The 72,089-nt window shown below is 38.5% G+C and overlaps 1 protein-coding gene across 1 annotated transcript; it reads right to left on the bottom strand.

Moving 5' to 3' along the window:
• Nucleotides 1-34,349: 34,349 nt before the first annotated feature.
• On the bottom strand, nucleotides 34,350-58,172 carry LOC114648611 (marginal zone B- and B1-cell-specific protein-like). The gene is made up of 4 exons (XM_028797748.2): nucleotides 57,871-58,172; nucleotides 51,799-51,908; nucleotides 51,279-51,383; nucleotides 34,350-35,404 (listed from the first exon to the last, which is right to left on the bottom strand). Exons 1-4 carry the CDS (start codon nucleotides 58,060-58,062, stop codon nucleotides 35,233-35,235), a joined length of 579 nt encoding a protein of 192 aa, XP_028653581.2. The 5' UTR covers nucleotides 58,063-58,172; the 3' UTR covers nucleotides 34,350-35,232.
• Between the last annotated feature and the right edge of the window lie 13,917 nt (nucleotides 58,173-72,089).

Here is a 72,089-nt window from a genome sequence, read left to right as displayed (position 1 = left end):
ATAAATTAATTAATGCATTTATTTCTAGTAGGATTGACTCCTGCAATGCGGTGTTCACTGGATGTTCAAACTGTTCTTTATACAGCATCCAGTTAATCCAAAATGCTGCTGCAAGAATTATTACAAGAACAAGAAAACATGAACACATAACTCCAGTTCTTAAATCCTTACACTGGCTCCCGGTTAAGTTTAGGGCAGATTTCAAAATCATCCCTTTAACATATAAAGCCTTAAATGGCCAAGGTCCGGCTTACTTGTCTGAACTTATCATGACTTACAAACCAGAGCGCACATTACGATCTCAAGATGCCAGTCTGCTTATGATTCCAAGAATTAATAAAATAACAGTGGGAGGTCGAGCTTTTAGTTACAGGGCCCCTAAACTGTGGAATGGTCTGCCTGCTACTATAAGAGATGCCCCTTCGGTCTCAGCTTTTAAATCCCAGCTGAAGACTCACTACTTCAGTTTAACATATCCTGACTAGAGCTGCTGATTAACTTTATGGACTGCATCTCTGTTGTTCGTCATTAGCACTAAAACATAAGTAACATGATAGTTAAAATTTGTTACTAACCCTCACCTATTCTGTTTCTCTTCTCAGTACTCAAATGTGGCACTTGATGCCATGGCCCACCTGCCAAGTTGTTTTGCTTGCCTAAGGTAAAGTCATCCTTGATGGAGGATTGCAGGAATTGTGGGGTAGAGGGGTCCTTTCATTGGATTGGCTGGTCCAGCGCTGTTTCAGCTGTGGAATGGCCAAATGGGGGAGGCAGCTTGATGGCTGAGGTCTTCAGGACTCTAAACAAATCCAAATCATATTATGTGATATCATCTACTGTTAAATTCTGCTCCGTACTTGTAAAATTTTTATTTTTATACTGTTTTGAGGATTTGTTCTGCTCTGTGTATTGTATTGTATTGTATTGACCACTTTCTTTTTGACACCCACTGCACGCCCAACCTACCTCGAAAGGGGTCTCTTTTTGAACTGCCTTTCCCAAGGTTTCTTCCATTTTTTTCCTTACAAAGGATTTTTTGGGAGTTTTTCCTTGTCTTCTTAGAGAGTCAAGGCTGGGAGGCTGTCAAGAGGCAGGGCCTGTTAAAGCCCATTGCGGCACTTCTTGTGTGATTTTGGGCTATACAAAAATAAATTGTATTGTATTGTATTGTATAAATGCCTCTTTGTCCTTGTTCCTGGTTAGGCGCAATCCGGACTTTTTGAAGGAATTTATTCTGCAAATGGATGAAAGCGCCTTTGGTTTTCGGCTCTAACAGTGTTTAGAGGGGGAAGAACACCCCATCACGGTTCTCTGCAGGAAACTGCTGCCCAGGAAGCATAATTATTTGATCATTGAAAAGGAGTGTTTAGCAATTAAGTGGGCAGTGGAGGCCCTCTGCTACAACCTCTGGGGACGGCAGTTTACCCTCGTGACTGACGACGCTCAGCTTCAGGCATTGGTCCAGATAACATTATGGGAGCGCTGTAAATTCAAACAGCCCATCTGGATTGGCGAACACGGTTTTCTCACAACCGAACTCCTCCAAGGGCAACTGCAAATAACCTTTCATGAGGTCCAGGGTGGAAATATATGAGGCCTCTCCAAGATTTCCAATAGCTCATCCAACGCAGAATCGGGTATGCATCAAACTTGGAAATTTTATTCAAGTGGCTAAAATCAATACAGAACCGAACCGAAGCGTCGGGCTTTTACAGAAGTACAATTGGGCTCCGCCACTCACTTTTGCTCAGAAAGATCATGCCTAACTGGAGCATCTGCTGCACTTCTTCGTGTATCACCTTCCTCGTTGCCTCTGGCAGGTGATACGAGGGCACCTGTACAGTAATACCGGGTGGAGTTATGATCTTGTGTTCCGCATGTTTGTCCAGCCAGGAGTGGCTGAAAAGATGTTGGAGTTACTCTCAATCAGTGATAACAATTCTCCTTTCTGAGTGTCAGTTAAATCATCCCCAATAGCGTCTTCGGTCTGGGGGACCACTGCAGATGTGACCAGGACTGCGTGTGTGTCATGCCACTTTAAAAGGTTAACATACAAAATCTGGTTTCAGTCACCTGGGAATCTTGACTTTATAATTCACTAAGGACATACACTTGGCCACTGGGCACACAGCCGTCCGGAGGAGGATCTGTTACCTCAAGAAGTCATAATCATTGAGCCTTCTGGGAGGGAGGTTTCACATGACCTGTAGGGCCTCCCCAGTTAAAAATGTGGCCACAATAGCCAGCCAAGCTCCCCTGTCCCAGGACATCAATGTTGCCGTGCGCTCAAAGCAGAACAGGAAACACTCTGGGTCGTCCAAGGGAATCATCATCACCAGCACATCCCTGGGAAGCGTGAAGGCTGAAGCACCTGCAGGAACCTCATTTTGCTCCACTGGTATCGGGATATTATGTGCCTGTTGGGGTTCCATTGGTGCAAGACCCCACTCCTGGTACCATTTTATGCATGAGACATTGTCTTGCACCCCAAAAAGGAGGCTGAGTCTCAGTATTTTAGCAAATCCAGCTTTTTTCAACTTGAAACATAAACAGCACTGTTATTTATTGTAGCAGGATCTACCACTCTTCTATAGGGAGACACAGAAAACGGTCATTGTTAGGGCCAGGTCAGTAGCCAAGTTATAGTGTTCCCTGCATTACAATGCTCCTTGCATCACTCATCAACAACAGATGCTAATAGTGCGACTGCAATCAGCTCATAATGTAGAAGTTTCCAATGCGCTATGCTGCAGTGCTGCGAACCTGCAGTTGCCTCAGCAACAGGCAAACAGCCTTCCACAGATGTGGCAATCGTGCTTTGGTGTGTCATCCTGTTGGTGGGGGGTCCCAAAAGAGAGAAATCTCACAATATACAGTGGATTCAGAAAGTATCCAGACCCCTTCTCTTTCTGGAGACTTTTTAATGTTGTCAATTTAATTTTAAATAGATAGTTTTGCCAATTTTGCCCATCAATCTACATTCAATAACTCATCATGACAAAATGAAAACATGTTTCAGAATTATATTCCTCTGGAGGGTCTTAATGGGATTTGGAACAGAATTCATTACCATATTTAACACCATTTATCCTGCTAAATGTAATCTGTACATGGTCAGAAAATGTTGTCTGTTATCTACTTGTCTGTTCAACATCTCCCTTCACAGACTGGACCTTTAATCTCTTAAGTTGTCCCTGCCAAAAATCCACTCTTCCCTGTTTGATTCCTTAAATTAATTTATTTAAATATCTTGACATCCATAATTCTGTATAGGGCATGGTTACTTCAAAATGATCATTGTGTCTTTAAAAATGTTTGTGCTTCCCTTTCCTCATGCTCCTTTCTCCACCTGTGTTTCTGCTTGATCATAGGTCAAAACGAATGTCCTACCCCAAATGAACTTTGCTTCCTTTTTTCCCACTTATCAATACATGGAAAATTACACCCAAAGGAGTAATCCCAGTTGTGATCTTGATTGTCTATGAAAACATATTTAACATATTTATATAAAACATATTGCTATAATACAGACTTGGTGACCTGTTTCAAAATGGTTGTATTAGCTTACGAATACTTTTAGTAATTTCAGCAACATTAGCTTCTGCAGGGAGATCTTTTAGCAAATTCAAGCTGATTAAGATTTTTTAAAGATCTATAGTATCTCAAGAATATCATGTGGATTTAACCAGCGTGAAAATCAAATCAAACAGAACAATTAATCTGGATACTGTCATTAGAAATATTTCACAAAAAAAGGAAAGTAAACACTAAGTCTATTTTTTACTTTTGATTTACAATCCTTTCTTCTTACATGCATTGTATAATTTGTAGTATGAATAAATGGATGTTGAAATATGCATTCTGTCCACTGGCCCTTCTTTTCACTCTTTATCATGTAGGAGGGAGTATACGGGCATAAGGCCTCAGATACAGAAAATGAATAAATTGCTCCATCCCACCCCTTTATCACGTTATATACCGTTTTCACCTTTTTCTTAAAACTTAGCAGATAAAAACACAATGGCTAATGGAGCAAGAAAGGGAGCAGGAAAGGGTCCCTGAAAACATTTTTTCACAAACTCATAAAATTCCTTTTAGTGGGTCTGCCCCAGCCCATTCAAAGCTTTGCACGTGTTTACCTATGCAAACTGGAATAGCTCTACACACAAACTAGCCCAAAACATAAGATTTGAATATTGAAAATAAAAAAACAAGTAAATATTTGAATATTTTCAAATTAGATTAAAGATTCTAAGTGTTACTTGTTTATACATGATATTTTAATGTTATTAATATGGTAATGGCAGCAACATGAGGAACAAAAGGCATCAGGAAAAAAATACGAATACTTGGGCTACTGTTATTTTAATATAAGAGCCATTAAAATCCATACAGGTACATTCTATAAAAGAAAAACAACTGCACAACCGTTTTTCTTCAGCCTAGAATCGATGGCCGGGTGACGAAGAATTTGTTAGGAAAGTGAACCATAAAATCAGCCATGTGAAAGAGCTTAAATGCCTTTGAGCTGCACACATAAGAATAATATTTTTAGTTTTTTTTATAGGATGTCTCCAAACCATGAAGTGCTCATGACAATGTTATGTGAATACTGAGGATTTTCTCTTTTTGTACTAAGTGATGTGATTAAAAACAAATTTGTGCATATGTGTACTACTGCCTGTAACAAAACCGTTCAGGATTGCTTAAACAAACTAAATGCAGTCATTATTTTAGTTTCTCCTCAGTTAAGTGCCTTTTTGGCTCTTAAGATCAGGAGACAATCTTTTATATAAGTTGAGGCACTGTGACTCATTTGAATAGATGATGCCTGTGTTTGTGTCTCACAAATGAAGTAACTGAATATACTAAATGTTGCATAATGGTCTGCAAATGTTTAGTCCTCACGGTAAGTTTTATTTTGCAGGCATTTTTAAAGTAAATAAATTGTGTAAACTGCGGTGTGTTGGCACCCTGCCCGGGATTGGTTCCCTGCCTTGTGCCCTGTGTTGGCTGGGATTGGCTCCAGCAGACCCCTGTGGCCCTGTGTTCGGATTCAGCGGGTTGGAAAATGGATGGATGGATGGAAATTGTGTAAATTGAGTTTAAGTCTTTACCAGGAAAATAATAAGTTAGCAAACGTTTAAAAAAGTTGTCTAGCATTAAAATCATTACTAACAGAATTTTCTATTTACTGCTACATTCCTTGTGAATTATGTAATAATTAAGTACATTCCTACATGGCTTGTTGTGACCAGTAGGGGGAGTACTGGCAACTCAAACCCCAGACACAACTACACACATAGAGTTCTGGATTCAAATCCAGCACTTTTATTTACAATAATGTGTACCTCTTACAGACTTTCTTCCCTCAGCATCGTAGCGGCTCTCACATAACACACTACAGTCCGATAATACTGTCATTCACTCCCTTAGCCCCTTCCGTTTTCCTCCACTTCTCCCAGTGGATTGTTGTTCGTCTTCTCTCCTGACCCCAACTCTATGAGTCAAATGGAGGGCTCTCTTTTAAATCTGGACCTGTGCTTAATCTATTGCATCCAGGAAAAACTTCAGGGTCAGGCAGAACCACAACGATCCTTGTGTCGTTACTATCCAAGAGCTCCCTCTGGCGGACCCCATGGAACCACAACTCCCATGCTGCCCTGTACATATCCATAATGGGGCTTGCCAGATGGGATTCTGCCACACAGTGTACAGGGGGACACTCTGCCCATAGCAGGCAATCACCAACTGTGCTATCATGCCTGGTTCCCAAGTCTATCCTGGGTGTCACTCATTGTCCAGTTAGAATGCCAGCCCTGATGTAGTAATGTAGTAGGATGTAATGTCCTTGCACATCTGGGTCCTGCGATGGAAAGGAGACATTGTCACTCCCTCCCTGACCTATCAATGCTTCCTGACCAGGTAAAGGAGTGGGATCCATGCCAGTTGCACTGCAAAAAATGTATATGCAAAAACTAGAAAAAAACATTGTTTTGCTTTTATATATAGCATTATTTTGCTTTTATGGATCAAAAAAATTGCCAATGACATAAGCAAAATTTACTTGACAAGATTTCTTAAGTTAAATAATCATAAATGCTAATTTTCTATAAGTCAATAAATCTAACAACAAGGAAAACAAGGTCTAATGTCTTGATACAAACAACATTTCACTTGCTTAGATTTTACTTTTTTGCACTGTGGGATGCCAGTTAGTCCCTCACACTTATTTAAACTAGTTCTAATTAGATTTTGTTGATCATTTTGTGCGTGTGTTTTTAGATTAGGTTGAACCATCCCATAAACTCGTTTGTTTGCACCATGTATGGAAAATGGAATAACCTTTATAAAATGACTTTTCTTTAAGAGACAAATTTAGTGACAAATTGCTCTCCTCTCTTCTCTCATTCAAGTTTTTCTTGCCTTTCTTTTCTGAAATCCAGAATTTGGCTTTGACATTTCAATTTAGCAAAATGAAAACTCATCTAAAGTTGTCTAGTAAGTGTATGAATTACAACTCTTTTGATTCAAAATACTGAGGAACACTTTAAAAAACTGCTAAAAACATTTTGGTTGTACTCCTAATAGACTATATGGGAAAAGAAATTAACATATTCTTCAGAGATCTGCAATCTTTACTAATCTCTATACTCTGTTCTGCTATCTTTTCCGGTTATTCTGTGGTGGTGATCTGCTCCACCTCCACCTCATCAAGGCAACATGCAACCCCCTGTATTAATAGAATGAAGACAGGTGCCTCAGCTGTCCACGAGACCAGCTCAATCAAATCCTTATCTCATGAAGCCTGAAAACAAAATGGAATGAATTAAGAACATTTATGTTAGGTGGAATGCCCAGTGGGGGCTGGGTGGACTTTTGGCCTTGGAACGCAGCGGTGAAGTACTGCTTTAAAATTTTAAATAATAAAGTGAGGGAAAATGTACCAATAATTATTTGTTAAGGATCTCTTTGTATACCACATTGTCAGTTCGGCCCTCCGGTTGTAATATGACCAAGCTGTGCGCTGAGCTTACTCTTGAGCATGCAACGTATAGTTGGCCATGTGAAAAGCAATCTTGCCTCAAATCAATGCCAACCTTTTGTAGGGTCTGTCCCTGAGACTTATTAATTGTCATTGCGAAGCAGAGCCTTACTGGAAATTGGAGGCGTTTGAATTGAAATGGGAGATCAGAGGGTATAACAGGGATGCGAGGAATAAAAACTCTCTCCCCTGAGCCACCGCCAGTAAACATAGTTGCCTCAGTCTGGTTAAATGGAAAAGAAAGAAAAGAGAAAGCGCACGTTTCTAATATGCTTAATTTCACAATGCTTGTGGGTATACAATATTTTTTGTTGTTCCATTGTCTGTGCAGAATGTTAGACTGAATAATATTGTTAAGTTCGTAGACGTCTTTGTTTTTGGCCGCAAGAATAGCTCGTTCACTCAGCCAATCGTGATTCTTATATTTGGTTTGAATATTGGGAAATACTTTTTCAACCAATTCTTCTTTTGACGTCACTAAATTGCAGAAGTTATGAGGCAATGAAATTCGTCCTGAGGTCAGATCAACCGGCACCTTTCCGTTCCCAATTTCCAGATTTCTCCAACCCCGTTATTGACAGTTTGCATTATTTGATTGTAAATGCCTTTTTGCTGAAGCATTAGCTTAGGAATATTTGATTGCACATACGACAAAAGATCACCCGTGTTGTAATTTTGTTCACGACGCAATTCTACATCGAACGAAGCAGCAGCAGATCGATTCGGTGATGGCATTCAAAATTGATTGAGAACTTTGTTCGCAATTTCTAAGCACAAATCTTCAATCATTATCAACGCTTAGTTGTAGATGTCTGCTGTGACATCCATGTTTATATTTGAATTTTACTTGCGTATTCGACGGAAAATATCTTCAGCCATGTGCGATTTATATTTCTCCCATAACTATGTTGGAGATGAAGGAGAGCAGGCGGTCAATATGATTGCAAACAATGCACGAATTTGATTTGGATGTGACGTGTTGCACGCGTCATTAATGTATACATCCCAGTACCGATCGTTCTCCAATAAATTCAGAGCTTGACATGTACTTCAGAAAGTGGCATGTGTAACGCCGTTGACAATTCTTAATTGCTGGAAAGACGTTGGACCGGACACATTTACCAACAGCATGTGAACAAAGAAGCATTCATCTTGATTGGGATGCATGGTGTACAGTTTGCCTATCGTAGTTTCTTTGAATATGCCAGGTTGTCCGTTGACTCGCTCTCCTCGTTTGCGTTGTTCAAATGATTTTCTACTCGCATTCCATGTGTAATACGTAGGCACTTCCGAATACAGCAGTGTTTTCGCAAACGCGTCATTTTGACATAACGTAAAGAAAGCAGTTAACGTTGTAGCCGGTGGATTCAGGGCTATTTGTTGCACATTTGCAGCTGTGAAATAAACGCGTTGTCCATTTTCTAGATGTACTGCTAAGTGAACAACATCTGGACTTCGTTCATGTATGGGAAATGAAAGAATTCGCCATACAGCTTCATTGCTGCTTATGTATCTTCCAGCCTAATACTGTGCGATTTCATCGATATGTATGACCGCATTCCTATCATTTCTTTCTGGTTGCACGCCAAAAACTGCCATGTCGCTGCCTTTATTCACGTACTTACAAATGTATTTGATCGAAACATTGAAATAGAATTGTAAAATATTTAGTATGGCGTGTGTTGCCTTTACATCCAACAGATGGCACTGTGTTTTTTAAAAAAAGCATGTTTTTACCTGTCACAGGTGTGACATCTATATAATATGTATATAAAAACACGCACGTATTCGAATGCAACGTTGTGTCAAAATTTCAAAGCAATCGGTGAAAAACTTTCGGAGATTTAAGGTTTTGAACAAACGAATATCATGGTGGATTTTACTATTTTGTGTAGGGCAGGGTCAATCTGTGGATCAGGAATTTCCGCACGGATGACTTGATCGATGAGAGCTGGTTTAATCCTATCCTTTAGCCACAATAGAATGTGTGCATGGGGAATACCTCGCTTTTGCCACTCTATGGTGTACATGTAGCAATTTGTACAGCCAAAAATGTTACTCTTCGTGAGCAAGTCTATCATTTTGCGAATCTTGAGATGAAATACACGACTGATAAGGTCGTGGCGATCGTGAGGTTTTTGACGTGGAAGGAGAATTTCAGTGATGTCAGGCCATTTAGGATTGCAAGTAAATGTGATGAATAAGTCAGGGCGGCCATAATGACGTACATATGGCATTGCGTCTTGTGTACGCTCGTGCATATAGCGAGGTCCTGCAGTGAAGGAAGATGGTAATATCACAGCTTGACCAAGTTCTATTAAATCAGTGTCGTTTTTGTCAATAGCATCTTTTAAGTGAACGTAATTAGGTCAGGAAGCTTATGTAAAAGAGTGACAGAGATGTTACAGCACAAACCAGGGGACTCGCATTTCCACTTCTGAGCTTGACAATAGTCACAGTGAACATCCATGGATCCAATGTGTACTGTTTTGTCAGACTCATAATGTATGTTTGGGTCGTACGGAAATCCACAATTGGCATTTTTGAGCCAAACCTGTTGTTTTCGTATGAGACGCTTTTCATTATTGGGATCGTATCTAGAAACAGAAGCTCTATTAACTTATGGATTTGCCTCCGTGTATTTAACGACAGCGTCCCTATGAACTTGTGGATTCGCTTGCGAGTATTTAGCAACAGCGTCCCTATTAACTTGTGGATGTGCTTGCGAGTATTTAGCGGCAGCGTCCCTATTAACTTGTGGATGTGCTTGCGAGTATTTAGCGACAGCGTCCCTATTAACTTGTGGATGTGCTTGCGAGTATTTAGCCACAGCGTCCCTATGAACTTGTGGATTTGCTTGCGAGTATTTAGCCACAGCGTCCCTATGAACTTGTGGATTTGCTTATGAATATGCTAAGCACAGTCCTTCACCCGCGAATATTTACCTTATATGGGCAGGCACTCAATCACGTGGGAGGTGTGATGATGCAAGACGCAAGACGCAACCGCCTCACACGGCGACTGAGCTGCCCGCTATGGCCGTATATAGTATACGAAAGTAGGTTCCAGTTATGACCGTTACGCTTTGAATTTTGAAATGAAACCTGTCTAACTTTTGTAAGTAAGCTGTAAGGAGCCTGCCAAATTTCAGCCTTCCACCTACACGGGAAATTGGAGAATTAGTGATGAGTGAGTGAGTGAGTGAGTGAGTGAGTGAGTGAGTGAGTGAGTGAGTGAGTGAGTGAGGGCTTTGCCTTTTATTAGTATAGATGCAGTGGAACCTCGATTCACGACCATAGTTTGCTCCAAAACTCTGGTCGTGAACCGAAGCAATTTCCCCCATAGGATTGTATGTAAATACAATTAATCCGTTCCAGACCATACGAACTGTATGTAAATATTTTTTTTTTAAGTTGTTAAGCACAAATATAGTTAATTAAACCATAGAATGCACAGCGTAATAGTAAACTAAATGTAAAAACATTGAATAACACTGAGAAAACCTTGAACAACAGAGACAACTAACACTGCAATAGGTCGCGCTATAGCGCTACCAACCGCTGGCTAAAACCACTTTTTTAATGAGTTTTAAGCACAGGGAAAAAAATAAACATTTGAAAAAATCCATAATTTAATAAACCACCAAGAAAAGTAACATTGCAACAATGCACGCTATGAACCGATCGCTGTAAACAGAAGTGAAAACAAAATCGAGCCCAGTTCATTCTTTAACTGCCTTCCTACCTTATGTGCCCAGCTCTCTCTCTCGCTGCCTGTGTGTGTGCATCTCTCTCTCTCGCGCTGCCTGTGTGTGTGCGTCTCTATCTCACGCTGCGTGTGTGTGTACGTCTCTCTCTCTCTCTCGCACTGCCTGTGTGTGTGCGTCTGTCTCTCTCTCTTGCGCTGCCTGTGTGTGTGCGTCTCTCTCTCTCTCTCTCTTGTGCTGCCTGTGTGTGTGTGTGTCTCTCTCTCTCTCTCGCATGCCTGAATGTTTGTCTCTCTCTCATGTGTGTGTCGCGCTCTCTCACTCTCTCTCTCTTGCTCGCTGTACAGGAAATGCACAGGGAGAGACTGAACATGTACAAACCGAAAGGGAAACTGGCTTGTTCGTATACCGAGTGTGTGGTCGTGAACTGAGGCAAAAGTTTGGCGAACTTTTTGGTCGTAAACCGATTTGTACGTGTACTGAGACGTTCGTGAACCAAGGTTCCACTGTGTATATATATATATATATATATATATGATTATATAAGGACGCTACTCTTCTACTTGATATTTATCTGTTTTTAAAATATAAACCTGTGTGTCATCAGCATAGCAGTGAAAAGCCATGTTAAATTTCCTAAAAATAGCTCCAATAGGATGAAGGTATATAGAGAATAAAATAGGACCCAAAATGGATCCCTGAGGAACACAATATTTAAGAGGAGCAGTAGACGAAAAAGTGGAATTTAAAGTCACTGAAAAGTGTCTACCAGTTAAATATGACCTGAACCAGTTAAGAGCAGCCCCTTTAAGCCCCACAAGATGTTCAAGCCGCATCAGCATTATCTCATGGTCAACAGTGTCAAAGGCAGCGGACAGGTCAAGGAGGACAAGGACTGCCGCGTCACCAGGGTTTGTTATAATAGAGATGTCATTGAATACTTTAAGGAGGACCGTCTCAACACCATGATAACGCCTAAAGCCAGATTGGTAGATCTCAAATAAATTATTGGAGTTAAGGTGATCGACCAATTGATTATAAATAATTCTTTCTAGAATTTTAGCCAGAAATGGCAGTTGGGAAATTGGGCAAAAATTGGCTAAAACTCCAGGATCTAATTCTGCCTTTTTTAGACAGTGACGGACCGCAGAATGTTTAAAAAATGAGGGTACAACCTCCGCACTTATAGAATCATTGATGATGGCTAGTAAAGATGGGCCCAAAACATCAAAGGCTTCCACTAATAGACGTGGTGGAACAATATCCAGAGGGCTGGGAGCTGGTTTAAGGGTGTCGATAGTTCTTTTTCACTGTGAAAGTGAGACTAGATCAAAGGATTCTAAGACAATGCCCTGTTTAACAGTAGGAAGTTCATAGCCAGTTTGAACAATACCACAGTGGATTGTATCAATTTTGCTGACAAAGAATGATAGAAACTGCTCACATGAATGAACAATGCTATTTAATCCCATCACAGAATGAGGGTGAATGGCCACATTAATTGAATTAAGTAAGACCCTAGGATTCTTAGAATGACGGGATACTAAATCAGCAAAGCTATCATGTTTAGATTTCTTAATGGCTGCCTGGAAATTGAATAGAGAAGTCCTAAAAAATCAGTCCATCTTTTTTCCAACACCGTTCAGCAGCTCGACAGGCGCGGCGCAGTGATCGCATAGTATCATTTAGCCAGGGAGCAGGTTTTCCCTTATTACTGCATATCTTGGGCAGAGCAATTAAGTCTAAAACCGTTTTATAAGAAGAATTAAAGTTTAAGACAGTATCATTGATACCATTATTTTGGACATGCACAGCAAGACTAGAGAATATGGTTTTAAATTCGGATATAACAGAAGAATTTAAAAAGCGAGCGCAGTGTGGAGCATAGCTAGTAGACGGGACATCAACAGTAATATTCATATCCATCATTATAGAAAAGTGATTAGTGAAAGAAACATTGCATAAATCAATATTATTAACTGAAATATCACGAGTAAGAACGAGATCAAGGTTGTGACCGAGAGAGTGAGTTGGCGTATTAATATGCTGGATTAAATCAAATGAGTCCAATAGTGATAAAAAGTAATTGACCAAAGGTTTCGATTGACAACAAACGTGAATGTTGAAATCACCAACAATAAATACTTTGTCATATGAGAGGGTGATATCAGCTAGGAGATCAGAGAATTCAGAAATGAAGATATTAAATACAGGAGGTCTATAAACCACGACAAACAAACAAAGTAGGGGAGCTGCACACTTCGAAAAGTTGCAGATCGAAGCTGCTAAACGGACCCTTTGTAAGGCTCTGACACAAAAACATACTTTTAAAACTAGTGGCAATGCCCCCACCACGACGAGTCAGCCGAGGAGAGTTTAAAAATGAATAACCTGATGGTACCAAGTCAGTAAAACAGGAAGAGTCACCATTTAAAATCCAGGTTTCAGTGATGAAGAAGAAATCCAGGTTATTTAAGGTAATAAAGTCTTGCAGAATAAATTTACAAACACAAATCATTCTGAGCATCTGGACAAATTAGGCAGGGTCAGAATGTTGGGTTAAGTTAAATGACTTCCTGAACAAGTTAATTTGTACTTGTTTTTTGAAAGAATGAATTGAGTCAGTTGATCTGATAAATTTAGAGAAGGCATCCCAAAGCCTTGGCACAATAGAGCTGAAGGCTTTGTCACCCATAGAGGTCTGGAGCACAGCAAAATTGCCAGCATCAGTGGATGTTAGTGAGTGGACAGGAGCAAAATATTGGAGGAAAGTACTCATGTTTTCTAATGAAAGGCCATTTAAAGCTTTATAGGTTATTAATAGAATTTTTATTCAATCCTGTAAGACACAGGGAGCCACTGAAGGCAGAGCAGGATGGGTGTTACTGTATATGCGTGCTGTTGCAAGTCTGTGTAAGGACTGTTGGAGAAAGTGTGATTTATCGTGTCAACCCAGAGGGATGATAATACATGCAGGAATTGGAAAGATGAATTTTAACTTGGCTAATTAGTTTTCATTCTTGCCTTCAGCAATACCAGTAATTAATGACAATTTGTCAAGCCTACTTTATTTGCCTTACCTGTCTCAGTTCTAGGTGACGGGTGTCCTGGCTTTAGAATTATATCAAGGTAAGTGAGACACATGTGTTGTAAGAAACAGAATAATACAATTTATTGATACAAGGATTATAGAAATATGATAAATATGTATATATACAGTGCATCTGGAAAGTATTCACAGCGCATCACTTTTTCTACATTTTGTTGTGTTACAGCCTTATTCCAAAATGGATTAAATTCATTTTCCATCCATCCATATTCCAACCGGCTGAATCCGAACACAGGGTCACGGGGGTCTGCTGGAGCCAATCCCAGCCAACACAGGGCACAAGGCAGGAACCAATCCCAGGCAGGTTGCCAACCCACCTCAGGACACACACAAACACACCCACACACCAAGCACACACTAGGGCCAATTTAGAATCGCCAATCCACCTAACCTATTTTTCCTCAGAATTCTACACACAACACCCCATAATGACAACGTGAAAAAAGTTTACTTGAGGATTTTGCAAATTTATTAAAAATAAAAAAACTGAGAAATCACATGTACATAAGTATTCACAGCCTTTGCTCAATACATTGTCGATGCACCTTTGATAGCAATTACAGCCTCAAGTCTTTTTGACTATGATGCCACAAGCTTGGCACACCTATCCTCTTTGCAGCACCTCTCAAGCTCCATCAGGTTGGATAGGAAGTGTCGGTGCACAGCCATTTTAAGATCTCTCCAGAGATGTTCAATTGGATTCAGGTCTGGGCTCTGGGCTGGGCCACTCAAGGACATTCACAGAGTTGTCCTGAAGCCACTCCTTTGATATCTTGGCTGTGTGCTTAGGGTCATTGTCCTGCTGAAAGATGAACCGTTGCCCCAGTCTGAGGTCAAGAGCGCTCTGGAGCAGGTTTTCATCCAGGATGTCTCTGTACATTGCTGCAGTCATTGTTCCCTTTATCCTGACTAGTCTCCCAGTCCCTGCCACTGAAAAACATCCCCACAGCATGATGCTACCACCACCATGCTTCACTGTAGGGATGGTATTGGCCTGGTGATGAGCAGTGCCTGGTTTCCTCCAAACATGACGCCTGGCATTCACACCGAAGAGTTCAATCTTTGTCTCATCAGACCAGAGAATTTTCTTTCTCATGGTTTGAGAGTCCTTCAGGTGCCTTTTGTCAAACTCCAGAAGGGCTGCCATGTGCCTTTTACTAAGGAGTGGCTTCCGTCTGGCACTCTACCATACAGGCCTGATTGGTGGATTGTTGCAGAGATGGTTGTCCTTCTGGAAGGTTCTCCTCTCTCCGCAGAGGATCTCTGGAGCTCTGACAGAGTGACCATCGGGTTCTTGGTCACCTCCCTGACTAAGGCCCTTCTCCGCCGATCGCTCAGTTTAGATGCCCGGCCAGCTCTAGGAAGAGTCCTGGTGGTTTCGAACTTCTTCCACTTACGGATGATGGAGGCCACTGTGCTCATTGGGACCTTCAAAGCAGCAGAATTTTTTCTGTAACCTTCCCCAGATTTGTGCCTCAAGACAATCCTGTCTCGGAGGTCTACAGACAATTCCTTTGACTTCATGCTTGGTTTGTGCTCTGACATTAACTGTCAACTGTGGAACCTTATATAGACAGGTGTGTGCCTTTCCAAATCATGTCCAGTCAACTGACTTTACCACAGGTGGACTCCAATTAAGCTGCAGAAACATCTCAAGGATGATCAGGGGAAACAGGATGCACCTGAGCTCAATTTTGAGCTTCATGGCAAAGGCTGTGAATACTTATGTACATTTGCTATATATATATATATATATATATATATATATATATATATATATATATATATATATATATATATATATATATATATATATATACTGCTCAAAAAATTAAAGGAACACTTTTTAATTAGAGTATAGCATCAAGTCAAAGAAACTTCTGGGATATTGATCTGGTCAGTTAAGTAGTAGAGGGGGTTGTTAATCAGTTGCAGCTGCTTTGGTGTTAATGAAGAGGGGCAACAATGAGACGACCCCCAAAACAGGAATGGTTTAACAGGTGGACTCCACTGACATTTTTCCCTCCTCACCTTTTCTGACTTTTTTTTCACTAGTTTTGCATTTTGCTACGGTCTGTGTCACTACTGGAAGCATGAGGTGATACCTGGACCCTACAGACGTTGCACAGGTTGCACATCAATGCGTGCCATTTCCAGAATGTTTGCTGTGTCTCCCAGCACAGTTTCAAGGGATTGGAGGAGATTCCAGGAGACAGGCAGTTACTCTAGGAGAGCTGGACAGGGCAGTAGAAGGTCCTTTACCCATCAGCAGGACCGGTATCTGCTCCATTGGGCAAGAAGGAACAGGATGAGCACTGCCAGAGCCCTACAAAATGATCTCCAGCAGGCCACTGGTGTGAATGTCTCTGACCAAACAATCAGAAACAGAGTTCATGCGGGTGGCCTGAGGGCCCGATGTCCTCTACTGGGCCTTGTGTTCACTGCCCGGCACCATGGAGCTTGATTGGCATTTGCCATAGAATACCAGAATTGGCAGGTCCACCGCTGGCACCTTACACTTTTCACAGATGAGTGCAGGTTCACCCTGAGCACATGTAACAGACTTGAAAGGTTCTGGAGAAGCCATAGAGAATTTTATGCTGCTTGTAACATCGTTCAGCATGACCGGTTTGGTGGTGGGTCAGTGATGGTCTGGGGAGGCATATCCATGGAGGGATGCACAGACCTCTACAAGCTAGACAATGGCACCTTGACTGCCATTAGATATTGAGATGAAATCCTTAGACCCATTGTCAGATCCTATGCTGGTTCAGTAGGTCCTGGGTTCCTCCTGGTGCACGACAAAGCCCGGCCATGTGGCGAAAGTATGCAGGCAGTTCCTGGAGGGTGAAGGAATTGATACCATTGACTGGCCTCCACACTCAACTGAAGTTCTCAAACTGTGGGGAAGGGGGCGCGAATGTTGCCATATGTGGCGCAATTTCGCTATTCGTAGGGAAATTTTAAACTTGTAGCGGTGTATCGGCAGCAAAAAATTTAGGAATAAATTTTATTAGGGTTTCAAAAAAACGTTAGGGGGGGATTAAAACTGTTATGAAAACTTGGGTCGCAAATACATAAAGGTTGAGAAACGCTGCAATAGAACACCTCTGGGACATTATGTTTCGGTCCATCCGACGCCGTCAGGTTTCACCTCAGACTGTCCAGGAGCTCAGTGATGCCCTGGTCCTGATCTGGGAGGAGATCACCCAGGACACCATCCATCGTCTCATCAGGAGCATGCCCTGATATTGCCAGGCATGCATACAAGCACGTGGGGGCCATACAAACTGCTGAGTACGATTTTGAGTTGCTGCAATGAAATTTCGGCAAAATGGACTAGCCTGCCGCAATCATTTTTTCACTTTGATTTTTGGGGTGTTTTTGAATTCAGCCCTCTGTAGGTTGATAATTTTCATTTCCATCAAATGATGTGGCATCCTTTTATTCCTAGCACATTACCGAGTTCATATCAGTATAGATTTCCAGCCTGATTTTTTTACCTATGGAGATTATGATGTGTTTTCAAAGTGTTCCTTTATTTATTTTGACACAGATAGTTTTATGATACCAAGTCTTTATGGATGATGTCTGATGTTGTGTGGTTCCAGATTCAAGTGGTGGATTCTTCTTGCATTGGACTGCATTCTTTCTTCTTGCTGGATGATCCTTTGTTAGTGGTGTTCTGTGATGCTGCTTTCTCAACTTGCTTTCTGATGTTAGGCCCTTTGCTGTGGTGTCTGTATCTTAGGAAAAAGCATTATTCTTTCTGGCAGGGGAGATTAGATGCTGGAGATCCCTTCTTGATGTGATGGCTGTTTCTCAGCCCACTGGATAACAGCTTGGATCCACAAAGAGATAGATAGATAGAGGTTGTCAGTTCTCTGCTCCACAAACAGAGAATGGCTCATTGGCTTTTTGTTTCTAAGAGAAGTTTCAGAAGTTGAGAGCATTTTTCATTTCATTTTGCAAATTGCCCTAGTGAATCACCTGAGAGTTTCCTTAGAGTGCCCTTGAGAGAGCCACAGAGTGTCCTGCATTCCCCCAGATATTTCAGGATGGTGCAGTGAGTTTTAAGGGAATGTATAATCTTTTCTGATTTGATTACATCATATAAAAAAGTATTTTAGCAAAGAATGAGTAGGCCTTACATGTATGTGGACCTCTACAAATCTCCATGGTTTTTATTACCCTTTCAGACTCTATTTTCTTTCTATTTACTGCTTATTTTAAAATGTGTCTCATAGAGGTACCGCTTGTATCGTCTGTTTAAGAGTATTCTACTTAGAGCCAAACATTTTGTTTAAAGGAAGTAAAGTAATGTTACAATAAAGTTTTGAGTACATAATTTTCTGATATATAACATTTCCTATAGTCATAATATGCACATCTGTTTGAAAGAGCAAATGCTTAATTAAATCATTTCAGTACTCTGCATGTACAGTACATTTACTGATTGCATGCTGTTTACTGAATTGCAAGTAAAACATGAGTCTGGCAATCCATCATATATTTCATAAAACTTGCTGCCCTTATTTGGCCTATATTCCAGCACATATTCTAGCAAAGCTTTCCACAACACAAAGTAATAAGAAGCTTAGCAGAACAGTGTATGTAGAATCACAACTAAACAGACAGGCAGGCTACTAGGGAATAGCATAAACCCTTTCTAAAATCTATGCGACTTACAATTACTGAATCTGAGATGAAATAAAAAAAAAAATCCAAGATAAAGAGAGATATATCACATTCACTGTTCTCTGAAATGAACGTTTTAGTTTTTCAACATTTAAAATTCTTCCTAAGTATGCTTCCTTACATGTCTTAAATGTAAAAATATTTTGAGATGATCAAAGATGTACTGTATATCTCACTGTATATGCTGATGTAACAAATGAGCTGAGGACAAAGCCCTGAATTTTGCCAGAATACTCCGTACTTGTGTCTTCTTTCTATGCTGCTTTCTCACAATACAAAACACACATGGCATCTTAATAAAAAGTAATTTCATCATGATATAAAAGAGTACTTTTAAAAGACAAGGGGTATCATTCATAACAGCAGAGGTCTGTGAGTACTAAAAAGGTGCTATATTTTTTCCACAGTGCCTTTCATTGACTACATAAAAACTCAATGGAAAGCTTAGTAAAGCAAATGAATTAAGATTTTGCAATATGTTGTTCGGTGAGCATGCCAAGGAGCTATGTCTGGCACAACCAAGAGACAGAGTTGAGCAAAGTCAAAAATTTATTCAGACAAGGACATAAAAGGGTCAACAGATGACATGGATGCCTAACCCTTCTAAGTTTATGAAATTACAGAAGTGAGCAGGAGGAAAAAGTACATGATCAATAAAGGAGGATGTGACCATGTTGTTTATTTAAAGATGAGGTATGGAACTGTTTGGAACTGTCTGGAAGCCAGATTTTTTTTTTCTGCCACATTAGTTGGCAGTACATTGCCCCTTATTGTGCAGAGTTTGACTATGTAGCACTTTTATGTGAGGCAGGCCAGATACTACCTAAGGGATGTGGTCCTTTAAAGGCTATAGAAAGTACTGAATGTTATGGTGTGGGTTGGCCCCGTGTTACCGGGTCTTTCCGGGGACCTTCTTGAACCCACTACTACTGCTAACATACCAGAGAGATGAGCCAGTGGATGAGGATACAACACACAAGCATAGCAAGGGGTAGGTGCAAAGTGCCAGTGCTTTTATTAAAAACTAATCCATACCAGAGTGTCCAAAGTGCAGTGCTCTCTTCAATCCCCGGCTCCTCCTGATGAGAGTGTGCTGTTCTCCCACTGCTGCCAATCTCTGCCTCCGCCCAGCGAGAGCACACTCTGAGTTGCTCCTGCTCCATAGTCACTCAACAGGAGTGATCACGCAGCCCCCTCCTAAGCACCGGCCACGCACTCCTTCCTGGGACTCGCCTACCCATCCGCCTGCTTCCTCTCATTTTGGACTGGGTCTCTTTCACTCCTGCCTTTCTCACTCCTTCCTTTAACCTGCATTCATTTCTCTCTCCCCTTCTGTCCCATGCAGGCTCCTTTATCTTCTGTTTCCTAATTAGGTGTGGGTGAAAGGAGCTGCTCCCTCCATGGCATCATTTAGATGCCTGACTGATTCGGCTTCCGCTACACGTTCATGTGGCATGGTCAGCCAGTTTCCCAATTAACTGCGTCATGAAACATACTCATGTACAGCCGTACCCAATTGGAGCCTGCACATTCAGGGCATGATTATTTATTTAAAAATTGGCCACTTTTTCCTGAGCCGTGGACCCTCTATTCCACACTGACATACAATGTTCTAATTACTATCAGAAAGCACTTTGGACTTGTGCCCCAAAACCATTACCATACCTAGAAGGAATTCTGGATCTGGGTTATGGTGTTTGGTCGTGGGCTTTGAGTTAAGAGGTGAATTGTGGTGAATTGTCAATTGGGGCAGAGCAAATGGGCCCAAGGAAGAGATGTGAAGAGAGAAGAAAAATGCTTTTTGTGGTACTATGGTGGGCATGTAGGTAAGACACCTCCCTGAAAAGAAAAGAATTTATAACCTGTAAAAGAAAATCCACATGGGCAGCATCATTTGTTTTTTTTTTCTGATTGTTTTATATTTTCTGTCTTCCTGTGATAATCTTTCCTTTATGTATTCCAATTGTACATTCAATTATTTTTGACTCCTTGGTGTCATTCCGCATCACTATTGTTACAATTACATAATACAGTAAATTGTTTTAAACATCCATCCATCCATTATCCAACCCGCTATATCCTAACACAAAGTCACGGGGGTCTGCTGGAGCCAATCCCAGCCAACACAGGGTGCAAGGCAGGAAACAAATCCTGGGCAGGGCGCCAGCCCACCACAGTAATTCTTTACATTTATATAGCGCTTTTCTCACTACTCAAAACGCTCTCCACACAGGGAGGACCCAGGAATCAAATCCACAATCTCCTTATTGCAAAGCAGCGGCACAACCACTGTGCCACCTGTGAGGACTTGTGTTAAACAGAGATAGTCTATACAAAATGACAATGTTTGAATTACAATTGTCTTTATTTTGTATTTTTATACTGATGTTTACTTATATGAGCTTCAGCAATTCAGATTTCATTCAAATGACATTTGTTTAATTAAAGTATTTAATTACTGATAATGGTGGGGTAAAATAGTATGAAATATATACTGACAGTAGCTTAATACTGAAAAGTCGATTTGTACCTGGACTCAAACAATGGTTGGGAACTGAACAAGTAAGAATGGCCAGGGTTTTACAAACAAGAGAGGAGTTATGGTGCTATATGAGGACATCAGGAGTAGCAGAAAAGTATGTGAGGGTGATGCAGGATATGTATAAGGACAGTGTGACTGCAGTGAGGTGTGTAGTAGGAATGACAGCCTGGTTCAAGGTGAGAGTGGAATTACATCAAGGATCAGCTCTGAGCCCTTTCCTGATTGCAGTGGTGATGGACATGTTGACACAGAACATAGACACACGAAATAAGTTACCTAGTAGTGTTGTAGACGGTAGTACTTTAGGGAGCTTCAAAACTAGACTTGATGTTAGTTTGGAAGAATTAATTGCATACGACTGGTGAGCTTTGATGGGCTGAATCACCTGTCCTCATCTCATTTTTTCAAATGTTATAATGGTCTAAAGATGTTAGCCCACCAAGCACCGTTGACAATGCAGCAACTATTAATGTCTGTGTCCAGGGAAATTTGGAATTCACTAAGTCTTGTTTTGTGGTAACCTAAAATAACAAAAGGGATGCGTTGATTAAGTGAATCATACACATGATATGTCTCAGCAACAGAAAAAATATTATAAGAAAAGTGCACAAAGAAACACACTTCTACTGTCCCGATTGCGACATAATAATGCATGTTGGTTACTGTTTCAAAATATATCACACAAAAGACAAATACAAAATCTGCTTCAGTACAGCAGTGGACATTTAACATGCTTTTGCTACTGAATTTATGTTTACATTTTGGTATTTACATATTTCTATTACACATAACATTTTTCCTGGCTGGAAATAATTTCATATTTTTGAGTTATTTTTCTGGTGCTAAAGGTAGCTTATTCCTTGTGACTTGTACAGTATGTAAAACCTAGGCGGAGTGGTGGCTCTGAGGCTAGAGATCTGCACTGGCAATCTGAAGGTTGCTGGTTCGAATCCCGTAAATGCCAATAGGGACTCTGCTCTGTTGGGCCCTTGAGCAAGGCCCTTAACCTGCAATTGCTTAGCGCTTTGAGTAGTGAGAAAAGCGCTATATAAATGCAAATAGTTATTATTAAATAATTATTATTAAGGAGGCAGGGCCACCTAATTATGCAGCTGGAGTACTGGTTCCAGCAAGTATTTAACAAACAGCTGAAATCCTCACTGCTGCTTTGGCATTTTCCTATTGTAACCCCTGTTTTTGAACTGAATATTTTCATTATGTCTTTCCTGTTTTTGACCCCAACTTTGCTTGTAAAGTACTCTTTTTGGCTTGCTGCTTTTTAAATATTTTTGCTGCATTTCTTTTAAGTGATGGGGTTTTAGACTGAACACTTCTTTAATAGCCATTTGCAATGCCTATAAACTGGTTCCAGAGGAGATCACTTTTAAATATGACATCCTGAGTTGTGCTCAAGTGCATGTGAAGGCTGCTGGTCTTAAAACCAATACCAACATCCTGGTATTTGGGTTTTATAAACTGTAGATGGAAGAGCCAAAGGCAGGGCAGTAAGTGCCTGTGCTGCATTCAAATCCTTCTCCAGTATACCCTTAAAATAGTCCCTATTAAAGTCCCATATGGAAGAACATATAAAAAGGAAATTAGAAAAATAATCTTTCTAATAAACACCTTGATCTGTACCTTCATATTGACAATAATTTAAAATTAAAATTCTTGCACATACCAATGCTGCACCTTCTCTCATTGCATAGTGAGCAGATGTTAAATCATTTATCTTGAATAAATGAAGTAATTCATAATGTGACTAATATAAATAAATAAATAACATGGTGTGAGTTTAATAGTAGCCCATTGCTTTCCATCATGTTCTCAATATTTCCTAACAGGTCAAAAAAGTATAACACTGCTTGATACTCATGGCTTCATTTCCAAAATACAACCCTCTGCCCTACACATAGTTTAGAAAAATGGAGTTATGTATTGTTCTGTTTATAAGGAGTTAACACAATATTAAACATATTTAACATGCCACAGTCCATCAATTAATTTTCTGAAGCCATTTTCTCCATTACAGAGACAAATCCTATCATACCAGTACTAGCCATAAGGCATAAAACAATTCCATCCCTGGGAAATCTTAAATAAACTTCCAAGCCAATTATCATAATATGCTGCATATGTTAAAAACAATTCTTTGTCATTGGCTTTAGGAATCACTGTCCTGGGGGAGGCTTCCAAATTAAAAATGGAAAGTAAGACAAGGATCATTAATTATTAAGTGATTTTTTTACTCCTGCAGGTCCTGCAAAACTTACACCAATTGTGTGTTTCCTCTAAATGTAATTTTACTAGCAGTGGTAAGAGTGCAAGTCAGTTTTATTTAAATTGCCATGTTAAACTGATATATTCAAGGTTAAAATATTCTCATCAACGTTTATGCACTCTTTTTCTAAAATTTTGGAATGGATATCACATTATCTCTGCATGTAGATTAAAATAATTACTGGTTAACCTCTTTTAGAAATAGAATCATTACTCATTGTGAAGATTCAATTCGGGTCTGTTTGCTTTGAGACTTGAATCTCCTGACACCCACTACAATGTCCTAATTAAGTTAAATATACCTAAACTGTAAATGTTTCAAATATCTCTTTTGTCTTTTTTCATTCATTTGCCAGGCACTTAACATACTGTATTTCTGAAGGGCAGCTGCATATTCAAAATACTCTGCATTTGGCCTTTTAAAAACAATCCCAAAAAACAAAGCTCTGTCTTCTGCATACGTAAAAAGGTTACCAGTGGTCCTCTAATATTCTCATTTCAGTGGTATGCAGAAAATAACAAAGTTGATAGGACATGGCCCTGGGGAACACCAGCATTTAAAACAATTTAATTTGAGAATATTTGATTTATAGAAACCTTCAAAGGACATTCTGAAACGAAAATCCCTAATCCTGTGTATAAGGCATTAGTTAACCTTCAATTTAAGCAACCACTGCAAAACAATATGAATTTGGATTGCATTGAATTTTAAACTAAAATCGATAAATAAAATGAGCTCAACAGATTTGGGTGGCTGTGATATGCTATCCTATTTCGTCAAGTTAAGAGTCACATCTTTAATTCTCCTTTGTACATTATACTCAGGCCATAAAAGGTCAAACAATTCTATAGTGGATAAAATGAGATGGCTACTAACTACTCTGCATACTTTCATACTCTTTGATAGGACAGAAGGGAAGCTCAGTGCTGAACCTTGTGATTTTATTACACACTTATAGGTCACAAATACAGTAAATGTGACTTTTGTCTATTATTCAGAACTGTACAGATATTAAATAAGTACTAAAATATACTTATGTATATCATTTTGTATTATTTCCAACCATGCCAAGTCATGCAGATCAAAAGCTTACCCAGCACTGATTGCGGGCCAGGATCCTGAGCAGGATGGGAAGTAACTCTTGCACATTTACGCACACACCCATATTTATTAAAAACAAAAGGTCAGATCTCTGATTCATATACTGTAGTATATTGTAGTCTGGACCTTTGTTTTACCCAACATAGGCACACTCTCCGCAGTGTATGTCTTTATTATGATCCTAGGGTGTTTCAGTGGAAGGTGATTTAATTTTTTCTTAAACAGTTTCTCTGATATTAGGGAGACTGCTGCTCCAGTATCCACCTCCATCTTCACAGGGTGCCCTTCCAGCATGGCAGTAATAGTATATGCTGCTGAGCCTCTTTTTTTATTCAGTGTTTTAATTAGTAGCTCAGCCTCAGAATCAGTCTCACTGTCAGTTTTATTTTCTTTCTGTACCACGTGCAAATTTTTCTTTTTATAAGACCAGGATGCCTTTTTATCTTTCCCTGTTTCCCCCTTGTATGTGCCTTCCTTTCTCTTTGCTCTACATGCACGCTCCACGTGCCCTTTTTTTTTACAGCTACGGCATATGAGTTCTTTTGCCCAGCAATTCGCTGGATGGTGATCCATCTTTCCACATCTGTAACACTGTTTGGTGCCCCCTGTTTGTTTGTTTGAGTCTGCTTGCACTCTGTGTACTCTAGCAGCTGCCCCTAACTGCTGTGCTTCTTTAGCAGCCAGCTCCATAGACACGGCTATCTCAATCGCTTTCTGCAATGTGAGGTTGGCCTCAGTGAGTAACCGCTTCTGAAGGCCCTCACTTCTCAATCCGCACACTAGCCTGTCCCTTAAGGCGTCATCCAAATTAGCACCAAATTCACAATATTCTGTAAGTTTCTTGAGTACCGCTACATATTGAGCAACAGACTCGCCTTCTTCCTGGTTCCGTTTGTGAAATCTAAATCTTTCAGCTATTAATAACGGCTTAGGCGAAAAATGTGAGTCCAGAATCTTTGCAATATCATCAAATGACTTGTCACCGGGTTTTCCTGGCCGTACCAAACTTCTCAGTAGACTAAATGTCTTTGCCCCGATAACGCTAAGAAATGTCGGCACTTTCAAGTCATCGTCAATGGCGTTGGCTTTCACAAAAAAATCAAATCGCTCTGTATAATCGCCCCATTGCTCAACTGAATCATCGAATGGCCCGAAATGTCCCGTTATCATTGCCATTTTATCCCTTGTGCTTATCTTCAGTGAATGACTAAGAAACGTTACCACAGAAATAGAAAAAAAAAAACTTGCAGCTTTTCTCTTTCCTCTCCAGCGGAAAAAAAAAACTTACTTTACACGTTGCGTAGCCATAGCGGTGCACTTTTAAATCCGTCGCATCCTCGTCGCCAGTGTTATATCTATGGACAATAATATTGTACCAATAAAAAGGAAGAAGACGGAGACAGGTTCAAGGTAATAAACTTTAACAGGTCCTTTTTTTAAATTACACGTTGCACAGTCTTATATTTTAAGTCACTTCCTTTAAGCTCCCCAATACCCATAATTCCTTATCACTATGGAATCTCCAAAGGTCCAGACTACAATATACTACATATACTGCAAATGTTCAGACCCTTTGAGCAGAACTCCATGCAGCATGTCTAGATAAGTCCAGGCACTGCCTAATACTATCTTTACGGTAAAGCATGGTGGTGGCAGCATTATGCTATGGGGGTGCTTCTCAGCAGCAGGGACAGGGAGACTGGTCAGAGCTGAGGGAAGGATGTAGCAAAATACAGAGAGGTCCTTGAAGAAAACCTGCTCCAAGGTTCACGTGACCTCAGATTGGGATGACGGTTCACCTTGCAGCACGAAAATGACCCAAAGCCAATACCACGCTAGAACGGCCCAACCAAAGCCCAGACTTAAACCATATGTGTGGAGAGACCTGAAGATGGCAGTTTACAGATGCCTCCCATGCAATCTAATAGATTTGCCTGGAATAATGGAATAAACTGCCCAAATCAACAGTGTACAAACCTTGCAGAGACTTAGCCAAGGAGACTCAAATCTATAACTGCTACTAAAGAGGATTCTAAAAAGTACTGAATTAAGGGTCTGAATACTTATACAAATGAGAGAGTTCAGTTTTTGAGTTTTAATAATTTTGAAATCCTTTTTGAAAACATGTTTTCACTTTGTCATAATGGGTTATTGAGTGTAGATTGATGGGTACAGATGTCAAATTTACATATTTACAATTAAATCTACAACACAATAAAGCATGCACTGTTTATCCATATTTATAGCATGTTGACATGGCCAAAAGTTATATTTATTGTTCCTCAAACATTAGAAACATCAAGTTGTGTGACTTTCAGTCTTTTCTTGATTGTTGGGACCAAATGTGAGAGTTCTAGCATCTCAGAATTAGGGATGTTCATGTGCCACATTCTTTAAAGTTAACAGAGAGTGGTGTGATAAAGAAAAATCATCTGGTCAATAACAGTTTTGTGTGCAAAACACCATGCTAATGGAAGAAGTCAGAGGAGAATGGACAGATTTGTTCAAACTAGCAAACAGGCCACAAAAACTCTAACAATAGCTCTTACGCAGAAAAACAACTCTAAACATACAATGTTTCAGACATTGCAGTTGGACGGTCTAGAGCAGGGGTCTCCAACCTTTTTTTCCCTGAGCACTACTTTTACAAAATGAAAATGGCCGAGAGCTACTCATGTTTTCTAACATTTATTTTCATAGCTTATTTCAACCCAAACAAACTGAAAAAGCTTGTTTTGTCTGAACATTTACAAAATGTTGGTGTCCATAATTCACATTTTGCATTAAAACAACACAAAAAATATTTAGTTCACCTGCAAGTGCATTTTGTAAGTCTGCATGCATTTTCTAGTGTATCTCGAATGCTGTCAAAACAAAACAATGCAATTCCAAATACACAGATATTACTTCTTCATTTGTCATTTTGTTAATGGTCACTGTTTCACTTCACAAGAGTATTCACATGTCCATTTGCATGTGTAATGTGTTTTTTAGTTAGTCAGATGACTGGCACTGCATGGAGTCAACAAGAGAGGTGTATGGTGGAGTGTAGCCACTTAGGTTCACTCTTATGGAGTCATTTAAATATTCATCTGTCAGTCTTGTTCTGAACTTTGATTTCATGACATTCATGTCAGAAATGGCAGAGTCACAGAGGTATGGAGACCCAAACAAAGAAGACATTTTCAGAGCTACTTGGTGAAGATTCTTATAGTTATCTGGCTTTACTAAGCTCCAGAAATGCTGAGAATGCTGTTGAGACTTTAACTGCACATTATTTTGAAGGTTTACTAATATACTGTATAATATATAAAATCCAATGTCGGTCTGTCTGTATGTCTGTCCGCTTTTCACAAGAGAACTACGTAACGGATTTAGATCAGGTTTTTTTCTATAATTTGCTTGAACATTCTAGTTGATTGTGCAACTTCTCTCATTTTGCTATGTATCATAGTTCGCTTGTGGTACCGATTTATCTGTGCGAATCTGAGAGAGACGCAGCGGGCCGAGGGGAGGAGCCTTCCTCACTCACTCACCAGCTTTGGGGCGTGTTCCTTAACTCCGCTTAACTAGCGAATGAGAGAACAATTGAATTCAACTTTGTTTGATATTTAAAATAAAGTGTTACTTAGGCCTTGATGAGTCTGAGTCTGGATATTCTCTTATGTGTATGCCACATTGAAAAGACAGATTGCAATTCAGATTGTGGATCGTGATTTTGTGTTAAAAGGATCGTGATATGAGTTTTTGGAAAGATCGCCCACCCCTAATTTGACTAATCAAGTTTTCAAATTTATGTAGGATTCATTAACCCTTTGGCGAGCTACTTGGAAAGGGGTTGCGAGCTACCGGTAGCTTGCGAGTGATGTGTTGGAGACCCCTGGTGTAGAGTCACAGAATACTACACTGTGTTCTAGTCCTGTCAGCTTAAAACAGGATGTTTAGACTAAAATGAGCACGTGATCTCTAAAAGCAGATGAATGAAGGTTAAAATAATGTAATTTATTCTGAGAAATCTTGATTTCTGTTGCAATATGATAATGGCAATTGAGTGTATTTTGAATGCCATAACATACCTAATTATTATTACTCTAGTAGTAATATATCTATACATTACCTTATCCACTTTGAGACTCATTTACATTTGCCAGTCTTATGTCCACCTGATGACCAAAAGGACAGTCTACTGATAACAGATGAAATACCACTGATATCTACAGCTTAGGTGCAAAGATGGTCACGCAAAGATTCAGTGTTGTCAAGAGTAAAAGACTATGATTATTTAAGAAAACTAGCCAAGGTACCTGATAGATGTTGACCTGTGCAGATCAGTAAGCTGTTTGGGAACCAATCTTATGCAAACTTTATTGTACTCCAAGTCATCATCCAGTACAGCATGTGCAGATTCATAGCTGATGTCCAAATGTGCAGCAACAGCGGACAACATTCTCTGTTGAAGGCATTTGGCATTTCAATGTGGGCTTGTCAGCGCAATGCTGATGGTCAAATAGATCAAGCTTAGTTGGTTACATTTGTTCTTCCCACTTTAAACTTTTCTACCCATTTATAAACTTTTCGCGGAGTCATGCTGTTTTCACTTCTGAACTGTGGCCACATCCCTCGGTGAATTTCAACAGGTTTCACTCCCTCTGCCCAAAGAAATCTCACTATGGCGTGTAGTTCAACAATGGTGCAATCCCACGGCAGAGTGTCCATGTTAAGGGAAAGAAAGCTGTCAAGCTGAAGAAGGAGGCTTTACATATCATGTTAGCATGATGGTCTCCTGATCTGAGTGGAAAGTTCCAGCTTTCCAAAAAATCAGCAGTTGTAGCAGTAGCTCAAGTGAAAACCTGTGAGTAGATAAAGTTTAGTGAGGTTGTGGAGAATAACTTTCCAGCAGCCTTTAAAAGATTCAACCAGACTTTCTTTCAACAAGGTGAAAAGGATGAGCAAACTTTGATCTAAATTGTAAATATTATCACAAAGTGGAAGGTGCATTATAAAGAATTCCTAAACCTAGTGCAGGGGTGGGCAATGTCGGTCCTGGAGAGCCACAGTGGCTACAGGTTTTCATTCCTATCCAATTGCTTAATTAGAAACCAATCCTTGCCAATCTCAGACCTTATTTAATTTTATGACTTGTTAGTCTGCAAAGTAAGATTCTTATATCATAGATTGTTTTCCTTTCCAAGGATATCATCCAAATGATTTGAAGCCTAAAACCTATAATTTTCAGTCTGTCACATATTTCTATTAAGTTTTTTATTAAATCAAACCGTGCATGATGAACACACAGAAATGTAAATTGAAACAAGTTAGATGGAGAACTGCTGACAGCTTTGTCATTTACATCTTATTGCTAATAGGGAGCCATTAAAACAGTGAATGCAGCTGTTTAAGATTGAAATAAGCAATTAAGGGTGGGGAACCTTAGCATGTGAGAACACAAAAATAAAGCATTAAAATATCACTTGAGCAATAAGTACTTCATCAGCAGCAATTGACTCCTCATTAAGAAACTGGGTTGGAACAAAAACCTGCAGCCACCGCGTCCCTTCAGGACCGACATTGCCCACCCCTGACCTAGTGAATATGCCTTTCACATTATACAGATAGGTGGTCAAAGAAGCATTAGATTGGTTGTACCTGTACTTGTACAGATATTTGAGGAATTATAGGAGTGTGCCAGTTCGGTGTACGTGTGTTGTATATTTGGAAAAAGTGTATGATTATGAACCCATAATATATTGTGGGAAGTGCTGCAATAATATACGGTACTGTTTCTGATACTATTCAATACCTGTATTTGCAGAGCAAGAGCTGTGTTTGCATTAAGTTGAATCAGTCCAATATGAGCATTGCAATCCACCAAAAGTGTGTCTTGTCTCCTCCCATTTTCATGTGTTTCATGGATAGGTCATCAAGACACAGCTGAAGAATGCAGAGTATTCAGTTTCAGGACATAAGAATTGCAGCTCTGCTGTTTGCAGATGATGTTCTTCTCTTGGATTTTTCAGATTGTGATCTCTGGCATACACTGAAATGGTTTGCACCCGAGTATGATGCAGCTGAGATAAGAAACCGCACTTCCAAATTTGAGGCCTATTACTCTCTTGGAAAAGAGTGGATTATTCCCTCTAGGTGAGAGGTGATCTATATGGAGAAGTAATCAAGTAAGGGAAATGGTCTTTGTGAGATTGCCTAACATACTGATACAACAATTTTGTGAACATTGTACTGGACCGTGTTATTGAAGTAGACACAACTCCTCAATGAAGCTTTTGATTTACCAGGCAATCTACATCCCCATGCTGACCTATGGTTATGAACACATGAAATAGACAGGAGGAGTGTGATCACAAGTGGCTGAAGGTTCCTGTACAGGGTTGCTGGGTTCAATGCTTGTGATAAGATAAGAAACTCAACAATAACAAAGACCTTGCAGTAGAACCATTGCTTTTCTGGATGAAGAGGTGAGAGTTGAGGTGGTTTACTGTAGACATGTAGTTAGGATGCGCTCCTTAGGTTTCCCATTAAAAGTTTCCAAGGTACAACCCACTTGGAAAAGACTCAGGGGACAGACCCAGGAAACACTAGATGGATAATATATCTCTGAAGGTCTGGAAGACTCTGAATATTCTTTAGGGTCTGTGTATTTTTATTACAACCCTAATCAGGATAAACGGAGTTAAAATAAAGATGAAAAATGATGTTCTGCTAAATACCTTGAAAGATCACAATCCTGCATGAAAATGCAGATTAAACAAAACTGTCTTTATTTAAACCAGTGCTGAAAAGTGAGTCAGACTCCTTAGTTGTGATACATAGACGGTGCATATCCTCTAGTGTGTTTATGCCGTTTATTTACATGTACAGAGATGATTTTTGTTTTGTCTTTTTTACCACAGCTGCCCGTCTATAGGACATCTGCCTTGTATCATTTTCAAAACATACTGCTCTTGCCATTCTGCTTTCTTTGTGAGTTTGAAAGACTGCCTAAAGGTTTACTATTTCCGCAGCATCTGCTGTATTTTGAAGCTCCAGAGGGATTTCAATCAAATGTTAGAATAGCACGGCATGACCTTTAAACCATAGAACATAATTATATGTCAGCACTCAAACTCAAGGCCAAATCATCTAGTATATAGTAGCTGTGTGTGCTGTGCCTTTGAAACGGCCTCTTATCCTCCATGACTTCCAAAAATAAGGAATGTGACTATAACCATTCCTTAAATAAGATGATGATGGGCTGCAGGCAAATCAGTTGCAATATTCAGAAGCATTGCTTCAAGCCTCACCAAGACCACGTTCTGCTAAAAATGAAACACTGCCATCTAGTTTTAAAAAGGCACTGTCTGCTTAAAGCATGTTAAAATAAGAGTACTCCATGCCAAAGACACAAAGATTCATTGAACTGACAGCACCATTAGACAGAATATTCTGCAGGTGAAAGGCAGCATAATGAAACTGAGTTATCTAAACAAAATCATTGATTGCTCAATCTGAAAATTTCATACTCCATTGATTTTAATTCTGTATTTTATAAAGCCAAAAATAAAATAATTAAAACAAAAATTTCATAAAGGAATATACATTTACACACCAAACAAGTGGAGGAGATACAGTTGCACAATAAAAAAGCATTAAGGAAGTACTAGTGGAAGCTGCTTGTAATAACCAAAAATGGACTATAAATTTGAAGGCTGTCTTGGAATTTATTTTGCCATCAAGGACAATGTTGCCATTTAGAATGCACAGATCAGAAAGTCCACAAAATTATTTGTTGTTAAAATGAATATATTTGTCAGTGTGCAATCATTGAAAAAATGTAGTAGCAGTGGTTACTGCTATGACTATTACATGTTCTTTATTCAAAAGCAACTTGGGTCAGCATAAAGGGACGTCATTTATTCATCATCTACATTTTAATCCTTAGGAAATCTTGTGTACAGCATCTTCTTTGGAACGGACAGCCACACACTCATCTGATGTTACCACTTTTTGAACTGTGATGTGAAAGTAACTATAAATTATGAAATCTGGAGCAAACAGAAAGTTTTAGGTTAAAAAGGATAAAAAGTTGAAGTCTGGAAGCAAAATTAAAACATATGGATATTTTCTCAATAAATGTGTCTCTCAATACAGTGAGCTGATCACACAGTGTCATAAAGACGAACAAAGTGGACCCTAATGGAATCAATCAGCTCAAAGTACGACAGACAAATGTGTCATCAACGCATTCTTGGTGTTCTGTAATAGAAGCACAAGCATGTCAATTATTTAGAGTTAGGGTCTGTACACAGGTTGTCATTATTATTATTTATTTATTTAGTAGACAGCTTTGTCCAAGGTGAAAATTCATGTAAATTGCACTACTACTTCTAGGGAAACCAACCTATCTAATACTGTACTGCTTTTCATTTCTGTTAAGTCTGTTATATCTATCTATCTATCTATCTATCTATCTATCTATCTATCTATCTATCTATCTATCTATCTATCTATCTATCTATCTATCTATCTATCTATCTATCTATCATATTTTGCATTTCATTTCTATCTATATATCTGTGTCACAGAAATAGCATCAGTTACAAATAATTTATTTTCCTGATCTCTATATTTCAGTCATGAGACAACACAAGAGCTTTTAGATTTTTATTGTAGCTAACCAGAAACAAAACAAAAAAAAAACAACTTCCAAAAACAAAAGTTTAGTGTAACACTCAAGAAGAAAGCCTAAAATTTATATTTAGCACAAATTTAATCCCTATTATAATTTCTTGGATTCTGAGGTGTGCATTTCTGTATTGTTTTCTTAAATTCTGCTTATTACACTGGATCTTAATTACTAACAATTGTTTTTTCAAGTAGGATTCATAACGGGCCAGGTTTGCTTTCCATATTAATTCTCCAGCTGTATACATTTCTTACAATAAGGCGCAAGTGCTCCATAGGCACACAGTATGATTAGGAATTATTTCAGTAGTGGTCGATCTGCAATGTTAAAGACCTTTTTCCTGCTTTATGCAATTGACCGTAAACACTCTCTTGTGTGTAGTGGTGTCAAACATATAAATTCAACATTCTGAGAATGTCACAGAGATTGTGTAATATATGCTATAATATTCCTTGGAGCTTCAATCACCCAATAATACAAGTTGCACGTGTAGGAGGAAATTTAGGGCAATGCATATTGCTTCCATTTCTATTCCTCATTAAAAATTTAGCTTATTACTTGACAGTAATAATGGTAGATCATAATGTTAACACTCTTAAAGTCTCTTAATTCAACTCAGGGTTGTAGGAGGTAGAATCCCATCCTGGCAGCACTTAACTCAAGACTCACCAACACAGGAAAGAAAGTTCATTGCAGAGCCCACTCATCATCACACTCATGCTCACTCTCTTGTACAGGGCCAATTAATCTAACATGTATGCTTTTGATGATGTCAGAAAAAAAATGAATGGTTGGAGGAAAAGCCATGCAAACATGGGGAAAATGCACAAACTCCAAATGATAAAGATTGGTGTGGGTTTTCAGATCGTGTATTATTTTACAAACTAGTTGTGTTCCTAGACTTTACTCGGGTATTACTTCAAAACTCTGCTGTCAGTTTTACTTTTTTACTCATCTGATAAAAAAATCTGGAGTGTCATCCACTTGATTCCTTTGTCCATTACGTTATGAGGTGACAAAAGGATATTTAGTATTTTGATGACACTTAACAATTTCTGTCACCTGGCCATTATGGAGAAAATTAACATTTTTGGAGGTACACATTTTTCAATATAGAATGGCCTTTTTCTTAACCTGATTTCTTTATTTAAACTGGAATTTGAAATGAAAAAAAATGTCTGTTAATGGGACACTGGCAAAAATGTATAATGCTTTATTACTCAATTAACAGAAATATGTTTTAAATTCAATAATAAAATGACAATGATATATACCTACTTTTAAAATCACATATAATTAAAAAATAGTGAAGGCTCGAAAATCTCCCACTAACTGACAATTGTGACACACATGCAGACTCTGCTGAGGAATTGCTTAGAATGTAATTTCCTCCTCCCCACATCTACACTGCTGAGATGGTAAAGACAGGATGTGTATTTAGGGTGCTGAAAATTACAAGCAGTGGGCTCCACTGCTCAAGCTTAAAAACAAACTGCCGATCTAGCTGCATAACCGTAGCTGGGCTTACTTGTGTGGATGCATCCACTGCCAGTTACATTCAGTGATGTGTATACATGAAAGCACAAAATGCCTGAAGAGTGACAAAGCACACACTGTACTTTACTCTACTCTACCTCAGCGTTAGCGATGACCTCTACATATTCATCTGTGTCAAAATTAGCTTCTTTCATTCAGAATCAAAAAACAGTACAACAACAAAAGGCCTTAGTCTTCCACAGACACATTGTTGGCTGCAATGTTATAGATACAAAATATCTTTTTTTCTAGAATTCAGAGAACAAAATACAAATTATAGACTGAAAAATGGTTTTATTTGTAATCTTTGTTTCTTTAAGGCAAGCCTATATAAAAATAAACATTTTGAATATTCTTAGATGGAAGTAAGAAATAATGAATATCTGAAAAAATAAATATTGAAAATTGCACACATTTATAGATTTTTCATAAGACCAATGTATTCTGAAGGCACAATGTCAACATTCCAATTTTAAAAATGTGTGGCATCAATTTACATCATGAACATGTATGTATTCCACCCTCAGGAATATTTTACAGTTCTTTTTCAGAGGATTTTCTTTTTTTTATTTGACCAGATTTTGTGCAGTCTCCATTTTTTCCAAAACAAAGAAACTCTTCTAAGAAATGAGGATTTTTTCTGTAGGCTTTGTAAATATCAGCTTCCTCGTACTCCCCAAGATAGCTATGGCACATTTTATACAATCTGAAAGAGAAAACAGACAACAATAGACGGACATATTAAAAGACTCAAAGTAGCCCTCGATGCCCTCAAGCTCATTAATCAACATTCAAACAATGTTACCTTGATTCTACTAGACAGTCAATACAAATTCATTCTAAGAACACCATGTTTGTGCTTTTCTGTTCTAATAATAATGTTTTCACCTCACTTTGTTTTGCCTTTTCAAATGCTTCTGGCAAAATACTCTGTTCTATCTGTTAAATACATGCAAAGTTAAAGTGAACATTAATATTATATTATGTGCTTTGTATACCTTTGTATAAATAAATGCTTACAGTTCTAAGCTTAGTAAAACTAAGCAACAGAACTGAGGCTACTACTAATATTCCCTTTTAGGAAAAAAACTAACCAGAGAATAAGCACAAGCAACTCCCAAAGTGGGAAGAATGGTGGTGCAGAGGTTGGCATAGCAGAGTTCTATGTCAGCATGTGTGGAATTTGAATGTTCCATCACTTCCATCCCCATGAGCACATGTGGCTAAGGACGGAATAACACCCCATCCAGGGTTGTTCCATCTTGTGTGTAATTAATGCTGCTACAGGCACCAGTGCCTTTGACCCTGAACTGGTTAAAAAATGGACAGCTTTTAATTGTTATTACTTTTCATTTAAATTACTATAAATATGCAAGTAAAGATAATGAAATCTAGCATTGTTATGAAAGTATTGTAATAATTCAAAAAATAAATGCTATAACACAATCAACAGTTTGTTAAAGTTTTTATACATTTTTACACCATTTATTGCACTTGATAAACATTTTTGGGCTTTAAAAAAAGTTTAGTGGAGTGCAGCATATTTGCAATTTAAAATGTAAAACTACATAATGACTGAAATTTAAATGTAATTAAATAAGTATCTTCTTAAAAAAGTATAACAGAATTATTTTCCCTGATGCTACTGTGACATGTGTCATGCATGTGCGATTAGGAGACGATAAAACCCACGGTGAGTAGACGGTCGAAAGACCAAGGGTTTAAAAAGGGTACTGACCTTTCTCTTTCTCTCTCCGCAGAACCAAGGAAGAAAAATAAACCAACGTATCGTGGAGCCAAAATGGCCAAAGTGTATATCCGGCCCTTGTTGATGATGTCACAAAGAAGTCCAAAACAAGACGTCACTTCCCCCCTTTAATTTCCTGTAGTAATTTGTGTTGCTGTGTAAATACCCTCCATGTTACCTTATGTTTTTTGTGAAATGCTTCGTTGAACCTGTTTTAACAGTTTTTTGTTTACCTGTACGTTGGACATTATACAGGGTGGTTCCCCAAACCTTTATTTGACCGGCTGTTATACTTACTTCCACAGATTGGCGTAGTCGGCAGGATTATTGTTCCGGTGCCATGTCGGAGGAACAAGACCTAAATACCGTCCTGGGTACTATCATGGAGGAACTCAGGACCGTCAAGTTACAGCTGGGAGAAACTAGGACCCAGTTAGTGGAAGCAGAGGCTCACGCAGCGGCTGCAGTAAGGTCGGAAACTGCTTGGTCTCTACCCCTCTCTCACAGAGGGGGACAATGTAGAGTCTTACTTTCTTATTTTTGAGCGCACAGCCCACCGCAATGTGTGGCCGAGGTCAGAGTGGGCGTACATACTAGCGCCGTATCTGAAAGGGGAGGCGCAAAGGGCCTATTATGACCTGACTGAGGAGCAGGCCGCCAAGTACACCACCCTCAAGTCAGAGGTGTTCAAGCGCTACGGCATATCGACGGCTCAGCAGGCGAGGGACTGGCGTGAGTGGCAGTTTGACCCTGAGAGGGCTATAAGAACGCAGGCTTTCAAGGTCTGGGGTAAGCTAGTGCGCTGGCTATGGCCAGATATGAATTCTGCCCAAAAAGTGGTTGAGCAGCTGGCCTGCAAGACCTCTGTAACTGCCCTCCCAGATAATCTTGCCCAGCAGGTTCACCGGCAATACTACACTGCCATGGACACCCTGACTGAAGTGGTGGAAAGGCACTGGGCAGTCTGTAAGTCAGGAGGGTTGGATGGGTCTTCGCGCCAACCTAGACAGGTATGTGCTGCAGCCCCTGAGTCCCTCCGACAAACCACAGATGCTCTGACTAAAAGAAGAGAGAAAAACTACAGTCCCCCTCGCTGTTTCAAGTGTGGGGGGGATCGGACATATATTCCCAGCCTGCCCAGCGGAACCAATGGATTACTCTTATGGTAAAGGTGAAAGGTACTGTGCCCTAATGAACCCCTTGTCACTTCCTCATACGGGTGTTGTTTTGGTGAATGGTAACAGCGATTTTTGACTTGGGGAGTAACATCTCCATTGCTGCTCGCCCCTTGGTTCTACCGCGACAATGGTTACAACTTAAGACCAGTCTGAGATGTATACACGGGATACCCGTTCCTATAAATCCGCCTCATGTGTAGTTATGGTTGATGGCTCTATGACACGCCTCGTTGTGGCCATATTGCCTAATCCTCCTTATCCTGTAATATTGGAGCAGGACTGGTCTGATACTAGTAGTGGTAAGAACCCAACACCTGTATCTAAGGTGGGTTTGGTGATGGACAAAGGTAACCCTGGTCCGACTTCCTCCACGCCGTGCTCAACAGCTCCTAAGTGTCATGCGTCGACTCAGTGTGACGAGGCAGAGGGACGGTCTCAACCCCCCATCGCCCCACCCACTGAGATCGACACGGATCTCATTCAGGCACTGTCTTCTCAGTTTAGAAACACACCATCCTCCTTTAAGAGGGAGCAATGGAGTGATGATTCACTCAAAAATGCTAGAAATGCAGTTGTCTCGGTTAACGAACACATGTCCAACAATACCAATCCACAAGTGCCGTACTTTGCCCTGGAAAATGAACTCTTGTACCGAGTGGCAGAGCATGAGGGCGAACTGAGAAAATTACTGCCGATTCCGCGCACCTTCCGACAGCAGGTGTGCAAATTAGCCCATTCCCATTTATTAGGAGCCCACTTGGGCACCGAGAAAACTCTTGAACGTATTAAGTTACGTTTTTTTGGCCGGGAATAAATGAGGAGGTTCAGTGCTTTTGTGCTTTGTGTCCGGAGTGTCAACTGCGTCAGATTCCACGCTGTGACTATGCTCCACTTGTTCCCCTTCCCTTAATTGACATACCATTTAAGAGAATCGGAGGTGTTTTAGTAGGGCCACTTCGTGGCCATAAATAATTTCCTGTAGTAATTTGTGTTGCTGTATAAATACCCCCGTGTTATCTTATGTTTTTTGTCAAATGCTTGGTTGAACCTGTTTTATACGGGGCAGTTCCCCAAACCTTTATTTGACTGGCTGTTATACTTATTTCCACACATGCTACATAGAAGTACTCGGCTTCCTTATATTCTGACACTGAAAGATGTGCCTTCATCTGCACTTTTAACAAACTGATTTACATTTAAGTAGATCTATTTCAGAATCCTTGGCTTAAAAAAGTTTTGTCATGTAATTTCCTACACAGTCCAGACCATGGTTGCAGGGGGGTTGTATCCAACATCCCAGCTCACACAGGGAGCAAGGCAGGGACAAACTCTGGACAGGATGCCAGTCCATCACAGGACGAATACACACACACACACAGCCACACACAAGTGCCAATTTAGTGTTGCCATTGGATGGCTGAAGGAAACTGGAGCAGCCGGATGAAACCCATGCGGACGTGGAAAGAACATGTCCACTAAGGTATGTATGTTAGTTGCAGTGCCAGTCCGGTAATGGGTAAGAGTGAGATAAAAACATTAAACAAAATAGTTTTATGAAATCTTATCATAAGATCAACATCAGGCAGGTTTTGAGAGCAAAATCCTGTTAGTCCAATAGGTCATCTGCTGTATAATCCAGTTCAACCATTATATACTGGTCATTTTAGCAAATAGTGGTGACACAACCAATATTTAAAATTTTAATATTTTAACTGGTACTAGTTCATCTCTAGTCCCTACAAAAAACAAAGTACTTCATTCACTATGGCACACGTTAAGCCTATATTTTTTAGGCTCAGGAAAAAAAAGAGCACTTATTTCAAGTGCACTACATGCTAAATATTTTTTCAAGCATTTTAATGTGAATATATATAATTTTAGAATCAGCTATTAAATGCGGTCATAGATTCATAGGTGGCTGAACATAGTTTTCTACTTTATGCATGTGACGGACGACCGGCTATGGACTCCGGTCGCCACCCCCAGGCCTCTAGGAGGAGCCCTCCGGACAGCATATTCGTGCCCCGAGTTCCAGCAGGGCCTCATGGACTTTGTAGTGTTGTGACACAGCCCTGCTGGATACCTTGGGGGCCGCCAGGAGTCGCTGTAGGGGGGCTAGTGGGCTCTTGCATGCCCTATAACCCGGGAGTGCGTGTCAGTCACGTGACTGGAGGAAACGACGTGCTCCCGGGATGAAGAAGAAGACTGTTTGCCCTGACCCGGAAGGAAATGGACTTGTGGGTTGTGCTTAGAACCACTTCCGGGTCAGGAGCTATAAAAGGACTCTGGGAAGCCCAGAACATTGAGCTGAGCTGGGAGGTCGAAGTGTCTGGGAGTGGAGGATTGTGTTTATTGAAGAGTTTATTGAATATATGAGTGTGGTGTGTGGAGTGCTTTGTGCACTGTACAATAGAGAAATAAAATATTATTGTACTTTCACCTGGTCTCAAGAGTGGTACCTGAGGGTTCGAGAGGTGGACAAACGCTACATCTGCTACAGCATCAATTTAATCATTTATTTCATTTATTTTCAGTCCCCCCACCTCAGCTTCCAGGGTCCTTAGATGATTGGCCTGTAATTAAGTCCCCATAACAATCGCTGTGCCTCTGACATTGTGTCCCCATGTAAAAGTTAATTTGCTATATTCTTCTAACATACCTTACTTTTTCAATACTGTAAGACTATGTAGCATGTACAACAAGCTGTTTCATCTATCCAATTACCTTTTTTACTGCAAATATTTATTGTAGTATTTTTGGTGGGAAAACCAGCTCTGCAAAACTGGGAGACACCAGAAACACAATAAAAATGCAATTTGAGCCCCACAGCTAGGATTACTTAAGTGTTAGAATACTGTTCTTTGAAAAAAGCACCCCATACTACTGAAGAAAACAAAAATTGTTTACAGTAATTTCAATAACATAGGAGTTGATTATGAATGGTTCAGAAATGAAGGTTCATTATTTGATTTTGGAAAAAAAAACAAACATAATATTCTGCAGATAAATCAAACTTTTTTTATTTTTTGCAAGTAAGAAAACCCAAATACTTTTTTCATATATTCGTATCATTTTTTGAAACCACTTTTTTTACTGCAGCACTGAATCCTATCCTTATAATAATGTGTATAAGACAGGAAATAATAATTATTTTTGAAATATGGTGACAAAATTCCAGATGGAGCTTTACAATTTAATATGTAGTTTCTGTACCCCCTGAAACATTTGTTTCCAAGTTACTCTCACAAGACTTCATTACCAGGGCTGTGATTTGTGGTAGTGTGATATCATTATGACTGTGACTATATAAGATGGCGGTGCAGTTTTGTAATTTTATGGATAAAAACTAAAAACTAAGTAGGTTGAGACTGTTAATCACGAAAAGGTTTATAAAGCAGGAATCTTTTGGCTTGGTTGTTTGACTTTCGATCTTGGCTTATTTTTGGGCTTCTACAATTGTGCTACTGGATATCCTGGTTCTGAACTCTACCTGTTTTTCAGTCTTTTTTTCCTATCCCACAATTCAGAATTGTATCATAACATACGATTCACAGATATAGATACAAAATCAAATACATTTTTCAAATATTTAATTGATTCAGTTTACTTGCAGGAAGAAAGCCACTAGGCATTTTTCAAAGGCAGTCTGCACAACAAAATCAAATGCATTGAACTTTTTTCATAAGTTTATTTAAAGTGCATATTTTATTCTCAAAAGGGGTTACTGTACATGTATTTTACTGGGACCAAGAAATACATTTTGCATTAAAGCTATAACAAAGCAAGATAACATGTATGTTCATACTTGAACACAACAGAGCAATAAGCACACAGGTTCTGTTGACCAAGCAAATTGAAGAATAATCAAACATTCTCTACCACCATGAATACTAAGAGGTTTGCATTTCAGATGAACTGGGATTTTTGTATAGAAAAATAAAACCAGCTAAAACTTGGAGAATAACTGAGAACAAAACATATTTAAATGAATTCTAAAAAAATTAATTGCTAGAAGCTCCTTTTATAAGCAATTATATTTTAAAATCCCTTATTTGTGATCCTGAAATGCTCTGGCACTTTTTAATTTAATGTTAAAAGGAATATAATTCATATATTGCAATCACTCATTTCTATGGATACTCATTTAAATTCCTTCATTTTTTTTCCATTTAACAAAATGAGCTTGTTTTACTAAGTGGTCCTGCACCTGAATTCAATGTGAAAATCAGTATTAAAAATAGATGGTCACATTGATCGCTGCATCAAAGAGAGATGTGAAAGGCAAGTGAGCATTCAGAAGTAACCTCGATTATTCGAGCAAAACTGAGTAATTAAACCATCTATTCCATATACAGCAAGTCTGAAACATACAAAAAATAATTTTATTGAGAATACTCTGACATTTTTCCCCAACTACTGACCATGGTGGATAGCTCATTTAGGGAAGATTTTTTAACTATTCTTGAAGCCCATTTCAGTTTTTAATAAATAGAAGCAAATGTGCTTCAGTACCCTTGCTGACCTCCTTCACTCTCTGACCCACATTTTCCATGTCCAGCAGCTTTGTCATCAACAACAAATTTTACTACCTGTGATGCCTATTCATTTTATGGTCCTAATTTTTTAATTGGTCAATGATGAGCTCCATTGTAATAAAATACATTAATTACAAGTTTTCAAGCATTTTATTGTTTTTTGTTTCAGATCCAAGTAAACTTAAGATGTGAAAAAAATCAACTGTTGTGGTATTGTTGAACTTCAAAAATACAGAACAAAACACCTTTGGAGATTCATTCTTGTTTCATCTTTTGTGCACTAGGATAAGTCCCCTTCATATGCCACGGTCAACAGAACAGCTTTAGAATTTCATTGTGGCAGAATGTCTTTTGAAGGTGACCTAAGATGCAGGCTGCCTTCAATCTCAGCAACAGAATAAAATGTTACCACTATAGGGGTTAATTAAATAGCAGTTGAATCCATTCTTCATGAGCAATTAAACATGAGCAAGGTCTGCACACATTGGGCACCTTTTTGCTGTAACTGGAGTCCTATTATTATTTTTGTACTGCTTTTTCCTGGACTGTTAGTGGCATGTTTTGTTTTTGACATATTATTTTTGGAGAATACAATTCTATCATTTATTTCTATCTTTGCAGTGGTTTTCTCGACATTTAAATTAGTGTCTTACCATGACATCATTATTGATTTTCATGGGTGCCAAAATTTTGTGGAATTTTTGTTAAGGTTGTCATAATGTTGTTATTCTGGAACAACATGGAGTTCGTGGTGCATGCCATCACTGATGCAACAGTGTAAAGGTTGGCACAGTGTACTTCCAGGTTATCTGAGATTGTGGATTCAGACCAAAATACCTTTTGCGAACTTAGTGCTTAGTTCTACTGTATCAACCTCTTGCTTTTTAATTTTGACAATATATTCTGTTTATTGTTTCAGTAACTCATTTCTAGCTTCTAGAGACATTAAATTTCAGCTCACGATTCAAAGTATGTTTCACCTCCTTGTCAGTTTCCTAAAATAAACTACCTTGCCCTTGGTGGCAGAATGAAGAACTAGTCCATTCAGTGTTCCAAGTAGAATCACATGCTAATGTATATGGACCTGGAAGAAATTCAGTGAACAGTTTCATAAAGGAGGATGAAACTTGGACACATCTGTATGAAAACTGGGCCAAAACAACAATTGAAAGGACAGAAACATAGGTAGGCCTCAGATTATGACCAGTAAGCCCGCGATTCTCGAAAGAATCGCAAATCCAAGAATGGCAATCAGTTTCTGTTCCCTCCAATATTTGGATGGATGAAATATCATGGAGGGTGGGTGCGTCCGGGGAAATGTCATTTAATTAAATAAGCACATCTGTACTAAAGCGGTTTCGTTTTGTGGAGCCGTGATTCCTTTGCCTCTGCTGACACCAACTGCTGGCACAGTGGATTACAGCAAGTTTAGTTTACAGGTTGTGTTGTTCGGGTGCTACCCACTGACTCTGGGAAGCCGCTGGGTTTGACTCTGGGGCGCTGAGGGGCTGTGCACATGCGCCTCAGTGTATCCTGCGTCCGGAATGAAAAGTGATGGAGGGTGGGAGCGTCCTGGTGAAGTTTTCATTGAATTATAGATATTTATCCTAACATTAACCAATTTATTAAAACAAAAATGGAATTGTAATTGTCACATCATGTAAGTCCAAAATGTCTTTGAGTTGTTGCACTTATAAGTAAAACCAATATCGGAGTGGAAAGGTTTAAATGAAGTATTTTGGAAAGTAAACATTCATAAAATGGTAAAAACAAAATAGTTAATCAAATCTCTCTTTATAAACAACATTTTGAGTAAAGATGGCTTGCTGTTCTTGAATTAGTTGTCCCTGGTATGGAGTAGTTACAATCTTCACTTTAACGTCACACGAACGCCGAACTCTTGAAAAGGCAACATAAAGTTGTCCATGTGCAAATACAGGCTGAGATAGGTAAATGCCCACTTTGTCCATGGGATTTGTTGATGGTCATGGCAAATGCAGCCTTAATGGGAAATTGCTGTCGTTTAAGTTTAAAGGGTAATTCCAGGTCAGAACTTGTAAGGTCAATTCTGGGAATCAAAGCAGCATTGGTAGTATGGGATCCCGTTAGCACTTGTGTCTCAGTAACATGTTCTGTCATGGTGTTCACGACTAACCGTGTACCGTTGCATAAACCATGTTTAGTATTAAGGTTTAGTATTAAGAATGACTATTGTCCCCACTTTAAGATTAAGTTTGTGATGTGGTAATCCGGCCAGGTTAATAGTGTTTAAATATTCTTGTGGGAAATGAAGATGCTCAGTTTCGTCGTCAGAATCAATACTGTCAGTACTTAGAAAGACGTGTCTTTCTCCAGGAAGTAATGCAATCAGTTGGTTATTTATGTGATCAACGCCAATATTCTTTGGACATAATATAGCTCGGTGCGTCAAATGTGGTATCTGGTCTAATGATATCGATTCACCAAAAACCTCCATTACCAAGTCGTTGCAGATAAAGGTGTGAGGAATTTGAATAATATCTGGGTGAAGGTGAAACACATTGGTAAGGTTTCCATTTCCTAGTTGGTTGGTTCCATCAGGACGTAAATGCATGACAATATCGCGGTGAAACGGAGGCTCACCGTCTTTACTTTGAAACACAATTGCCACTTCATTAATGATGGGAACATTGTATCGTCTCGGATCGTGTTCTTTGTCCTTTATTAGCACTAAGGCAATTTTAGTTGGTGCTACACCGTCCGCCTGTGCTTTTGTATTGGCTTCTTTTTCAACCACATGTAGCATCTTTATAGAGTTTGCTAATGGGTGATTGTTTATGACTTCAGCTACATTTCTCATTATGAGCTCTGTGCATTGCTTGTTTTCAGGAAGGTTCATTCGTTGATAAACTGCGTTATCTAGATCTAACACGTACATTTGGGCAAATTTGCGTTGGTGATTTGGCTCAGGGTGCACTGTTCCAATCCGATGCAATATTTGTCCACACATGCGAAAGCAGTATGGGCCATTCCCAGGTGGTGGCTTGATATTTACCCCGGTAGATGCAAAAGCAAATGAACTATTGTAGGATCTAATGCATTTCATAAAGCTTTTACTTTCGGGTACATTGTTAGTCAAAAGCTTATGTAAATATTCAGGATATTCATCGAATGCAGGCAGCTTAACTTGACCTTTTTGACAACAACGTGTAAACTCATCAGTTGTACTGCCAGTTTTTTCTTCAAGGAAGTTAAGTGAATGACAATGGCTGCAAATGACAGTCATTAATCCCAATGAATTTTCATGAACAGTGGACTCATTATAGAAAGCGTTCTCAGCTAACTAGCGGAATTGTTCAGCGTCTGTCCATCGTTCCTGTCTTTGGCTTTTTCTTTGATGAAATACTGAACGACTTTGTAGCCCTTGTGCAGTTTCTTTTTGGATCCGTGCCTCTCTTGCAGTTACTTGAGGTGTTTCTTTGCTTCTGGTGTTTGTGAAGCGCATTGTAGGAGCCTCCGTTTATTGTTTTTATCCATGCGGTCTCGTTTTTGTTTCTCTGATACTGAATGACCGTTATGTGATTCACACATGCCACACAGACTGCTGGCACAGTGGATTAGAGCAAGTTTAGTTTATAGGTTGTGTTGTTTGGGCGTCACCTACTGACTCTTGGGCGCCATAGCGCAGTGCGCATGCACTTCGGTGCGTCCGCCATGCGTAAATTAAACTTTGGTTTAGTAGTTTTGTGTACAACTTGGTCAGCGGTAACTTGTTTAATGACAGTAGATTTAATCCTAGCCTTAAAGACTGAAGAACAGTCGTAGACTACTAAGCACTGTTGTAAGTCGCTCTGGATAAGAGCGTCTGCTAAATGATGTAAATGTAAATGTAATATAGATAGCCTGAGGTTAGGACATTTCTGCAGATACAAAACAGCACATAAACCCACTACAAATTTTTCTTTTCAACTGAATTTAAATGAATTTTCATCTAATGATTTACTACTTATAAACAAATCAACTATGACATAGCTTTAACACAGATGAATATATATCAGCTGTCTCTAACAGGGAGTACATAGTACTGCACACTACACACAATTTTCAAACACACTGTGTTTTTATGAGCATGTGCACATGAACACAACAAGCAGCACACACAGGCGCATAGTAAGCACAGTCACAGGTAAGCAGCACTGATTGTTACTCCAAGAATCCTAAGTATGTGTCCCAGCTGTGCCATCTTAGGGAGTATAACTGCTGGGAGGGAGAGGTCACACTCTTAGGGATCCTGCAGTAAAGATGACGTGTCATTGAATGTAACTGGCAGAATCCAAATCCACACAATGAGCTCTGTAACATGTAAAGGCGTAGACTTTCTTGTTATTGCAAGATTTGAAATGTGTTTTATACCTATAAACACCAAATACCTGTGTCATTTACAACACAGACATTGGATTGTGGGTTTTTAGACGATTCCAGACTTTTACCCATTTTAACATTTTCTTTTAATTTGCCAGTTTCAACTACAGCTTTATCTTTGAAACTCTGCTTTTAAGGTCAAAATGCCACACTTGTCTTTTCATTGTTGCAGATGACGCCTACCTTTGGTGTGTACTATTTAAGGAAATAGCCAACTGGGGACCTATAAGGTGTCTGTTTCACAAACTAGACACTGTAATGGACTTGTCTCCTCTTGTACACTTTCATATCTGGGCCTTCTCTTTATTTTTGTGTCCTGGTTTGATCCAGTTTTCCCTCTTCTCTTCAGACTGTAGTGGGCACCTCAGTATGAAATCTTAATTTTGTAAAACATCAATAGACTGGCATGTACTTTAAGAAACTGTTTTGTTTTGACCATTTTTGAACCCATTATTGAACTTTAATGGAGTTCCAGTACTTTGACCCAAAGGAAAGACAATTACTTGCTTTGTTGAAAAGAATAACAGGTTCAGTTGTGCTAACAACTGAATAACCAATGAGCATTTCAACATAATTAAGGATAAGGTAAGACCATTTACTATTAGGACACCACAGTAATGGCTGCTGAAAACGGGCCGGGCAGTTTTATGTGAATAATAAATTATAAATCAGACATTTCAGTTTTAAATATAAAAAGTTACTTATTTATTGATATCTGAATGAATACGATATTTGTGCTCTAAATAATTTCATTTACATTAGTTTGATTTGAGATTTGCACACTTTTTACTTTTTTATTAGCCAAACTATATACATATAAATTTCCATTTTGATGTACAAATAATACCATACTGTCTTATAACATAAATAATATGAGAATGCTACCATTTCTATTCCCAAAAACTAAGTTCAGATAAAATCCATATAATTATATCAAGAGCTCACCATTACCATAATGACTTAATAAAAAAATGGCTGCAATGAAAGTAAGTAATGCAGAGTAAGGGTATGTTTTTGTTTTTTGGCCCCCCTTGCCATCCAAAGTATTATTAAAAACAGTAATAATCATTTTCACATATTCAAGGATAGAATTTTTTTCTACCCAGTCACAGTAGGTGAATTCATTGTGTGGCTAAAACTCCTACTAGAGATGTTAAAAACAGAAGCCATGAAATGCAAAAAAAAAAAAAAATTGTCTCAATATATCAGAAACTTCCTCACTAGTGACCAGGTATGCTTGTTAATTAGAATTCTTTTCAAAATCGCTTGCCTCCCACATATTATTTTAATAGTCCTTTATTCAAACGTATATACACAAAGAAACACATTCTTCACATAAAAATATACACACACACACAAATTCAGAAGCCCTTAATATTGCACATATCTAATTTACTTTCTTACAGTTTCTGTGGGGGCCAAGGGGAAACATTTTAATATTGGGCTCAATGATGCTTCAATTACACCCAAGACCTATGTTGATAAAACACCTTTCAAAATAAAGTATCGTGGTTTTCAAGTATCAATAAGAAACAATAAGTTAAAAAAACACATAACAACTACATTTTATTGCAAAGCACACATACAGAAAAGAAAAAAAAATCTGTTGCATTTTGTCTATTGAGAGATGGGGATGTATAGACAACACGCCACATATCACAGGAAACTGAAATTGGAAAAAGATTTAAAATTCCTACTATAAGCTATGACTAGAGTATAACAATCTAAAAATCATGATTGCATTTCTGTGTTTTTGTCTACAATAAAAACTGAATTTATGAAGGTAAGAGTACAAATGATAATCTGTAACAATGTTCAGTTCCAAAACTTCCAAAAGTGTAAAACTTCCACAGACACTATGACCATCACTAATACAACCTCATTAAAACTAAGAAAGGAAAAAATAGTTAGTTCTCTGGATTCTCTTACAAAATTGTGGTACTTCAAATATATTTATTTCCATTTCCATTGATACTGAATGGGAGATGCTTTAACTTTCAAATGAAAGATTTCAGGTAACAGGTCTTAAGTGTGAAAGACTTAAGCATGAACAGGAATGAAGTGCATTATGTAAAGCATAAAAGGAAAAGTAGGGCATAAGAATGTTTTGTATAGTCAGTTTGTTTGCATCTTAGTGCTGCTTTTCACAACCAAGGGAAAATAACCTTGACTAAGTGATAACTTAGTAACATTTCTGTGTTTTGATAAATCTGTCCACCCTGATAGAAGACAGGTGAATGTGCTTAATTTGAATGAAAAGTAGAGTGAAAGTGCACTTGCCTTTTATTCTTCTTTCCTAAAATGAATTCTCTCAGTTTTTGGTTTGGAGTGTTTGGTTTAGCTGGACCACCTGGGAAATGTCATCTGGGACCGAATAATGACTGCATAAACCCACCCAGGTTGTATAATTCTTTGTATGGCTTATATTTGCTACTACTGGTTATGACACAAAGAAATACATTTTTTAAGTAAAAGCTCAAAGTCAATATCTCTGCCTGATTATTGATTACTAGCATTGCAGGATATCCAATGTGTACAGACCATAAAAGTGACCAGACTGCCCTTAGAGGTCCCTAGAATTGAATAGGCAGGGTACAATACAGACTGTGATACAGGTAAGCGGTTACCAGTAACAGGTACAGTATATTGCTGGTTTTGATAGTTCTTTCTGTTCCCCATTAAGAAAATAACCTAATAGGTTAGTTGGTATCTTTTGTATTTGTTGCACGACACAAATGATCTGATAACACAATAAAACAGATACAAATAAAATAATTATGTTGATAAAATTTGTTTACCAATGCCACAAATTTGTCTTTGAAAGTTATAGAGGTAATTTAGGATTTTGATAATATTGTTTTAATAAAAACAGTGTCAGAAACATCTGGAAAGGCAACATTCGGGTTAACTAACTATACCAAAAAGGCTAATCATGCCTTTCTGTTTAAAAATGTGTATACCCCTTGATCATTTACATCTTTGTAGTACAGAAGATAACAAGAGGGCAGCTGAAGTACTGGCAGATTTGGAGACCTTAGGGGAGATTTTGTTTATATTTTAATGAATGTAATTCAGAATTGCAAACTACATGCAATATCATGTATGCAGGATCAATTCTAGACTTTATTTTCACTTTGCATACTACTGCAAAGCCAGATCATTACCTAACATAAGGCAAAATAAACAATTATGCCAACAATACATACTGTAACTATCTATAGCACCACATGGCCCAATTAAATATCTCACTAGCATTACAGAATGGATGTGCAGTAATTTACTTAAATCAAATAAGGAAAAATAAATACAAGTTATTGGCTGTGGTAAAAAAGTGAGGCTCTCCAAAGGAAAAAATTAATCAACTGGCCTTGCAGGTCAAGTCAGAAGTTAATAATGTAGATATCATTATGGATTCAGGGCCAAGTTATAAACCACATATTAACCATATTACTAAGACTTTATCATTAAAGAAACATAACAAGAATTAAATCTTTCAAATCATAAGATGCTGAAAAATAGCACATGCTTTTATTTTTAGCCAGCTACATTATTAGAATGCACTCCTATCAGGGCAACAAAGAACAAGTATAAAATGATGGTAGCTTGTTCAAAATACAGTGTAATTAACCAAAAATATACAATTTAAATACATTTCACCTGTATTTTCATCATTATTTGGCTACTTTTGTCTATAGGGCTCTGAACAATCTTGCACTTTCCTTTCTTTTGGATTTGCTCTCCCCCAACATCCCTAATCACAATGTCTGCTTTTCAAACGCTGCCAATCTCAATGTTCAAAGAGTGAATCATAAAACAACATCTGATGTAGGCTTTTGTTCTTACATACCCAAAACCTGCAAAACCTTACCAACAAATTTAGTTAGTTTAGTCAGGTTAATTCTGCTAAAACGCAATTTTTAAAATTAGTAATCATCACAATTCATTTGTAGTTTGTTAATAATTAACAGTAGTGAATAACTCAGTTTCCATAAAATATAACTATTAGACAGAAAGTCCTGTAAAATTTCTTCTGGTTACTAATAAATTATGTTTCTTTTGTTTTCTATTTCCAATGTGCAATAGTGATGATTTGTGCTACATCTCCCCGAGTATTCTATAGACACCATTGATGCTGAATAGGTTGGATACTACCATTTTGATGGTAACTGCAAAACCGCATCATTTTCGACTTTTTATCATATGTAGGTACTACTTGAGAACTTAATGACATTTAGGTACTCATCTACTCCCATAACATATAATCAAATAGGACACTGACTTTCACCATTACAAACTAAGTATTCACGTTTTTTATACAGTAAGTTTAAATTTTTATTTTACTGAAAAAATCCTTTGCACTGCGTTCATGTATGAAAAGGTGCTATGTAAATAAAAGTTGTTTGTTGTACAATTTCTGTGGCGGGAAGTAGTGGAAGTGGCACAGTGGAAAAAAAAACCTTGAAAGAAACTTTAGAATAAGGCAAAAAGGTAAATACTGCATAATATGAGGCCTGATTAAAAATTTCAGTGACTATTTTAAGCCAGTATGTTATACATACTTTCGAATTTACTGTAAAAGCATTTAGCAAAATCTGTGAACCAGAGTTAAAATGGTAGAACAGATTTAAATACAGTATGAAAAATGACTATATGGTAAAAACGAGGGAATTTATAAACTTATTTTACTTTATATGCATTTAAGATAGAAAGGCCAGTTACCTTCCTGGCCATGGCCCTCCAAGCATCACCATGCCCATTTTTTCTTCTTCTTCCAAACCAGGCCCAGAAATCCTTTTCATTCCATTCACCTCTTTTAGCCCATACCTAGTTAAAAACAGGACATATCAAACAGGAAGAATAGTTATAAGACAATACAACTGAACCAAATATGGGACATTTAAATGTTTTTTTCCACTCTTTTTATATTCAAAACTTGTTAAAAGCCTAACATAAAACATTCTGAGAATAGGTTCTTTTCACATTTTAAGCTGGATTCAAATGATAAGGTTTTATGAAGTTATAAACAGTGATATAATTATTAGTGTGATTTTATTAAATGTACACTATTCCTAATTTAACTAATTTTTCCATAATTTACAGATTAATCTCAAATCATTTTCTAAATATCTTGCAATGAAAAACATGCCATGTTACATAGTATAAAAGCAGTAAATCAAAGTTAATATTTTTTTAATAAATAAAAATAAAACAAAAGCAGTCTTCAGTAAATCGAACTTACTGGTCCCATTTCTGAGAGCAGCATTGCTCAATCGTATCAATGTACTCTGATTCACTTAGTTGTGTTTTTCCAGTTCGCTTATTCTCAGCTTTAGAAAGATAGTCTTTAAACTTCCCCCAAAAAAAAAAACAAAAAAAAAAATCAACATTGATTATAAATGACAAAAAAATTACAAAAATGAGATACCATCCAATTAGTTATGAGTATATTTTTCCACTGGTAAAGCAGAATGGCTATTTTCATTGATTAAAGTTGATGTAAATTACAAACTTAAACCTGTAAATTCATAAAGAAAAAGACCTCAAAAGAATACTTTTATGAACAGTGATTAAGTCATCAATACAATTTAAAGCACATCACTTCATCATCTCAAACCACTTTTCCTGATAAGGGTCATGGTGTCCCCAACTGTAGGTTCCCGATACTCATGGGGAATTCCCCGGGGTTCTCAAACCAGTCAACAAATATAATCTCTACAGGTAGTTGTTGGTATGCAGCAGTATAGTGGCATGCATACGCATTGCATATTTTCACTTTCATATTTCTCATTTATCAAAATGAACAACAAGCACACCTATGATTTTTTTATTTTATGTTTGATTATATAATGATTGGCATACATTTGCGTTATAGTGTCTAAAAAAAGAAACATTATGAAATTTTTGATCAGGGACAAGTTATGTATGAACACATTATATAAACAACAGAAATTAGTCAAGTGCAGGCTAATTTAATTTTTTTGCAATGCTTTTTTAATTAAAGAAAACAAATGTGTACTAAGAACAACCTGCAATGTTGACAAAGTTTAAACTAAACAATGCTGGGTGGCAGCAGTAGCTGAAAGCTGTTGATAACAAATATTATTGACTGGTGTCTGGCTTTAAATACTAGAAAATCAGTAACCAATAAGTAACATGAAAATGAAAGAATTAAGAATAACATTACACTGACCCTACAGCATCTGCGATACACTGGCAATCTATCCAGGACTGACTGGATCCTGCCATATGACTGATGACAAGATAGGTCCCAGCACATTGCATCCTAAATTTGATTAAGCTGGTGTGATAATTTTAGGCAGCACAATTATTCTGACAATACACAACATTGCTCCTGTTGATATGACACCTAGTGCAACATCCCAACCACCATTTTCAATTCTTGCTGTGTTGCAATGCTCCCTTATTCATCTCTGCCTAGCTAGGGATTAGCTCTGTTTAGATGTGCTGCTGTTCTTTAATATATACAGTGCATCCGGAAAGTATTCACAGCGCATCACTTTTTCCACATTTCGTTATGTTACAGCCTTATTCCAAAACGGATTAAATTCATTTTTTTCCTCAGAATTCTACACACAACACCCCATAATGACAATGTGAAAAAACTTTGAGGTTTTTGCAAATTTATTAAAAATAAAAAAACTGAGAAAGCACATGTACATAAGTATTCACAGCCTTTGCCGTGAACCTCGAAATTGAGCTCAGGTGCATCCTGTTTCCCCTGATCATCCTTGAGATGTTTCTGCAGCTTAATTGGAGTGCACCTGTGATAAATTCAGTTGACTGAACATGATTTGGAAAGGCACACACCTGTCTATATAAGGTTCCACAGTTGACAGTTCATGTCAGAGCACAAACCAAGCATGAAGTCAAAGGAATTGTCTGTAGACCTCCGAGACAGGATTGTCTCGAGGAACAAATCTGGGGAAGGTTACAGAAAAATTTTTGCTGCTTTGAAGGTCCCAATGAACACAGTGGCCTCCATCATCCGTAAGTGGAGGAAGTTCGAAACCACCAGGACTCCTCCTAGAGCTGGCCGGCCATCTAAACTGAGTGATTGGGAGAGAGGGGCCTTAGTCAGGGAGGTGACCAAGAACCCGATGGTCACTCTGTCAGAGCTCCAGAGGTCCTCTGTGGAGAGAGGAGAACCTTCCAGAAGGACAACCATCTTTGCAGCAATCCACCAATAAGGCCTGTATGGTAGAGTGGCCAGATGGAAGCCACTCCTTAGTAAAAGGCACATGGCAGAACGCCTGGAGTTTGCCAAAAGGCACCTGAAGGACTCTCAGACCATGAGAAAGAAAATTCTCTGGTCTGATGAGACAAAGATTGAACTCTTATGTGTGAATGCCAGGTGTCACGTTTGAGAGGAAACCTGGCACCATCCCTACAGTGAAGCATGGTGGTGGTAGCATCATGCTGTGGGGAATGTTTTTCAGCGGCAGGAACTGGGAGACTAGTCAGGATAAAGGGAAAGATGACTGCAGCAATGTACAGAGACATCCTGGATGAAAACCTGCTCCAGGGCGCTCTTGACCTCAGACTGGGGTGACGGTTCATCTTTCAGCAGAACAATGACTCTAAGCACACAGCCAAGATATCAAAGGACTGGCTTCAGGACAACTCTGTGAATGTCCTTGAGTGGCCCAGCCAGAGCCCAGACTTGAATCCGATTGAACATCTCTGGAGAGATCTTAAAATGGCTGTGCACCGACGCTTCCCATCCAACCTGATGGAGCTTGAGAGGTGCTGCAAAGAGGAATGGGGAAACTGGCCAAGGATAGGTGTGACAAGCTTGTGGAATCATATTCAACAAGACTTGAGGCTGTAATTGCTGCCAAAGGTGCATCGACAAAGTATTGAGCAAAGGCTGTGAATACTTATGTACACGTGATTTCTCAGTTTTTTTAATAAATTTGCAAAAACCTCAAGTAAACTTTTTTCACGTTGTCATTATGGGGCGTTGTGTGTAGAATTCTGAGGAAAAAATTAATTTAATCCATTTTGGAATAAGGCTGTAACATAACAAAATGTGGAAAAATTGACGCGCTGTGAATACTTTCCGGATGCACTGTAGACCATATATACACCATATGTAAATCCATCCATCCATTTTCCAACCCGCTGAATCCGAACAAAGGGTCATGGAGGTCTGCTGGAGCCAATCCCAGCCAACACAGGGCACAAGGCAGGAACCAACTCCAGCCAGGGTGCCAACACACCACACAACACACACACACACACACACTAGGGCCAATTTAGAATCGCCAATCCACCTAACCTGCATGTCTTTGGACTTTGGGAGGAAACCCACGCAGACACGGGGAGAACATGTAAACTCCATGCAGGGAAGACCCTGGAAGCAAACCTGTAAATCCACCAATATGCAAAAAATGTTAATTACAATAAAAACATTCTCAGGCATGCATAAAAATATGTATAAAAATGCACAAAAATGTAATAGTGAACCTATTCTGTCATACAATTTGAGTTTATAAGAACCTACTCTTAAATTCTTTTTAACTAACTCCTCCCATTTTCTGCCTATCCTATAAATTAATCTCTTACCCAAACTCACTTTTTTACGTTGGCAAAGGAAGTAATATAAAATATATGTCTGGAAGCAAAATAGCGTATTTTTTTTTCCAATTTTCATTGTTGCTGTCTGTATTCTGTAGTTTAAACTGATTATGCTAACAATGTTTCTTAAGGATACAGGACCATCACAGTATCAGTCTATCCTGCACTATTCATTTTTAGTTCACGTCTGGTGCATATCATCTGTGTTAAACACTAGCACTTAATACTTTCAGCCAACAAATTATTCAGCAGAAGTGTGTCAAAAAACGCTACTGGGGCTCCTTTATATCAACAGCAATATGCTATTATAATGCCTCACTATGATTCTGACTGCCAATTCCTTAGTTTTTCTTTCTTTTTAATCTTCATCCTTTGTATCGATTCTGTTCTGTGTTCAGACTATAGTGTGTGTTATATAAGTACTTTATTAGTATTCTCTAAATCTCTCTGTTCCTATACCATACCCATAATCAGTACCTGTGTGTGGGGTGAGGTGACAAAGCAATCACCTCAGACTGCACTTTACTTAAGGTGAAATTTTTATACAAAAGCATTTTTTTTAAATTACAAAATAATAATACAAAAAATGAGAGTTAAATATGAACCATAAGAGTTTGAAACGTATTAAATGCCAAATTAAAAACTGCAAGACAGATATTAATTTTAAATATTCCAAATATCTCAGAACTGCAATTTGCACCACTTAAGATGAACTGAAAGCTTCAGAGAAACAAAACAGAGCATGTGCATTTTAAAGTTACATTTCAGGAACCGATATTGGTACTAATTTTTCTGATTTTCACATATCATATATTGTATACATATATTGATTGCTATTTTCAAAGTTTTGTTAATTTTTGAAATGTTATTAAAATGTCAATCACAGGTACGTCTGATAATTGTCTTTAAAAAAGTGCCTTGCCTTAGGTTACATTATTTAATGTAGCAGACCTGCCTATAACTTTGTTATCCATTCCAAAAGTAAAATGAAATGGCTGTCAGAATGCAGCCCTTAATTACTACTAGTTTATTTTTTATAAAAGAAGCATGGTCAAAAGGTTATTTATTGTAAGGCTTAGAGAATACACAAACAAGAATGTAGAATACATCACAAGACTCTTAGGAAGTCCAAACACTTGACTTCTCGCAGCAGCACAAGTGTTTGCAGATTCTCATGTACTGTACTGCTTTGGAACACTCTCTCTTCATGCCTCTCCAAGTTTTCTTAATCAAAACATTTAAATAACATCTGAAAAGTAAACTTCTTACTACATTTTAAATTAAATAATTTCAAAAATTCCATACATCAAAAGGGACTTGGAAATGATTAATTCACAATTAATCAAAATTTTCTCAGCATTTGGAATACTTACCTGCTTACTCCGGTAAGGCCTGAACCAGCATCCTTCTGGCTAATAATGAAAAACATTAGCTACAATGAATCACTGCCTAATCATGTGCGCTCTACCCATATTTGTTCCTTATATAACTGTCTCTTTTGTACATATACATTAATTCCAATTTTTTCCAGGTGGATCCTTACGTTTCATATTCCGAGGACTTATACTGGGTCTTCCCAGTTTAATACTGCATAATGTTTTATGCTTGTCGTTGTTTTGTGTTATGATTATACTTACTGCATTTGCAATCGAATATATAGTACACCAAATTTATTAGTGAAAGTGTGCTTTGGATTAATACATTTAAAAACAACCCAACCTGATTTTGTTGGACATCTGTGTTGGCAAATTACCTCCTGCAAAGCAATTAACAGAAACAAATTGGCTAAAAGGTTTAACGGAAGTGACTGAACTGTCAGTTTTATTGTAAAAATAAAATGTCCACTTAATGTTTACAAGCCATCTGAAAACATGACTTTCTCAAACCTGTCTGATCACATTCTGGGATTTGCCAGAGTTAGGGTTCAAAACAAGAACAAATTCCAGATGGGACACCATTCAGTTGCAGGTCTTGCTCACCCATACTGACAATTTAGAATCTGTAGTTAACTTAATAAGCGTGTCTCAGCAAATTGAAGGAGAGCTGATGTACAACAAGGAAAAACTATAAAGACAATGGAGAATGAATGGAGAATGTGAGTGGCAGCAGTGCTAACCACTAGACAATTGTGCCACCTTTCAAAACATGCCCACCCGAGTAATTGTAGATTTAACAAATTCCAGTACTTTATGTTCAAAAAAGTTATATGACTTTATTATTTGCAATGAAGATGCACTTTTGTAATAATTTAAAAGAAAAAAAATACATTAAATATAGAACTGTATACTAAACCCAGATTTAAGAACTTGCAATGTTAATGCAGTTTATGACTTGACTGGTGTTGGCTGGCTTCTGGGTAACTGATCAGTTGGAATTAAAAGATTCCTTGCATGACGGGATGGGAATGATAAGCAAATAATCTGCACCCATTTCAATCGGTTCATCGCTTCGTTCAGCTTCTATACGTCATCCTTTCTAATGTTTTCAGATTTTTTCCTTAAAAAAGATTTTTTCCCAACTTTAAACCACAACATCTACATAACGTTTTGTCAGCCGTAGCGCAGTGCCCTTCAGCCTGCTCCAGCTGCACCTGGAGTTCAGGCCAAAAGCGAATCCCTGTGCCTGGCAAAGAGATAACTTTTGCCTACTTAAAAGCTGCTGACACATGTTTGGAATTGTGTATTATTTTAAAAATGAATGTTATTAACCGTACCTGAAACGCAATTGCCCGACACGCGTCGCAGCGCAGACGTTGCGGCATGTGGCTCGAATGTGTCTCCTCCGTGTCTAGCGATGGGGCCGAGAAACTAATTGTTCCATCAGAGCCCAACTTCTCACTGTTCGCTCTGCCAAGACCGTACACCACCGCAGCCGCTACAACACACACTGTCAGCCAGCTTTTCATTGCCGAATTATTTCTAGAGCGTGTGCCTACACACACTTCATGCTGGTTACTTTTTGTTGTTAAGGAAATGAACGAACGTTGGCCGGCCAATAAGAGAGAGGATCGTGGCAGGCCGAGGAGACGCCGCCTGGAGACTGAAGACACAGTCAAAAGAAAAAGAAAGTGAAACGACTTGGTTTGAGCTAAGGAGACCTTTAGACGAAGGCTGTATCCACGTGCTCCGTTAAAAAGACGATGTTTCTGTGCAGAAATTTTTCCAAACCTGGCAGGATCTAATCAATAACATTTTAGAATAAGCTTTTAAAGCACTGAGGAAGCAGCTTGTCTCCCTATTCATTTTTTTCTTCTCCATTTATCTATATTCACTTATTAATTTATCTGTTTGCTTATTTTTATTAGGTTTAAGTTTTATTCTGCAGCCCATGCTTCCTTTCTCATGGGTGGGGGTTGATTTGTTTTCAATCCTATTCTGGTAAAATTGATGGATTTGTATGGAATGTTGTGTGATTTCAATAAAATCAATAAAAAAAAATTTTTAAAAAGACGAAGTTTCATACGCTGATGACTCATACTTGTGTCTGGAAAAAAATGTAGAGGACTCGTTTTGCGTCATAAAATTTAACATTTGAAGCGTTTCCTCATGCGAGAAGTACAGTTTAAATTGTGACAGTTAAGAACGATTTTCACCCATCTGTCTACTTCCTTTAACCCGCTTAGTGCAGTTTTTCAACAGATTTTTTTTTGAATTGTGCTCTGTTGGAGTCCTCCCTGCAACATTAAGTCCAAGTCAAGAACTAACAATGTACGGGGTCCCATTTCATCACAAGACACACCAGTGGTGCCCACGGGGAAGGGTGTCTTAGAGGCTTAAGCTCCTGATCTCTATATTGTGCAAAGTCCCTGATACACATATTTTTATACTGCATGCATACAGTATATATATATATATATATATATATATATATATATATATATATATATATATCGAAGCAACGGACAGCACTGACATCCCAGAAGGCTCTGCAGCACTGGACCAAAAATTGGACTGTTAATTATGATTTCTTTCATATTCGGTTTCAAACAAATTGTATTCAATATTGGTTTATAGCTTTTGGCAATGAGAATTTTTTTATTGAAGTGTAGTTTGGGTTGTTTGCCTGTCACCACTTACCATCACCGATGCTGCCTGGTTTATGAGTCCCACTGTTTTATAATAATTGTGTTGCTTGAATGTACAACACTACCTCTATTAAGAAAACAGTAAAGAAAAAAAGTGTTTTCTTGATACATCGAGAACTAACTATAAATTAGTTATATATATATATATATATATATATATATATATATATATATATACTGTCACTATATACAGTAATCCCTCCTCCATCGCGGGGGTTGCGTTCCAGAGCCACCCGCGAAATAAGAAAATCCGCGAAGTAGAAACCATATGTTTATATGGTTATTTTTATATTGTCATGCTTGGGTCACAGATTTGCGCAGAAACACAGGAGGTTGTAGAGAGACAGGAACGTTATTCAAACACTGCAAACAAACATTTGTCTCTTTTTCAAAAGTTTAAACTGTGCTCAATGACAAGACAGAGATGACAGTTCAGTCTCACAATTAAAAGAATGCAAACATATCTTCCTCTTCAAAGGAGCAAAAAAATCAATAGGGCTGTTTGGCTTGTAAGTATGCGAAGCACCGCGGCACAAAGCTGTTGAAGGCGGCAGCTCACACCCCCTCCATCTGGAGCAGAGAGAGAGAGACAGATAAAAAAATCAATACGTGCCCTTTGAGCTTTTAAGTATGCGAAGCACCGTGCAGCATAGTTAAAAGCTGCACACAGAAGGTAGCAACGTGAAGATAATCTTTCAGCATTTTCAAACAAGCGTCCGTATCGTCTAGGTGTGCGAACAGCCCCCCTGCTCACACCCCCTACGTCAGGATCACAGATAGTCAGCGCAAGAGAGAGAGAGAAAGAAAAGTAAGTTGGGTAGCTTCTCAGCCATCTGATAATAGCGTCCCTTGTATGAAATCAACTGGGCAAACCAACTGAGGAAGCATGTACCAGAAATTAAAAGAACCATTGTCCTCAGAAACCCGCGAAGCAGCGAAAAATCCGCGATATATATTTAAATATGCTTACATATAAAATCCGCGATGGAGTGAAGCCGCGAAAGGCGAAGCGCGATATAGCGAGGGATTACTGTATAGACACTCATAAAAGGGGACGCTGATACCATCAAATCTTAAAACACACCCTGGGACTCACTTGCTCACCCTATGTGAGTTATACAGTTTTTACACTTCAGTTAATCTTTAATTGTCACGATTACAATAGAAGTGTTGTTGCAGTGACCTTCGTAGATAGCAGTGTTGATTGTTACTGAGTATGGACCAGTTTAGGGTTGTGGAAACTTGCCCGGACACAGACAGGCAGACACCGATAAGTCCAACACACACAAGTTTATTTACATAAAGTCCACAAAACTGTCCCGCACCGCACACAGTGCCTCTGCACCAATCACCCTTAAGTCCGGGCCTTCCAATGGATCTCCCTTTCTTCCACTGCCTCCGTTCCTTCCTGAGCTTTGTCCTCTTCCTCCCAACTCTGGTTAATGACTTGAGGAAGGCGGGCTCTTTTATACCCACCCGGACGTGCTCCAAGTAACCTCTGACAATCTTCCTGCGGCACTTCCTGGCAGAAGTGCCATATGAGCAACCGGAAGCTCTCCGGGTGTCCCTGGTAATCCTTTTTGCAGCACTTCCGGGTGTGGTGAAAATAGGGAGAATTTGCAAACTTAACTATGATTCAAGTTCTGCATGGGCACTGTACTACCTTCTGTGCCACCATGTCGCTCTATGCATTTTAAAGAATAGTGTTTAATTAACTGCAGTTAGACTCTATCAGTCATGTAGATTTTGGAATTGATAATTCTTATTGCACCAATATATGCTACTGTGGCTGAATAAAGCAAGGAATGACTACAAAATAAATGTTGGAGTGCCAGCCGGGTTGCTCTATTTATTTCAGATTCAGGTGTTAAACAAAACAGGTGCAGAAAACCAAAGTAACCAATTGGTATAGCCTTCCTGGTTTGGCTTATGTAGCTTGGTTGAGCAAGTTTGTCTTGGAAGGCAAGATGTTTCTGGGGTTTCATGAAGGCCAGAATCATTGTTGTGTGATATTTTCAGTCATATATTGTTGTTCATTGCTGATATTTAATTAAGTGTGTAATATACTTAGTTATACTACAAGAATAAGGAGCCTAATTCAAGATGACTGCAAAAACAAAAATAAAAAAGGTATTGTGGCACGCGGCTGAGGGTGGCACCCAGCCGGTACGCCCAGGAAGACCGGAGGAGGGCTCACGCCTCCTCCAGACCACGATGGGTCAACCGCCCTGGTTCTTTTGGGGGCCACGGGTACAGAGCTGGGAAGCTCAACCCTGTAGGGTCCCGTGGTCACCGCCAGGGGGCACCCCCATGCCTGGAGAACCCTGGACCCCAGCACTTCTGACACACCAGGAAGTGCTGGGGGGAAGACGAGTGGGGACACCTGGAGTGCTTCCGGGTACGCAGCCGGCACATCCGCCACACTGGGGCGTGTCGGTGGGAGATTGCCGGAACACACCTGGAGCAAATCCGGGTGCTCATAAAAGGGGCCGCCTCCCTTCACAGGATGGCTGGAGTCGTGTGGAAGAAGGACGAAGTCTATGAAGAGAGACAGGAGGCGGTCTGAAGAGAGGCATAGTGTGGTTTGGCCTGGACTTTGGGGGAGATTGGGGTTGTTGGCACGTAAGACTGTAAAATATTAGTTGTAAATAAACGTGTGGTGATGACTTTAAACATGTCTGCCTCTCTGTGTCCGGGGCTCGTTCCACAGTATATACAAAAAAAAAAACAGATGTTTGTGAAAAGAAACAGCACATCGCCACTTTCATCACCATGAGTCATCAAACATAGCTTCCATTGTTGTTGTTACTGTTCATAGAAGGGGGTGCTTTGTGCTTTCCCCTACAATATACAAACAACTTTAGTTATATATAGATCCTTTCTATAAAGAATATTTAATTAAATTGGGTTGCATTGTTTTTCAAGAAGCTAAGGGATAAATGGTGAGCTGTTCTGAAAACAATCTGAAGATTCAATGTAATGTTTACTTTATGGTTATTTTTTTAATGACCCATCTACCCAGAACACACTTTGTTGCACTTATCTACACCTCAATAGATTTAAGTTACACTTTGTTTTTTTTAGTTACACTCAGCATGCAAGCCCTACTTATTGTTTTTGTTTCTTTTACTTCACTAATAGCTTTGCGACTGAATTCACTAGATTTAAAGAATTTTAATGTATTTATTATATCCTGGTCTGCTTAAATGATTAGAACAGCACAGAGGAGAACAAACCAAGGGCCAATACACATATACTGAATTCTAATCATCAGCGTGGATATTGCTATTAGTTAAGCCATGACTTTTTACCAGATACTTCTTTCTAATGTTTTGTTTGAGTTGCTCTTGTTTTCATAGCTTTTTCTTGAGTTTACGTTAATTAAAGCAGCTTTGAAACACTAGCCATCTTTTAAAGAATTCAGTCTTTCTAATTCATCTACTTCATACTGTGCCCTGAACAATGCAGAAGTAGGAGCCATTGATCTGCAGCTAATTGGAGAGCCTCCGCTATGTGAGCAAAAAGCTTATCATTTACAGAATTAATGCTTATTCAGACCATGTTTATAATGCGGCATTGTTTTTAATGGAAATGAAAGTAAACAAACAAAATCAGAAGATCTAAGAAAAGTTTTATTATTAACCAGTTGGTAGAATAGTTAAAAAAAGGCTTGATTCAGACATATGTCAATTAATTTAGTGAGCTTGCATTGTCCATTATAGAATCATACAAAATTAGAGCCAGACATGTCAGCCTCTGATATAAGACAGATAGTAATCATTGATGAAATGTTGGTCCAGAACTAGCCATAAACAATATATACAGTACTTACACTAATCAAACCTTGGGAAGTGGGAAAATTATACCAAAGGATTGTCCATCCATCCGTTATGGAGGCTCTGTAATCCAGTTTAGGGTTAAAGGGACTGGAACATGTCCCTACAGCTAAAGTGAAGAATTTTTTTTAAAAATGAACTTATCCCTAGCCTTTTCTTGTCTCTATTAATGGAAATGAAGAGTGCTAAGGTCCCAACATGAGCACAAAAAAACCTTAAAACTTACCAAATCCATTACAATTTAAGTAAATGTGCCTTCTGGGTTTCTGAGGTGTGTTTGTGCAACAAAAGTAAATTGGAAACAATAAATTTTATCACAGTCTCTTGGCACTATTTTCTTTAGGTAAGGACACTTTTCCTGTTCACTTGTCTTCTTGTAGTGTCCATCGCAGGTATAGTTTTGACAGTCCACCCCCTCCATTCACCAAAATTGCAAAGCTTCCAAAGTGTTGTCTATGCAATTCTGTTTTTTCAATGGTTATTTTCTGCCATGGTTTGTAACAATAGACAGATGTATACTTAGGTCATATGATTAGTTTTTCTGAAACAGCACCTACTTTTTACCTAATATACTCTGTGTTGTTATTCCATAGAGCCTATAGACTGAGATTCATGAAGAGTGGCAGGATTGTAGTGAAGAGTGCACATAATTACGCATCCGACTGTATTTTGTACACATAACAATAAATCTAAATTGAACTGAACTACTTGCACTGCGTTGTATTTTTGTAAGCTTTAGATTTTTGAAACAGCCAAGACGCCTGCATGTAAATACTATGTTCAAAAGGCCAATCACTATTTGGCACTTTCTGTAGCATTGTGGTAAAGCGCATTAAGATCCATGGCTGTAGGCAGGTTTTTTAAAAGAAAACGGCGCAACTCAGGCTCTATGATTGCATACACGCTGAGGAGCTGGGCTGATGTGGGGTGTTTGGTATGGCGGCGAGCTGATTGATTAATTAGGTCAGTTGCCCCTCATCAGCATTCCACAGACTGCAATTAGAACACTGAATTCACAAGTGTTTAAGGGGAGAGCTTGAGCAGAAAGAAGAGGTAAAGTATAACCATGAAAGGAAAGAAGGAGAAAAAGGAAGGCAGAATCAGGGTATTTGAACCAACACAATGATGGGAAGCAGGCAGTCAGTGGCACTGTGAAGGAGCGAGTAATCGCTAGCTGCAATGTCAAGGTCATGTTTAGTTTATTATCATCAGCAACTGTGTACAAGTACATAGTGAGATGTGAAAACATACCTCCATGAGCCAGAGTGTAACATATAGCAACATACAACAAAGTGCTAGTTGTGACAGAAGCAATACTATAAATAGACAATAGATAATAAATACAGTAAATAGACAAATACTATAAATACACAAATAGACAATGTTGCAGTGTAACAGTATACATTTTTGTGCATTAAAAATTGTAATGGCCTGCGGTATGAAACTGTTACTCAGTCTTGCAGAACCAGAGTAGAAACTACGATATCACTTTCCAGATGGTAGAAGAGAGAAGATACCATGTAACGAGACCAAATGGTCTTTAACAATTTTAGGGGCTTTGTTATAATAGTGGGTTTGGTAAATGTCTTTCAGAGGAGGAAGAAGCGCACCAATAACCTTCTCAACTGCTGTCACTATCTGCTGTAGTGTGTTGCAGTCCGAAACATTACAGTTCCCGTACCAGACAGCGATGCAGCTAGAGAGCGGACTTTCAGTGGTGGGAAGAATTGGTGGTGGGAAGCTCACTCTCTTCAGTCTCCGCAAAACATACAGATATGGCCGAGCCACTCTTGGCTATGAAGGCGGAGTTGAGGGACCAAGAAAGGTCATCCGTGATGTGGACACCCAGGAATTTGATGTTTGATGGTGAGAGGTGGGTTAGCGGTTCTGGACTTCATGAAATCTATTATCACCTCTTTTGTCTTTTCAACATTAAGAGAGAGATTATTGCACTTACACCAGGCAGCCACACTCGGCACTTTCTCAGTGTATGCTGAGGCATTATTTTTCTTCATGAGAACCACCAGAGTCATATCACCTGCAAACTTCATGATCTGGTTCGAAATGAACTCTACTGAGCAGTTGTGTGTTAGCAGTGTAAAGGGCAAAGGGATAAGGATATAGCCCTGTGGTGCTCCTGTGCTCAGTGAGATAGTTCTGAAGGTGTTGGTGCCAATGCGGACTGACTGTGAGAGCCAATGCTGAGCAAGACCCAAGCATGCTGAGCTGGGGAGATGCGCTGGGCTGGGTGAGAAAGAGAAGCCCGATTTCTGTGCGGGTTTAATGAAATAATGATTTTATGACTGATTGTAACTTTCATGGAAGGGCACCTGTTTTTATGGATTATTTATTAACCATTTCATGGATGTATCACAGCACTTTTAGAACACTGTTTGCTTTACATAAAAGTAGTTGAGCACTTAATTTGCCTTGGCTTATTTCAGTTCATGACAATCAACAGCTGCGAATTTAAGTGTTGCAAAACCATGTAGCCAACCCAGACCATTACAGGCATGTGGTGTGCACCCATGATATACAAATGCAAAAAAGGCAGAGTGTGATAGAATCATACTACGATGAAGCAGATAGAAGCTTCACAAACTAATTATCAGATTTCATAGGGCATGCTGAGTTACTTTTGCTGATTATATGGTAATAACTGAGGGCAATGTTTTTGAGTGAGTTAACTTTCTGACACTCACTGATACCAATCAATCAACTCTGCCTCTGCTAAACCTTATAAACTTCATTATGATTAAAACTAAACGGCCTCTAACATCTACAGTATTTAGTTCTTTTCAGTTGACTGTACACTACACGTGCGCACAATCTTTCAGTCATAAGACCACTGAAGTGCAATCATGCATGAAGATACTGAGCAACAGCAGGCATTATCTTAGAGGTATAACATAATAAGTTTCTGTATAGTGAAAAACTGTGAGAGATCATATATGTGATTTTTTTAGTGACTATGATCTACTTGTCCACTGAACAGGGATAACAATTCAACTCTGGATATCAAAATAACATAATATAAATGACAGCACTTTGTAGATAACTTTTCAAGGTGAATTCTGGTGGAAACGGTACCCATGAAGGATGAACATTTTTTGTTGAGGAATAGAACAAAGCAGTGAAGTGCACTGCACAGCTGATTTCCTTTTAAAATGGCTGAATCTCAGAGCAATGTTTTGCTTTTTTTCCTTCATAAAAAGACATGGATACTTTGATTTGCAATATGTACAATCACAAGAGGTGGGTCAATATTTGGTAACTCAACTTGAAAAATGGATATATTGGGTAAGTTTTAATGCCGTTGTTTTCACATTGGGACATCTGTACACTTCATTTTCATTGTAAGTGGCAACACTTTCTCTCTTGTAAAGGAAGTCAGTCATTCCTGGTATGGCTTCATTACACACACACTAGTGTTTTGGAGTAAGTTTACATATTCAGACCACATTTCACTCTCTATCTCCTGGATGACCCTCTCTATAATTCTTCCAGAGCATGCAGTACAGTAACAGGGGTTACACTCCCTGTCTAGATATACTGTATTGTCCTTGCCAGTGCACACCACTCTCTGTCTATTAAGGTTGCGCCTAGGACCAGCCTACATTTCCCTACTCTACTCAGCCACTCATCATGCATACATTTAGTGTTAAATGCAGTATTTAATTTTCCTTTTAGAGTGTGTGTATTGATTTCCATCTCATGCCTAATGCTGTTAGGATAGGCTTTTGCTCAGAAAATGAATGAAATGTATAGAAATCAAATTATTGCTTCTTATTACTGCGCATTCTAAGTTGATTTTATGTTGAAGGTGATCAAATTTCATGTAAAGATAATTCAGTGTAACTGATTACTAGTATACCACTTTCTCTCTGTCATTTAGCTACAAAACAAAGCAGATGAAACTAAATTATACTATCATATAAAGCGAAAATGTTACTTTATTGCAGTTTTTATATTTTATATGAGGCTGTTTAATGTTTGATCATGCATTTAGATTTCTAATTTGATTTCATTTATGCAGCTCATTAACATTTGCAATCTGTAAAGAACATTAGAAGCAAGGCAGCTGTGTTTTAACAAAAGTAGGTTTCTGAGCCTTTTTCTTGACGTCAGCCTTTTTTGTGTTCTTTAGAAATGCCAATGAGCTTTTGTAAACAGGAAATTTTCATCAAGAGGAACTGCACTACATTGAATTTAAGAGTCCAATAGCGCTTTTAAGAAGTGAGTGCTTGGGCCCGGAATATGAAGTGAAGGGCATGCTCAATAATCTGTTGCTTGAATGAAAAGGCAAGACAATAATAAGATGACTGTTGGTGATATGGAATGTTATGTAAAGATAAAAAATAAATGGACCAGTATACTAAAAGCTGTTCTTATTCAAGGCAAAAATTTAGAATTGATGGCCAAAAGCTGGTTTTGCTAAGTATGTATTTTATGCTATTGTTGTCAACAAGTTAAAATGCATCTTGAAAATGTTGGCCTGTATAAAATAAAGTGGTTTCTTTATGTTTAATAAATGGTAACATTAAATGAAAGTGTAGCAGATGTTTTACAGCCAACACTGAAAGAGGAAGTGATGGGGTTTAAACTAGTCAAGTTTGTTTTTTTAAAAATGTGTTTTAAAAGCTACAACAATTCTGAACACTATTTCATATATGTAGAATTATAGGCATTTTTTATATTAGACCAGCAAAGCAAATATCATATTTGGGTATTAAAATACAATACATATAATAAACTATTTTAAAAAAAGACCTAAAGGATCCATATATTGTTATCTTACCGGATGCACCTGCATAATACAAAAAAAGCAACTTAAGTAAATTAAATCACCTAAAGGATGCAGCTGTCAGAACATGAAAATGCTTTTCAATAAACTTTAATACATGCCCTCTATATTTAAAGAGTTTTTACTAAACATTCAAAAGTAATAAAATTATGATATTTATAGACCTGCTTAATTCAATTCAGGGTCATACTGTGTTATACTTGCCCTGGCAGCATCAGGCATAAGGTAGGAACCAACTTCACCCAGGGACTATTCAGAATTACCAATAAAACACATTTTCTGGGATGTAGCATAAAAACTAAAGAACATGGAAAACCCCATCTAAACATAGGGAGAACATGCAAACTCTACATAGACAGAGACCAGGGGCCTCATGTATAACTCAGTGTGTAGAACTCACACTATAACATGGCGTAAGCACAAAAGCGGGAATGTGCGTACGCACAGAAAAATCCAGATGCAGGAATCTGTACGTACGCAAACTTCCACGTTCTTCCGCTACATAAATCCCGATCAGCGTGAAAAGTAACGCACGTGCACGCGCCTTCTGTCCCGTCCCAACTCCTCCCAGAATTATGCCTCTTTGAATATGCAAATCAATATTAATAGCCTTCTGTGAAAAGACAATGGAAAAAGCACGGGGGAAAATATAACAATTTCAGCAAATACCAAGTGGAGGCAAAGGAAAAACGTACCATTTGTTGGTTTAAACAGTGGTATAATCAACAAAAGGAAGTTGATCGAGTGACAGAGTTCAAGTTCACAAAGTCGCACAGTGCCCGAAATAAAAAAGAAGTCACATATCAAAGTCGCCGTGAAAAGACGAGTCGTAGCCCACCGTCTGAGTGTCATATGAAAGCTTATTAGGGTACAGACAAAAAAAAATAGGCACACAGTGGGAAAAAATCACAAAATGTCAACTTTAATCTCGAAATTTCCACTTTAATCACGTAGTTTATTTTGTCATTAAAGTAGAACATCATAAACTTCATCTTAAAATCGTTTAATTTACTAGTTTCTCAAATCCCATTTTAACTAAGGTAGCACGTTAAATACTTTGTTCTGTATTTGATCTTCTATGTGCTCTGTGTGTGAATCACTACCTGCTTCTTAAACAGGCTTTCTCTTTCTCCGACAGGACACATAATCTATTGCATTCGTGATATTGCAGCTCTCTGAATAAGTTAAAATACTGATATGTATACATGATATCTTTTTCATGATGATAGGAATGAAAGCATGTTATTAAACATGGGAACACGGTGGCGCAGTGCTTGTTCATGTCTCACGCAAGAGGCTTGCTGCACCATGTGCGACCTTCGATGAAATAATTTATTACAGAAGTACTGTCTCTTTCAAACGTACTAACCTCCAATTCCTGTCCTTACTTTTCTTTCTCCAAATACCCAATCGCCACACAATCAGCTCTGTAATAGACGTGAAGCCATCTGTAAGCTTAGAACGCTGATTCTTCAAAACTTTTAAGGAACATTGAAATATCTTCGTAGTACATGTTTAATTACTGTATTCTATCCGTCTATCCTTCCAGTGTCTCGTCAGCACCAGCAAGATTACAACGCAATACAGGAACAATCCCTGAACTAGCTAGCGCTGCGGCACCGTGTCCTCACATGTTTAATTATTAACAATACAGATTATTTAAATGAAGTTAAAGTTTTATCTGTATAATATAATCAACATATTTTGCTGCATTTCATCTAAAAAATGATATCGTCATCATATGTAAATACACGCTTTATAAAGTGGTGCAGGTTGTGCATTATTATAGCTGTAGTGCAAGTTTACAGTGAGGTAATTGTACTTATAAGTACAAACAGTTCTGCAAGGAGCACTTGATGGACTGATTGAGTGCGTTTATAGTTCTTGGGATGAAACTTTTTCTAAACTGCGAAGTCAGTACAGGAAAGTCTCTGAAACGTTTTGCCGTGGCTCAGGCAGCATCTGCTTCATGCTGTATACCGATAATTCTCTTTCCAATTAGCTGCTGCTGTGATTCCCCACTCAGATACAGTGATATAAATACTCGGAGTGGTGCAGTGAGAGTAATATGGAAAAAGATGATCTGCTGTGGCAACCCTTAACGGGAGCAGCTGAAAGAAGACGAAGATGCAGTGAGAGTAACAACGCTAAAGCAGTTATGGTATTTGGAATACTATGGCTATTCCCTGAACCATTATATTGCTGCAGGTTAATTACTATGGAGGACTATTTCAGTGTATTTATAAAGCCGCATCAGGAAGGTACGCACAAAAATGTTGCGTATACCTGGTTCCCAACTTCACTTTGTATAAAAGCCACACACATTTTCACGGTAGACTAAGACCATGTGTACACACTTATCTGCTTGGTTTTGCAAACTGGCGGCACCCAGCATCAAAGCAATGGTACTGTTTCTGTATCGTTTCCCTTCTTTTTCATATTTGCATCCACGACTCAGGCTTTATCAAATACAACTAAATTAATTGCATATCGTTTACAAATTTAATTCACTTGATTGTAATCTTTCTGGTGCATGGAATGACCAAACAACTCCAAATACCTTAGCTGCTTTAGCATTGTTACTATCAGTGCACCACTCACAGTATTTTAACCAACTATATCTGAGTGTGGAATCACAGCTAGCTGATCAAGAAGGCTCTACGGTGGGTTGTGTCGAGAGTGCAGAGGATACAGCTTCCAGCCCTGGAGGACATTTATAGCACATGCTGCATAAGGAAAGCCACCAGCATCTGTTTGGATTCCATTCAGCCATGCCACAGTCTGTTTGAACTTCTTCCATCCAGCAAACACTTCAGAGCTTTTCATGCACGGACCTCAAGGCTCAGAAACAGTTTCATCCCAAGAGCTATAAACACACTCAATCAGTCTATCAAATGCTCCAGGTAGAACTGCTTGTACTTATAATTACAATTACCTCACTGTAAACTTGCACTACAACTGTAAAATTGCACTATCAGAGCAGCATTTGCACTATATGTACTTGTTTATTGTACTTATGCTTTCATATTGTATATCTTTCTTTGTTTTTTTTATCAAATTATTATTATTGTTATTTTATCATTTTATAGGAAAATAAGTTTATGGAGGATTTGCATACTGAATCTGATTGTACCATACAATGACAATAAAAAAATTCAATTCACTTCAATAAAAGAGAGCACTATTTACAGATGATGAGTATTGGCTGCTAAGTCGATTTAGATTTTCAAGCGCTATCCTGTTGGAGCTACTGTATGTACTGTTAGAATACTAGGATGTAAACTTGAAATCATTTTCATGATGAAATCCATTTAAGTATGTATATTACATTTTATAGATAATTCATTAACTTCATTTAAATAATGCATACACTTGATAATTAAACATGTGTTCCTGCCTCACATTTGATGTTTGCTGGGACTGGTGCAACCCTGGATGGATGGAATAATTAAACATTTATAACAAAGGTTTTTTCAATGTTCCATAAAAGTTTTTAAGAATCGGTGTTCTAAGCCTACAACTGGTTATACATTTATTATAGAGCACCTTGTGTGGTGATTGGTTACGTAGAGAAAGAAAACAGAAGGACAGGAATTGGCGGTTGGTATGTTTGACAGAGATAGTACTGCCGCAATAAATTATTCCAGTTCAGGGTCATGAGTGTCCCAGCAAGCATCTTGCGGGAGGCAGGAACACTCCCTGGAATGGGGGAGGCAAGAAAAATCCCTGGATGGGGTGCCAGCTCATCACTACCACTGTGCCACCATGCCCCCACATGTTTAATACATGTTTTAATGCATTTCATCATGAAAATAATATCAAGTATACATCTTAGTATTCTAAAATGTTCAGAGAGCTATAATATCATGAATGTAATATATTCTGTGTGACGATCACTGCCTGCACACTCCTGTCTATGAAAGGGAAGCACATTTAAGAAGCACAGTGATTCACACACACAGAACAGATAGAATATGAAGCTTTAGTTATGATGGAATTTGAGAAACTCTAGAAAATTAAACATCGATTTTAAAATGAAGTTTACAGTGTTCTACTTTAATGACAAAATAAACTACTATTTTTCTTTCTCTGTGACCTAATACACTTCTGTATGACAATCAGACGGTGGGCTACCACTTGCCTTTTCAGCTTGACTTTAACATCTGACCACTTCTTTTTTGTTACAGGCACTGAGTGACTTTCTGGAC

Source organism: Erpetoichthys calabaricus, chromosome 3, assembly GCF_900747795.2.
Source record: "Erpetoichthys calabaricus chromosome 3, fErpCal1.3, whole genome shotgun sequence".
Taxonomy (NCBI): domain Eukaryota; kingdom Metazoa; phylum Chordata; class Cladistia; order Polypteriformes; family Polypteridae; genus Erpetoichthys; species Erpetoichthys calabaricus.
This window is presented reverse-complemented; position numbering and strand designations above follow the sequence as displayed.

What these genes read in the sequence shown, in the direction of transcription:
- LOC114648611 (XM_028797748.2), bottom strand. Translation starts at nt 58,062, where the DNA reads ATGAAAAGCTGGCTGACAGTGTGTGTTGTAGCGGCTGCGGTGGTGTAC. An exon ending in GTCGGGCAATTGCGTTTCAG is followed by an intron (nt 51,909 to 57,870) that starts GTACGGTTAATA and finishes TTTTGGGGGAAG; the next exon opens with TTTAAAGACTATCTTTCTAA. An exon ending in GGAGGGCCATGGCCAGGAAG is followed by an intron (nt 35,405 to 51,278) that starts GTAACTGGCCTT and finishes TTTCTCTTTCAG; the next exon opens with ATTGTATAAAATGTGCCATA.